Source organism: Pelodiscus sinensis, chromosome 30 (genome assembly GCF_052426305.1).
Source record: "Pelodiscus sinensis isolate ZL-2025 chromosome 30, ASM5242630v1, whole genome shotgun sequence".
Lineage (NCBI taxonomy): Eukaryota > Metazoa > Chordata > Testudines > Trionychidae > Pelodiscus > Pelodiscus sinensis.
The window spans coordinates 14,940,218-15,010,121 of record NC_143081.1 but is presented as its reverse complement, the minus strand read 5'-3'; the positions used below and the strand labels follow the sequence as shown (position 1 = coordinate 15,010,121).

Sequence of the window (69,904 nt, the reverse complement as noted above, 5' to 3'; positions counted from 1 at the left end):
GTGTTCCGGTTTGTGTGTGTTTTGGCTGCTCTTTCCTAGCCTGGCTAGTTCCCTGGCTAGTTTGTGTGTATTTTGTGTGTGTGTGTCGGCAGGGGGACCTGCTGCCCTTTCCTAGCCTGGCTAGTTCCCTGCAGCCCTAATGCCTCCAGCCCTACCACCTGGGGATGAAGCCAGAGCCCCCCAGCCCTGCCCTGTCTCAGGAAGCCTCCAGCCTCCCTGGCAGCCCAGCCCCACCTGCCCTCAGCACGAGCAATTACGTGTCTGTCTCCTCCCTCCTGGAGCCCTTATTTATACAGCCCCACCTGGGCCCACAGGGACTGTCCCTGCCCCAGCTGCAGGCTCTGATTTCCCAGCCCTCACTCAGGGCTGGGTTTGACTCCTACAGGGCCAGCCTAAGGCAACTCCCCGGCAGGGGCAGAAGCCTCAACTCAGGGAAGGCCTGAGGCAGTGGGGACCCAGATGGTTCTGGGGACCTGCCTGAGGGCTGGCTGGGTCTTGGGGGGGCTCAGGCTGGGAGAGAGACCCCCACCAGAAGGGAGAGGGCCTGGTGGGGACCCCAGGCCCTTGAAGAGAAGAGCAGGCTGCTCCAGAGAGTGGAAAGCAGCAGAAGGGGAGAGACACCAGCTGAGGGGGAGGCGTGTAGCACCCCATAGGAGATAGTTAAGGGGGAGGGTGTATGAAGGGGTGTCTGCCCCACACTGGCCCTTGAAGGGTCAGACCCAGCTGGGGAGAAGGCTGAGCACAAAGCCCCACAGCTGGGGCAGGGACAGCTAGTTGGGGCCCAGCTGGGCTGTATGAAGAAGGGTGCTGGGAGGGAGGAGACAGACACACTCTGGCTGGCGGCAGGAGGGATCTGGCTGCCAGGGCAGCTGGAGGTTTCCTGAGACAGGGCGGGGCTGGGGAGGTCTGGCCAGGCAAACATCCAGGCTGCAGGGCCCTTGCCAATGTGCAGTGGCCCTGTCAGACAGCAGGCTGGTCTCACGTTGCAGTGGGGGAGGTCTAGATTGGATATTAGGGCAAACTCTTTCCATAGGCGCACAAGGAAGCCCTGGGCTGGGTTCCCTAGGGAGGGGGTGGAATCTCCATCCCTAGAGGTGTTTAAGTCCCAGCTTGACCAAGCCCTGGCTGGGCTGATTGAGTTGGGGTTGGTCCTGCTTCGGGCAGGGGGCAGGACTCAATGACTCCTGAGGTCTTTGATCACCCGGGACCTCTATGAACTCTGCTCACAAGGAGGTCACACAAGCCAGCCTGACTTCCGGAGAGCATTTCCTTTCTAGGGTGGAATTCAGACCCAGTACACACAGGAACACACACACTGAGAGGCAAAGCAGCTGCTTTCTGAAACGGGAGGTGTTGCTGTAGGCCAGTGTTTCTCCACCAGTGGTACAAGTCCCTCAGGGGGCTTGAGAGAAGGCTGGGGGGGTATGTTCACACAAATGGAATAGTTGTTTTGAGTCCTACAGCACTTGATTATTTTTTGCTCCAAAACTTTAAATGGCCTTTTCAAGGATTGAACTTGCAACCCTGCATTTAGCAGGCCAATGCTTAAACCACTGACTTATACCAACCTGGATCTCCTCCACTGTAACTTGAGACCATTGCTCCTCGATCTGCCACCTCTGAGAGCTGAATCCTGCCTCAGTTGGATTCTCCAAACGTCCACTTGGCTGCTCCCAAACTCCATAGGCCTCTAAACTCAACGTGCAGCCTCCCTTGTGTAGTCAAAGTCTCTAGCTGCCTTAGGCTTCTGGCACAGAATCATACAGTCACAGAATCCTAGGGCTGGGAGAGAGTAAGGAGGCACCGAGTCCAGCCCCCTGCCCAAGACAGGACCAACCCCAACTCAATCATCCCAGCCAGGGCTTGGTCAAGCCGAGACTGAAACACCTCGAGGGATGGAGACTCCACCTCCTCCCTAGGGAACCCATCCCAGCACTTCCCCGCCCTCCTAGGGAAATAGTTTGTCCTAATGTCCAACCTTGACCTCCCCCACTGCCGCTTGAGATCGTTGCTCCTCGTTCTCCATGGGGTTTGCAATTAGGGCCTCTGGGTATTAATTAATATCAGTTTTGATTGTGTTCTGTCCCCTGAAATATTGCTTAAAAGAGAGTTTTGAAAGCATGGCCCAATTTGTAACTCCTCCTCTTTTTTTGTTCAGTGGTTACACCAAGGGGCCCTCTGAGCCAGAGTGTTTTCATCACACAGACAATGAGCCATATTTGGAGAAGAGATACACCCCGGGGTTAAGAGGAATTATTCTGAACATACACCACTGTGATCTACCTAGACTCTAGGCCACTGTGTGCAAGGTTTTCCAGCATCTCAGAAGGAGAACACAGAAGATTTGGTACGTTTGGGCTGCCACTGGAACCAATCCATGCCGTCCATGGACAGGAAACACGGTTACAACACAGGCTGTAAGATCACACTGATAGATCAGAGCCCTGATGCTTTATTTCCAGACTCAGGGCCAGAGTGTTCATGGTATTTATTTGCTAGGAACCTCCTGAGCAGAAAAGACGTGGCTGTTCTGCCGTTGGACACCGCTACCAGGTGTTTTTATGCCCATTGGTCTATGACATGTATCTATCACGATCAAAAAGATGCATGGTACTGTGGTGCACCTAAACTGAGATATAAAGATGCTTAATTTCAAATAACATGCATAGTATCTTTTCCCACATCTAAAAATCAACACTTTTTCCTATGAATCTAGCAGATCAACATAGAATCATAGAACCATCGAGCTGGAAGAGACCTTAAAAGGTCATAAGTCCAGCCCCCTGCCCTAGGCAGGACTAATCCCAACATGTATAATACATCAGGTAAAAAGCTTCAGAGGGGTAGCTGGAAAAACTTAAAAAACAATGAAAAAACGTGGCGTCAGTCTAGAAGCAGGGGAAGTTTTTTCGAAAAAACCCTGTAGTCTAGACACACCGTTACAGTATCAATATTTCTATAACGAAATGTATGAATGATCACTGCTCCAGAATTAGTATAGTGAAAGGAAGGAAGGTTACAGAAATCAGAGTAAGAAGTCCTCCAACTTGACAGTATTTCAATGCTATTCTGAAATAACGGCCTGCTGCGTAGATGCGGCCTAAGTTATTTCGGAAGAGCGCTAGTTCTTTCAAAATAGTGTTGCAGTGTAGACATACTAAGAACTACATGAATTCATTGCTATTTTACCATACATTATATTGTGTCCTTTGGACTCCTGTTTCAGAAAGCAACCATATGACAAATCGTTTTCCTCACAGACTCCTTGACCTCCTTGTTTCTCAGACAGTAGATGACGGGGTTGATCAAGGGGGTCAGGATTGTGTAGAAGACGGAGACTATTTTGCTTAACATCTTGGACGTGTTGGCTGTTGGAAAGACGTAGAGAGTAATCACGGTCACGTAGAAAATGGTAATCACGATGAGGTGTTCATCAGAGTAGCATACCGGAGGGGCTGGCATATGGCTACATACCGGTCGTAGGACATGGCCGCGAGCAGCAGATTTTCAAGAGATGACAGACAACCAAAGAAATACAATTGCACCAGGCAGCCCTTAACAGAGACGGTTCTGTCCCCCGTCAGGAGACTGGCCAGCAGCCGGGGCAGGAAGGTGGAGCTGTAACAGATCTCCAAGCAGGCCAAGTTCCCCAGCAAGTAGTACATGGGGGTGTGAAGGTGCCGATCAGCCACCACTAGCGCAATGATGAGGGCGTTTCCGGCCAGAGTCATAATGTAGATCACTAGGAACAGCAGGAAGAGGAAGGGCTGCAGTTCAGGGCCGTTCCCAAGCCCTAAGAGGATGAATTCTGAGATGAGCGTTCGGTTTCTTCCTTCTGCTTTCTCCATAACATGTGTCTAGAAACAAGAAAAACGTTCAGTTTTGATGGCGTGTCCATGGGCAAGTTGTGCTGCTGGTTACATGCTAGAAACCTGGAGTCAGTAAATTCACCCACCGCATCTCTGCATTGGGGAAATGAAGCCATCAATAAACAGAAGACTCATCTCATTAATATCTTGAGCTTCCAATTTAGGTGAATGAGGAGCATGGAAGCCCAATGAATTAAAGAAATGTGACTCATCCGGCATGCTTAAGTCATCAGGTGCATCTACACAGCAGTGTTATTTTGGAGTAACGGATGTTATTCCGAAATAACATATCATGCCTCTACACAGCAAGCCTGTTACTTTGAAATACACTCAAAATAACGGCCTTCTCACTCTGACTTCTCTTAGGGAATCTAGGCCCACCGTCACTTTTAACTCCTAGCACATTCAGGCTAGGTGCCCTGCTCAGTGCTACAGCATGGGCTGAGAGCCAGCTGGATTTTAGCTCAGAGGGTAAAGGCTCCCCTAGTAAGGTCCTGCGTTCAAATCTCACTGGTGGAAGTTACAGAAGCATTGACCCCAAACCCCCTTCGTGAGTCTAGCCCAAAGGACTTAGGCACTAGAGTAGGTGAGATTGAGGGATCTCAACACTGGAATATCCCCGGTGGTTGTGACACTTATGCGTGGGATTGCAAAACCCCTGCTAACGTCTCTTTTTACTTTCGGGTGTTGGGAGAACTTGAACTGGGGGGGGGGGGTCTCCCTTGGCCTTGGGGAATTCTCTGGCTGCAAACAAACAGCATCCACCCTCTTGCTCAATTCACACCCTCCAGCAAGCATCTTATAAATGCCCACCAGATGTGAACACCCAATTCCCATGACTTTTGCTGAAAAACAGAGAGAAAATGTTTGTGTTTTTCCAAAGTGTCTTTACATGAGAATGGGAATGAGTTCCAGGGAGCCAGCTGAGGTAACAACGCTGGTGCCATACTGCAAAAAATGGAGCAGCCACTATTCGAAGCTGGTGGGGAGCCCAAAGTTAAGTTTTTCCCACCCTGCACAAATAGCCTCATTGCTACCTTTCTGGTTACCCAGACGCTAACAACTCAGTTCCCTTAAAGCAGTGTTTCTCAGCCTTTACAAAAAAAGGCTATTATAAGTATCCCCAATACCTACAGTTTTCAGACACACAATTTTTTTCTACCATTGCAACACATTTGTTTAAACAACTTAATCGTAGCCGGGCGGGCGATGAAATCGTTGGGTGTAAAAAGTACAAAAATAGTAAAACGCTGTGAAATTTAAAACAAAAATTCAGTTTTCTCCAAACTTCGGTGGTGTTGACATACCCCCAGACTTCTTTTGAGTACCCCTAAAGGTACTCGTACCACTGCCTTAAAGCAACCCAGCACTCACGTCAAAATGAGATATAGATCTCACTTATCTCATGCACCAAAGTTCTACCAAACCAAAGAGATTGGACACACTACCTCCCAAGTCAATGCGTATTTCAGATCGGATGCCAAATACAAACTATTTCCAATGCTTATTCATGACACTAATATTAAGAACAAAAGAACAAAAGATTCAAATGGATCATGCGAAAGGAACTACATAAATTCATGTCTATTTTACCATACATTAAAATGTCTCTTTTGAATTTCCATAGCTGTTTCTGAAAACAACCAGTTTCAGAACAGCTTTTCTCAGAGACTCTTGGACCTCCTTGTTTCTGAGGCAGTAGATGACAGGGTTAATCAAGGGAGTCAGGACTGTGTAGAAGACAGAGAATATTTTGTGTAGGACCATGGGCATGTTGGCTGTTGGAAACACATAGATCATAGTCATGGTCAAATAGAAAACTGTAATCACGATGAGGTGGGAGGAGCAGGTGGAGAAGGCCTTCTGCCTCCCAGTGGCGGACGGGATCCTCAGGATGGTGGAGATGATACACACGTAGGACGCCAGGGTCAGTAGACAGGGCACAAATGTCCCTATGGAAGCAAGAGCAAATGTCACCAGTTCCAGAGTCCGGGTGTCGCCACAGGACAGATTTATCACGGGGGAAAAATCACAGAAGAAATGGTCAATTTCTTTGGAACCACAGAACTTTAACTGGAACAAGAAAATATTTGCTAGGGTGGGGATGAGAAAGCCGCCTATCCAGGACCCAGCTGTCAGCTGGCCACACACCCGGCCGTTCATCAGAGCAGTGTAGCGGAGGGGCTGGCAGATTGCTAAATAGCGATCACAGGACATGGCTGCAAGCAGCAGAGTTTCTGAAGTTGACAGGATACCAAAGAAATATAATTGCACCAGGCAGGCACTGATGGAAATGGTTCTATCCCCGGTCAGGAGCCTGGCCAGAAGCGGGGGTAAGAGGGCGGAGCTGTAGCAGGTCTCCAAGCAGGACAGGTTCCCCAGGAAAAAGTACATGGGGGTGTGGAGGTGCCGATCGGCCACAACTAGCACCACAATGAGGAGGTTCCCGGACACAGTCACAAGGTAGGTCACTAGGAACAGCAGGAAGAGAAGGGGCTGCAGTTCGGGGCCATTCCCAAATCCCAAGAGGATGAATTCCACGACGGACGTTTGGTTTCTTCCTTCTGCTTTCTCCATGAATCTAGACACAGAAGAGCTTTTTAATGTTGCTGGAGAGCAGCCCGTCAGGTTGTTCTGTGGGATACATGGACAGAAACCTGCAGAAGGTAACCTCCCAACGCTGTGTCTTTCCCCGGTGGAAAGGAAGTTGTCTATAAAGAGAAGAAGACTCGTAAAATGAAGTTACACTTCCACAATAGCTGAGCAAAGAATGCGGAATGCTACAGAATTACAAGAATGACTCATCGAACTCCCTTGAATGCCTCTGGTATCAAATCACTTTTTGGCTGGGACTGCAACCTATCGGTGTCAAATCAACACATGTAGAAGAAATGACAGAAAATCAGCATCTAGGTGGAATTTCCAGCTTAGGCAGATATACATGCACTAACTTGGATTAAGCTAGCAGGAGAAAACTGATGGAGAGAACACAAGAGTGGCAATCACAGAACCAAGGCTCCTAGACCTGGAAGGCACCTTGAGAAGACCTCAAGTCCTGTCCCCTGCACTCACGGAAAGACCAAGCACCGTCTAGACCAGGGCTACTCAACTTTGGAAGCCCCGGGGGCCACAATGACACTCAAAGCACATGCCGAGGGCCGCAATTTAAATGTGTTTGCATGGATATGTAAATAGATATGCAAATAGCTTCTTTCACACAATGCCTCGGTGCTTTGAGCACCCGTGTCCTAGGGGCTAGAAACGCCAACACCCTGTACCCCTCTGTTCCAGCCAGCCCATCCGCTTGCACCTTTCAATGCTCACCCTGCCTGGGAGACAGCTCGCCGTTTTGGAGTGTGTTCCCAGTGGAAGCCATGTTCAAAGGACCCCACCCGGGGGCAGCGTGTTGAGCCCCACGTGAACCCAAACTGCACCGTGGGCTGCAAACCAACAGGTGGCCCACAGATCGGGTGTTCAGTAGCCCTGGTCTAGACCTTCTCCGACAGGCGTCTGTCCAACCTGCTCTTCAATATCTCCAGTGATGGGGATTCCACAACCCCCCTCAGCAATTTATTCCAGTGTTTCACCACCCTGACAGGCAGGACGTTTTTCCTGGTGTCCAACCTAAACCTCCCTTGCTGCAGTTTAAGCCCATTGCTCCTTTTCTATCCTCAGAGGCCTAGGAGAACAATTTCCCCCCTTCTCCTTGTGACACTCCTGAAAACCGCTCTGATGTCCCCTCTCAGTCTTCTCTTTTCTGAACTAAACAAGTCCAGTTCTTTCAGTCTTCCCTCCTAGCTCATGTTCTCTAGACCTTTCATCATTTTGGTTGCTCTTTCCTGGACCCTCTCTAATTTCTCCACATCTTTCTCAAAATGTGGTGCCCAGGACTGGCCACAGAACTGGACACAACACTTGTGAAAACACCTTGCAGTAAGAATTGGTTACCCTGTTGGCCTCTGCCTCCTCATGGAGAGGAACGTGCTAGTGCTTAGCAAGGTGCGATTTTTCTCCAGTCACTTTGTTGCAGGGCACCCTGCTTTAGGTGAAGCTACACACAAGGCGAGATGCAGCAAAAGTGATGAATAGGATGAGCGAAGAGATGAAAACAGATTCATCAGCAAAGCAAAACGCAAGCTAAGCTGGACACACTAGTTAGATGGGCTATGAATAAACAGTTTCTCATCCTGACAGATCAGACCCAAATTTGCTTAGCAGCTTGAATCCTAGGTGGAAAGAGACCACAGGAAGTCATTGAGTCCAACCCCCTGCCCAAAACTTGGGTTTCTCCATTTTTTGTCTACAGGCTAGAAATATTTGTGCCTGGCTCTGGCTCTTCCTCAGGTTTATTCTTTGTTCCATCCAGGAGTCTTTTTGGGTGGGAGTGAAGAAGAACCGATGAGATCCCTCCCGGACTTTTATAGCCCCAGCGTAGGGTGGGAATCCATGGTTGTAAGATCATATTCATAGGGCTGTTCACAGGAAATCCTAGGGCTGGAAGAGACCTCAGGAGGCACCCAATCCAACTCCTGGAATCACCTGCCCTTGTAGAATCATCACAACTCTTATAGGTTCTCTGGAGAGCCATCAGAAACTCTGATCAGGTGGAGGATACACTTCTCCTAAGGTCCTATGGTTTTCCCCAATGGCTCGTTACCCTGAGTAGGCCCTTCCCAAACTACTGTTGAGGCTAAAAGCATCTTGCCTGGTGGGAGTTACCCCGGTGTGACTATAGATACATTAGTTTCAGGGAGGAGCCGAGTTAGTCTCTACAGGATACACTAAAAAAACAAATGGTCTGGTAGCACTCTATAGATTAGCAACATATGTAGCTGGGATCATGAGCTTTTGTGAGCACAGCCCACTTCTTCAGATGACTGAAGAACGCTCCCCTGAGCATCCAGAACTAAAATAAATAGGGGGGACAGGAAAAAAATGGGAGGGGGAGTAGGACAAGAAGAGGCAGGGGGTATACAAATATCAAGGGAAAAGCCGAGCTGGAATGTCACAGGAAAAATAAATAGCTGATAAGCACCTAAAGACTTGATAATCAAAAGAGGCAGATATGGACCATTAGTGGACAATAAGGATACGTCTAGACTATAGGTTTTTGTCAGTAGAGGCTTTGTCAACAGATAGGGCAGGTCTAAACTACATGGCTCCGTCGACGGAGCCACGTAGATTTGTTGTTTTGGCAAAGGCAAATGAAGCCGCGATTTAAATGATCGCGGCTTCATTTAAATTTACATGGCTGCCGCGCTGAGCCGACAAACAGCTGTTTGTCCGCTCAGCGCGCTAGTCTGGACGCTCCCCTGCCGACATCCAAGCCCTTTGTCAGCAGCCCCGGTAAACCTCATCCCACGAGGAATAACGGGGCTGCCGACAAAGGGCTTTGATGTCGGCAGGGGAGCGTCCAGACTAGTGCGCTGAGCAGACAAACAGCCGATCAGCTGTTTGTCGGCTCAGCGCAGCAGCCATGTAAATTTAAATGAAGCCGCGATCATTTAAATTGCGGCTTCATTTGCCTTTGCCTATGTGTCTAATCTACATGCCTCTGACGACAGACATGACAGCCGCTTTATGGACATGACAGTGTAGACGCAAAGGACAGTGTAGATGCAATAACGCCTTCTGTTGAAAGAGCTCTGTCGACAGAAGGCGTTATTCCCCGCAGTTTTTGTCGACAAAACTGCCGAGTTCTCTTGACGTTATGTTGACAGAACTCGGCGGCAGTGTAGACGCAGGTAGAGTTTTGTCGACAAAAGTCCACTTTTGTCGACAAAACCCTGTAGTCTAGACACACCCTAAGAGAGCCCGGACAGAGAAAGATACTGTACAAACAAAGCACCATTGGCTTACTACTGCGCTGTTGTGAAGTGTTGCTTGTCTGTCTATGGGATGGTATAAGAAGTGACCTCAGGAAAATTGCAGAGGGGAAGGGTCCTTTCATTGACTCTGCGGGTATTGAAACTGTTGTCCTTAATCGCCCGGGATTCCTGGGGGCTTCCAAGCCTCTGACAGGCCTGAGCTCTCTTGCCTGAAGAGGACGTCGCCACCCCGGGAAGGCGGCAGCTCCGCCCCAGCCCTTCCTTTGCTGGGAGCCTGAGGCTTTGGGGCACCTGGGATGGGGTGGAGAGCTCCACGCTGGACCCCTCTGACCCTGCAGCCCCTGCTCCAGCCGGAGGACCAGTGCGGGGAAGCAGAGATAGCCACACAAAGTGGTGGTTAAGGAGCCTTTGGGCCCAGCTAGCTCTGCCCTGCAGCCCTGGCCAGGCCTGGAGAGGGGAGAAAAGGAGGGAGCTCGAGGCTGGCTGGTGCAGGGACTGGAGCCGGCTGCCCTCCCAGCGCTGCCTCTGGGCCAGAGCAGATGGAGAAAGAGGCCTTGGGGCTCTGGCCCCACTGGAACCCGGGGCAGAGCAGTGCAGGGACCTGGAGGGGGTTCTGACCCCCGCCCCCAAACTTACAACTGCTGCACCTGGAGGAACATGAGAGCGTGCCAGGAGCAGCCGCAATGTGTCTACAGGCTGGCTGGGCAGCAGCGAGAATAGCAGCAGAGCCTCATCCAGTCCACAGTGGCTGTGATTAGGGGAGCTTGCACTGCACTGATCAGGCATGGGGGTGACCCAGTTTGGGACCAGAACCCCAGTCGACAAGGAATCCCCGAGGCCCCTGCCTGTCCGGTGTACACGTCAGGAGTCTACTTGCTAGCCACTGAACAGCCTGTGCAGAAGCAGCCATTTTCTTGAGCATGTTTAAAACCAACAAAAGGAAGTTTTCTTCATTCAGCACATAGTTAACTTGTGGAACTCCTTGCCAGAGGATGTTGTGAAGACTAGGACTTGAACAGGGTTCAAAAAAGAGCCAGATAGCCATTGATGGACCTAACCTGCATGAATCTAATAACCAGAATGGGCAGGGAAGGAGTCCCTAGCCTCTGTTTGTCCAGAAATGGATGCTGGAGAGGGATCACTAGGTGATTCCCTGTTCTGTTTCCTCCCTCTTAGGCACCTGGCATTGGCCACTGTGGACAGACTGGACACCGGGCTGGATGGGCCTTTGGTCTGACCCAGTCTGGCCATTCTTATGTTCTTCTGGCCTTTCAAATCTATGACTTTATCAACCTAGGTGGTATGGGAATGGGGACGGGGTGCAGGGAAGGCTAACCAGAGGGGCAGGGGAGCATGGGGGCACCCCACCCTGATGCTCAGTAACATGGTGTCAGGTGGCACGCTCGTGACCGCCACCCTCCACTGTGCCTCAGTGCCCCAATTGACTGTCTTCACCTAGTCCACCGCTGGACCGCCTAGAGTCTGTCTCGGGATCTCATCACTGGCATCACCGCCACCCGCCCCTGCTTCCGTCTTACCCTCCTAGCCCCTGCTAATAGTGCTACCCCGACACTCTCGATACGGCAGCAAGGGATACCATGGAAGGGAGAAGGGGGGGCCCGGGACGGATCCTGGTCCAGTCAGTGGGGCGAGCCGCCTAAACGCACTGACCCGCCAACCACACCGGGTTCTGCCCTGGGCTACTTCCCTTCCCCCAAGGGTTCCTCCACCCTGGAGCTCACCTTCCCCTTTTGGGAAAGGATTGCGGATGAGTGAGCAACCGCTCTTGTCCGTGGCTGGCTGCTTTTCTCAGGGCCCGGCCCTCTCCTCTCCCAGGCTCAGGGCTCCCCTTTCTGGCTGAGCTGGCAGGGCTTTTGAAATGGCCACCGCCGCCCCATTCGCCCACTCCCCGGCGTGGGCCGTGATGATGTCTGGTCACAGCCCCGCCTTACGCCGGCGTCCCGGCATGACATCCCCGCTTCGGGATGTCCCGCACCCCACCCCCTTCCTGGGGTGGGGGGAGGGGCCTTTCCTCATTCCCTCTGCCCGCCCCGGGGCTCCCCAACGTCGCCCCGCCTGACGTCAGCCCGGGCAACGTCCGAGCGGCGCGAGAGCAGGTGGCGCAGGGGTGAGCCTCCCCACCGCCGCAGCTGCCCAGCGCTTCACCGGGAGTGGAGGAGGGACGGGACGAGGACGCCCCGTCACACATGGGCGCTCCATCTTGGAAGGTCCAAACAACCTAGAGACCGGATCCGGAGCTGTCCCACGACCGTGTGTGACCTTGAACTGCAGGACTTGGTAGAGACTCCCTAAGACTCCAATCCCTTACCTGGGTCCCACCGTGGTGAAGGGAACTCACCCGTGTTGCAGTCAGCACCCCCTGTTTGTGACCTGCCTTTAGTTGTGGGGACCCTTTTCATTCCTACGTTTCTAATCCCTGGGGTCACCGTTCGTCGACCGTGTTTGCCGAGTCATGACCCTGCCTGTTGGCACCCACGTTCTAGTTGGTTTTATTTCTCTAAAGGGGATGAGACACAGCCCCATGCTAGCAACAAGTTGGGGACGCTCCTCTAGGCTGGTTCCCTTTTGGCCAGGTATACCGGTCAGCAGTTAAAATTTTGGGAGGGGCTTGTTTGTGTTTGTGTGTGGGGGGGGAGAACACACCTCCTGACTTTAGCCACAAGACACTTATGTATGATATCAATGGGGCAGAGGGCTTCATATGGTAAAATTGGGGTGCATGAATCAGTGTAATTAAACTCAGCCCCTTAAAACAAAAGTGAAAGTTCATTGGTTGGCTATTTAATAGCCTGTATCATATCCTAAGAAGAAAGAAATGTGAATGATTTTAAACAGGACGCCTTTGGTTGATACCATTCTTGGGAAGTGTAAAAATTGTGACTGGTGTTATTATATTCTCAGTACAGATCAGGTCACATCTGAAGAGCTGCTTGGCTGGAAGTTGAGTGCCCGGGATGTGAACTTAGCATGGGCAAAGTGCTCTGGGTGTGTAAACACCTCCCAGCCTGCCAGAACAAGAACACCGCAACCAACACAAAGGGTATGTCTAGACTACAGGGTTTTGTCGACAGAAGTTTTGTCGACAGATACTGTCAACAAAGCTTCTGTCAACAAAGAGCGTCTAGACTACAGCCAGTTCTGTCGACAAAGAAAGCAGCTTTGTCGACATAACAGTGTGGACGCAAAGGACAGTGTAGATGCAATAACGCCTTCGGTCGACAGAACTCTGTCGACAAAAGGCGTTATTCCTCATAGAATGAGATTTACCATCGTCGACAAAACTGACAAGTTCTGTTGACTTACTGTTGACTTACTCGACGGTAGCGTTGACGCAGGTATAGTTTTATCGAAAAAAGTCCACTTTTGAGGACAAAACACTGTACTCTATACACACCCATAGTGACATCATCTGACAGGCATGATGAACAGCCTCTTTAACACAATCACTGGCAGGACTCCCACTTCCTTGAGGAGACAGCTGCCAAGAAACCGAACACAGCTCCTGCACCAAGCCAGTAATATTTCCTCCCTTCATTGGCATTTTATACACACACAAAAAGTGTGTGTGCTTTGGATGGCATGGTGTGGTGCTGGGCTGTATGTTGTGTGTGTCATGCTTATTTTTGTGTTTATTTTTTCAACAAAACTCAATTGTATGTCTTGTTTTAATGTAAGTGGTGCCACAGTGTTTGAACATTGTATATATCAATATGTTTAATATTTAATGGAGTATATATAGAATTGTAGAACACTAGAATGGGAAGGAACTCATTGGTATAGACAGCAGGACCAAGCACTGTCTATACCATCCCAGACCGGTGTCTGTCCAACCTGCTCTCAAATATCTCCAGAGATGGAGATTCCACAACCTCCCTAGGCAATTTATTCCAGTGTTTCACCACCCTGACAGGTAGGAAGTTTTTCCTAATGTCCAACGTCAACTCTCCTTGCTGCAGTTTAAGTCCATTGCTTCTTGTCCTATCCTCAGAGGCCAAGGAGAACAATTTAAACAAACGTGATTCTGGGATGCATTAACAGGAGTGTTGTGAGCAAGACACGAGAAATAATTTTTCCTCTCTACTCTCCGCTGATTAGGCCTCGGTTGGAGTATTGTGTCCGGTACTGGGCACCGCATTTCAAGAAAGATGTGAAGAAGTTGGAGAAGGTCCAGAGAAGAGCAACAATAATAGTTAAAAGTCTAGAAAACTTGAGCTATGAGAGAAGACTGAAGGAATTGGGCTTGTTTAGTTTGGAAAGGAGAAGACTGAGAGGGGATATGAGAGCAGTTTTCAAGTATCTGAAAGGGCGATACAGTGAGGAGAGAGGAAATGGTTCTCTTCGGCCTCTGAGGACAGGAGAAGAAGCAATGGGTTTAAATTGCAGCAAGGGAGGTTTAGCTTGCAAATTAGGAAAAACTTCCTGCCTGTCAGGGTGGTGAAACACTGGAATAAATTGCCCAGGGTGGTTGTGGAGTCTCCATCCCTGGAGATATTGAAGAGCAGGTTGGACAGACACCTGTTAGGGATGATTTAGCTGTTGCTTGGTCCTGCCGTGAGGGAAGGGGACTGGACTTGATGGCCTGTCTCCCAGTTCTATGATTCTCTACACAGTCCTGGATGCAGAAAATAAGGGCTAAGAAAGGGGGAAGCCATTCTAGCAGATCCATAGCTCTGTTTACGTTAATGGGACTTCACCTATTTGTATCAGCTGGAGATCTGGCCAGTTGTCTCCAATAGAGCTACGGCTCATGTTCACCATGTTGGGATTGGTGCTCCCTGGTCCAATGGACCTATATCAATTTACATCGGACTCTCATGTGCGCCATCGACTCCCGTGTTGGCCATGTCAACGTAAAACAGCTGGCAATCTGGCTTGGTTTCATCACTCCAACAGGTGAACTCGAGTTGCATCATGATGTGAAAGATTTCCCCCAGACAACAGACTCATTAAGCTGTGTCACTGAATGTAATTACATTTGGGAAAATATTAGTTGAGTGGCCCGGGGCATTGTGAAAAGAGAAGCTTTGGTGATCCAGAAGTTTAATGGCAGTGGGTGGAAGGGAGAACTCCTGAGAAAGTTTTGGGACTCATTTGTACTTTTAATAAACTGTGAACTGGACTGAGAACAACTATCTCCCCTGAGGTTTTGTGAGAACAGGTTTATTCTTCCCACTAGAACACTAGTATAATTTAGATAAAGGTGCGACAGCTTTCCCCAGAAAACATACCGAACCAAAGGCCAACTACAGGGAACCAGATGTGGACAATACACCATGATGCACAAATTCAGCAGTAACACATACTGTGCTAGAAGGGTTAAATGAATGGATTTCTCTATACACACACATAAGCATATCTGTAACACCGACCAGCAGAACCGAACCTGGGACCTCTGGAGCTTAGTGCGTGATCTAAAACCCAGCTGGCTCTCAGTTTGGGCTGTAGAGCAAATTCCTTCTTCTCGCTGTACGTGGTCTCAGTGCCCAGACAGTGCACAAACCCCTGTCTTCTTCTGTGTTGATTTAGATCTTCTAAACAGCGCTCTTGTTTACAACTTGTAGAACCGATTTTCTTGAGCTACAGTAATGGCCACTACTTGCAAACCCACAATAGTCGTGGTGGAAGGCTGGGATTTTCAAATGAAACTAAGAGAATGAGGCACCCAAATCACATTTGGGTAGACATGTCTAATTCTCTTAGGGTCATTCAAGAACCCCATCGCTTTAACCTGCACCGTTCATGGATTTCCAAGTCACGGTGTTGTTTCAGGTCAACGCCACAAGCCAAAAACACAGGGAGGGGTTGGTACTTAACTTCTTTTACAAGTTTGATTCTTATCAGAACGGAATGAACAGGGATCCGTTCTGGTTCGCACACGACCTTCCACATCCCACTGACTTACCCAACAAACCAAACAATGGAGGTGCCAATTGTTCTTATCAGCCTCTTTAACAATCTATTCACTGTCTTCTTTCTCCTTTTTGTCCTCCTTCCCCCCGCCCTTCCCTTATTTATTCTTGGATCTGTACTTTTAATACTCAGGTCATCTGAAGAAGTGGGTTGTGCCCACTCACACTCATGATCCCATCAACATGTTTGGTTAGTCTTTAAGGTGCTGCTAGGGTTTTGTAAGTTTTTCAAGAATCCCAGCCAAAGTTCAGAGTTTATCAAGGATTAGTTCCAATATTAGCTCAACTACACAGCACCATGCTATATGACTGAGAAAACGGTCTAAGTTTCATAATTCTTCACAGATTTTTTTACCCTCCCTCCAACCTCAAATTCATGGTTACATACAAAGTTTAATGTGTGCGTTTTCTAATTTTGGGGAGGGATGTTATGTAGGTGCAGGTGGGGAGGAGGAGCTGTTATTGGGAAGATGAAGCGGGAAATCAAACATTTCAGAAATATCTAAGGCTGTTGGGTTTAATCACAGCCTCTCTTGGCATCTTTGAACTCTCTCCCCCTTTCTATTAACTCAGTCAGGGATGGTCTAGACAGTGCTGGGTCCTGCCATGAGGGCAGGGGACTGGACTCGAGACCTCTTGAGCTCCCTTCCCGTCCTAGTGTTCTATGATTCTATGATTCTATGATTTACTTTTGTTAGAAATTTTTCATGGAATTCTTCTGCTGTTTTTATAGTTTTTTCACTGGAGGCGGAAGGGATGGAGAAACACACCTACACTCTGTTCAGCTTTAAAAACAACAATAAAAAAGGTGGGATTGGGGTTCATTTAATGTGAAGAATGTGGCAATGTGCCACAACACTCATTTATTTCTCATAATAAAAACATCATTTTCATAGAATCATAGAACCATAGCGTACTAAAACTGGAAGGGACCTCGAGAGTCATCGAGTCCAGTCCCCTGCCCTCATGGCAGGACCAAATCCTGTCTAGACCATTCCTGATAGACATTTATCTAACCTACTCTTCAATATCTCCAGAGATGGGGATTCCACAACCTCCCCAGGCAACTTATTCCAGTGTTTCACCACCTTGACAGGCAAGAACTTTTATCAAAAGAAATGTTTAAAAATGCAACCAAGCCAAGACGCTGCCTTGTGGGTGTATTTAATCACAGAAAATCTGATACAGGTTCCAGTCAGGTGAGCAGAAATCTATTTAACTATTCGTATTTAGGGAATCATAGAAGCTTAGAGCAGGCAGACACCTCAGGAGACACTGAGTCCAGCCCCTTGCCCAAGGCAGGACCAACCCAACTCAACCAGCCCAGCCAGGGCTTGGTCAAGCTGGAACTTCAACACCTCTAGGGATGGAGATTCCACCCCCTCCCTAGGGCTGTGTCTACACTGGGCCACTTACTCCGGAAAATCAGCCACTTTTCCGGAATAAGCTGCGAGCTGTCTACACTGGCCCTTGAATTTCCAGAAAAGCAACGATGCTCTACTGTACAAAATCAGCCACTATTCCGGAAAAACCATTCTGCTCCCGCTCGGGCATAAGTCCTTATTCCGGAACACTGTTCCGGAAAAGGGCCAGTGTAGACAACCCAGTAGTCTTTTCCGGAAAAAAGCCCCAATCGCGGAAATGACGATCGGGGCTCTTTTCCGGAAAAGCACGTCTACATTGGCCACAGACGCTTTTTCGGAAAAAGGGCTTTTCCGGAAAAGCAGCCTGCCAATGTAGATGCACTTTTTCCGGAAAAACTAAAAACGGAATAGTATTCCGTTTTAAGCAGTTCCGGAAATTCATGCCAGTGTAGACACAGCCTAGGTGTATATTTTCACTGAAGGCTATTGGATAGCTGACATGAGCAAAACTAAGGCCAACGTCTACATGGCCATGCACTCCAAGGGCATTGCGCAACAGGTCGGACGTGCAAAGCCAGGACCTCCTACTGCAGGGCTGGGACCAGCAATCCCTCGGAGGCTGAGAGGTTGGTTGCATCAGGGCAGCCGTTGGTTTCTCTCTTCACAGAACACGCCGCGCTTGCTCAGCCCCTTTGGAGGCGGACCCCAGGGAGACCCAGCCTGCTGCGGAGCAGGATACAAGTTGGAGGCTGACTCTGGACGGTGCCAACAGCGGAGGGAGAACATGTGCTAGGACCGAGTGCAGCAGCGGCTGGTCCACGCCAGAGGAGACAGGCGTCTTCACAGAGAAAATCCTGTTTCCAAGAGGAGAGACACGCACCTGCGCCGAGGCCCCCGGGTCCTGCCCGCCGTGCCTGCGAAGTAAGGACCAGTCACTTCGGTTGTTCCACGGTAACAAGTGAGCCCCTTTTTTTCCCTGGCTCTATTTCGATCCCACTTTCCAGAGAGGGACATGAATTTGCACTGAGAATATTACCAGTGCCAGGTGGCACGCACGGCATAATTTCACCAAGGGGCAAAGGGGATAACTCTCGGGAAGGCTCCCTGCTGGACCGTGGCTTCTACTAGAGCGATGGCCGACTGCCACCCACAAGGGTCTGGCCTGCGGAGTCCAACGGAGCTACGGGCCATTCCCTCAAGCTGGGAACCTGGTTTGTGGACACCCTCTGGAGCGGGGACCAATTCACACTAGTGGGGGGCTGGATCCTTCACTCCCATGAAGCTACCTCTGGTTCAACCCTGCCACCGTGCTGGGCCTGTGGGACTAGGCCGAAGCCTTGGAATAGGACCAGGAGGACCATAAGGGTGCCGTGTGAAATATGAAGAGGATATTAGCAGGATATCCCAGGGGGTGATGGACCTTGGAAGGGACCTGGCTCGGCCAATAAAGCTGGGTGGCAAGATGGGAGCTGAGAGATGGGTTTTCCTAAATGAGAAAGGCGGGCGATTTCCCCTGCTCAGAGAGATGTGGAGAGCTGGATGTGGTTCGGGGGCTGGAGAGGCTGAGGGATTTGGGCTTATTTAGTCTGCAGCAGAGAAGAGTGAGGGGGAATTTGGTAGCAGCCTTCAACTCCTTGATGGGGGGCTCCAAAGAGGACAGAAAAACAAGGTTTGGGGTGGAGGTTGACAGATCGGGACCCTCCTCGTAGTAACCTCCTGACCCCTTGAGGGTCCTGATCCCCAGGTTGAGAACCCTTGTTTTAAAGGCTGTTATAAAAATGATGGTGACTTATCCTGCCTCACGGCAGGGGGCTGGACGAGTTGACTCTTCGAGGTCCCTTCCAGCCTGACGTTTCTAGGAGTCATTTCTATGACCATCATTGTCCTAAAGAAAGATCACAGATTTGCATGACCTGACCTAAGAAAGCCTGGTCCACTTAGGAGGATGGAAATAAATATTGGTTTGCAAACAGAGCACTAAACATTAAGCCAGCAGGGAGATGTCGGGGGTGATTTTCATTAGAAGGGATGTGTTTAATCCAGGTAGACTCAACGGAAATATTTAATTCCACATTCTAGTTGATGTAGAGATTCGTTTTGGGTGTGTCTAGATGACAGGGGTTTTTCGAAAAAACTTCCCCTGCGTCAAGACCGTTGCCGTGTTCTTTCGAAAATAAATCGAAAGAATGCGACAGGTTTTTTGACCACGGAAAGCCTCGTTTTAGGAGGAAGAACACCTTTTTTCGAAAGTGCTCTTTCGAAAAACTGTGCTTTTTCGAAAGAGAGCATCCAGACTGCCTGGATGAAAATGCGGTTTGCTTTTTCGAAAGTACTGATTGTAGTCTAGACGCCTCTTTCAAAAAAGGCGCGTAGTCTAGATGTAGCCTTTGTTTCCCTCCATACTCAAATTTGTCAACAGCACAATGTTGCTGTGATGGGCCCTTCGTTCCCCATGCTTTATAAAATGGACGTGTGGACATAAACGCACCTCACTGAAAGGTGCTTGGAGAAAATTATTGCATGTGACCGTCCATCTTCATGTCATGATTGGCTGGGTCTGTTTCTCTTATTTTGGTGTGTGGATCCCTCTTGGGTGTGAAATCAGACCCATGGAGTGGGGGATACTTTATGGTTTTTAAATGTATAAATGGAAAGCCATCAAGTGGGGCCACAGTGTCTGGGCGGTCCTATGCAAACAGCCTTTGGTCCTTATGGCTTAGCCGTGGTCGGTAGGGACGGGACCGGTGACTCCCCATCCAATAAGGGAATCTGTAAAAACAATAGGAAATTTGGAGTCTTTTGTCTTTGGCTGGCTGGACACACCCGAGGAAGGTGAACCAGAGACTCCAGGGGAGGGGATGACGCTGTTTTTGAGGGTGCAGCTGGAACAGACACAGTCTGAGGTCGAGTTGATAAGAAATTTGTGCTGAGGATTTTAGTGTCAAAATTAGCGAAGTGTTTTTGGTTACTTTTGAGTTTGTAACCTGCTTGGCTCGGCCTGTTCTCGCTTGTTCCCACTCGAATCCGACTGCCTGTGCTTCATAAAATCACTTTGATTTGCTATCAAGCCCAGTGTCAATAATTGTTGCCTGGAGGGGCAACCAGTGGGCACATTCCCCCGGCCATTGGCAAAGGGGGCTCACTCAAGTAATTCATTTGGGTTTGATCCCATGTGGGGAGCGGTATCCCAGAGAGATGGGCCCTAAACTGCCCTCACCTCGGACCTGAAGTGGTTTGGTGTCTGTGCTGTTTTGGGGAGGGGCAGGGATCTCAGCTTGGGGCCTCGGCCGGGGAAGACGAGCGGAGTTGGCCCAGCAGGACTGGGTGGGGAGGAGCCCCAGAGAGCAGGAAGGCGAGTGGCAGTGGCCGTGTGAGCACCCCGGGAGTTCCCCCCAGGGATCTGCTGTGACCACCCCTCATCACAGTTGCATTTCTGTATCGGGGGTTTTTCGGCCCCAACAAGACACTAGGTAGGTGAGAGCACAGGAACGGTTTTGCTGATATGTTGCGTCAATGTCTGAGTACCCGAAGAACAAACTGTCATTTTCATTCCTGTTGATCTGACCTGGCATGAGGTGGTTTGGGGGAGACCAGAGGTCCATCTGACCTGGCATGGGGTGGTTTGAGGGAGACTGAAGGTCCGTCTGACCTGGCATGAGGTGGTTTGGGGGAGATCAAAGGTCCATCTGACCTGGCATGGGGTGATTTGAGGGAGATCGAAGGTCCATCTGACCTGGAATGAGGTGGTTTGGAGGAGACTGAAGGTCCATCCAGGCCAGAAGTCTTCTCTGAAGATGGCCAATGTCAGATGCAGTAGATGGAACTAGCCAACCAGGGGAGTTTTAAATGATCTGTCTTTTGTCCACTCCCAGCTTCTCTGTTATAGATTTAGGGACATCCAAAGCATGGCGTTGTGTATGTTGTGTTCCCGGACGTCCCATTGATGGACCTATCCTCCCGGAACATATCAATGTTTTTTTATTAATTCTGACCTTCACACCCACCCTGGCACCAACATGCATAGGATGGCTCTGCATCAGGAGAAGATGTACTTCCTTACGTAGGTTTGAAACCTGCTGCCTATTCATTTCATTGGGTGGCCCCTACGGATTGTGTTATGTGAAGGGGTAGACAACACTTCCACACTGATTTTCATCACCCAAGCCATGACTGTATTGACCACTTCCATATCCTCTTTTAGTCATCTCCTCCTTCAGCTGAACAGCCCAAGGCTTTTCAATCTCTCCTCCTTTAAAAGGGGTTCTCTTCTCCTAGGGTGTGTCTACATTGCACTCTACTCGAAATAAGATACGCAATTTGCAGTATGGAATTTGCATATCTTATTTTGATTTTATTTTGAAATAGGTTATTTCAAAATTCGGCACATCTCCAATGAGGCTTGCAGGGATAGCGAAATAGCATGTATGTTATTTTGAAAAATATTTCAAAATAACGGGCGCATTCCTTGGACGTGGGGTAGCTATTTTGGGATACCTCTGGTATCCCGAAATACCTTTGCAGTGTAGATGTACCCCTAATCACTTTCGTTTGCTTTTGCCGTAACTTCTCTCCTTCATATACATCCTTTGAGAAATGGGGACACGCACAGTATTTGGGGTGTGTGACGGGTTCTGTTTTATGATGGGTACAGTACGCCTACACTGCACCCACAGGCCGAAGGAAGACACGCAATTTGCATATCTTATTTTGGTCTACTTTCGAAATAAACTGCTATTCGAAATAAACTCGAGGAGCAAGGGCTACAGGGACATTGGAACAGCAAGCCCGTTAATTCCAAATCTATTCTGAAATAACAGATTCAAAAGAGGTGGAATAGCTATTTCCGGTATCCCAAAATAGTGCCGCAGTCTAGACGTACCCCGGTCTGGCCTTTCCTAAAGGTTCCTAGCTTTCTTTGAATATATATATTTTTGACTCTCCTACGCACTGAGTGGATGGTGTCAGAGACCTCTCCACAATGACTCCATGGTGTGGTTTGTGAGGGCTAGCAAGCAGGGGTGATGTGTGGAGGGGCACAAGGAATCACATGTCCCCGAACACCATGCGTGGAAGGGGTTGGCCAACAGCCAGTGCTGGGAGATAGAGCCTCCAGAAGAAGTCCAGCCCTCCATGGTGGGGAAAGCAAGGCAAGACAAACCTGCTTGCTCTGCTCTGCTGAAACCCCTCTCCGGGACGGGAGGAGGACAGGAAAGGGAACGACAAGGCCAGAGGAGTAAAGCGAATGGGGACCGTTCCTGCACGCCCCTCATCACCTCCTCTTGCTGGTCCTGGCCTCACTATTGCCCCAGGCCCCCTTGGGGAAGAGGCAGGGAGGGGACAGAGCAGGGGCAGAGGGAGGTGAGGACAGGGTTGGGGGGTTGTGCTTCTAATTTTGTGTGTAGAACTGGGATTATTTGTGTTTCCAATTTGCATCCCAGTGGCCTTTGCAGGGATGAATATACTGGGCTACAGCTATCGTGTGCTCCGTTGGGTCCCATCTCAAGCCAGGCCCCTGGGAGGCGGGGGGGGGGGGGGTGAGAACTCCTCCTGGCCGGGGGGGTCAGCTCAGGGGCCAGGGATCCTCTGGCTGCAGGATTGAAGCTGGGAGAAAATGCCCCTCCGGCCCTGGAGACGATCTGACCGTGACCGGGGCAGACAGCTCCTTCGGTCCCAGGACCATGGTAGGGGGGCAGCATACTGGACCCCAGGGATCCTTTGCCCCCTCCCCACCTCGCCCCAAGCCAGAAGAGTCCTGTTTGCTCCAGCCACGGTGACTGCAAACCCAGCCTCTTTCCCCAGCCCTCACGATAAAGACTGGGGAGACTGGGCCTGAGACATTTGCCCCTCGGGTCTCTCTTTAGATCCAAAACTAGGGCTGGTCAGTAGGCGAGGCAGCAGATTTAAAACAAACCAAAGGCAGTTTTTCTTCACTCAGTGCACCATCAACTTGTGGAACTCCTTGCCAGAGGATATGGTGAAGGCTAGGACTTGAACAGGCTTCAACAAAGAGGTAGATAGATTCATGAAGGTGAGGTCCATGGCCATTAACCATTGGAAGAGTGTCCCTAGCTTCTGTTTGCCTGGAAATGGGTGATAGGGGAGGGATCATTGGATGGGATCACTGTTCTGTTCCCTCCCTCTGGGGCATCTGGCATTGGCCACTGTCGGCAGACTGGACACTGGTCTGGATGGACCTTTGGTCTGACCCAGTCTGACTATTCTGATGTTCTTATGAGGAAAAAGGAGATTTTGGTGCATTTACGGACAACACTTGACTATCTGTGAACTCTGTGGTCTTCTGGTTTGATGCACCTTCTGTTTTGTCTTCCTAGTCTCAACCCATGGCGGACCCAGAGCGGGGCAATCAAACAGACATGACAAAATTCATTCTCCTGGGATTCGGGGGTCTCCTTGACCAGAACATTTTTCTCTTTCTGCTGTTTCTAGTGATCTACGTCGCCACCGTGGCTGGGAACACCCTCATCGTGGCACTGGTGGTGGCCGATCCGCGCCTCCACACCCCCATGTACTTCTTCCTGGGGAACCTGTCCTCCTTGGAGACCTGCTACAGCTCCGCCATCCTGCCCCGGCTGCTGGCCAGTCTCCGGACCGGGAACAGGACAATTTTATTTAATGGCTGCTTCACACAGATGTATTTCTTTGGTGCACTGGCCTCTACCGAATGCTACCTCCTGGCGGCCATGTCTTACGATCGGTATTTAGCCATTTGCAAGCCCTTGCACTATTTAGTTCTGATGAATAACAGGTGTTGCGTCCAGTTGGCTGCCGGGTCCTGGCTAAGTGGGTTTTTGGCGACTGCCGTCTTTGTGTTATTCATGTCACAGTTGATATTCTGCGGTCCGAATGAAATCGACCATTTTTACTGCGATCCCGTCCCGCTGATACAGCTCGGCTGCGGGGACAAGCGTCTGATGGTGTTGCTGGATTTTATCATGGCCTGTGTATTCACCCTGCCTCCGTTTCTCCTGACCGTGTCGTCCTACGTGTGTATCATCGCCACCATCCTGCGGATCCAGTCCGCCACCGGGCGGCAAAAGGCCTTCTCCACCTGCTCCTCCCACCTCATTGTGGTGACTATTTTCTACGGGACCATCCTGGTTGCATACACGCTCCTGAAACTCGAGACGCCAAGAATCCTGAAAAAAGTGCTTTCCCTTTGCTACACGGTCCTGACCCCCCTGGCCAACCCACTCATCTATAGCCTGAGAAACAGAGAGTTCAAGGAAGCCTTGAGCAAAGCCATCGCTAAATACGTGACTTGCCTACAAAAATCAAACAAGTCCTAGACAACAGTTAAGGGCCAGGTTTTGAAAGCTGTTTAGGTCCCAAGTAAAAGATGGGTATTGGGCAGGAAGACACTCTTGAAACTCCCATTGGGCACCTAAATACCTTTGAAATCTGAGTTTTTCAGAGTGACCTGGGTGATTTGGGCAAAAAAGTCCAAAATTAATTTGAAAATGTCCCTGGAGTCTCATCTTAAATGAGAAATGGGGATACTCTGTGTGGATTTGTTGACGTCTTGTCTTGTCTCCATATAGCACAGTGAGCAGGCCAGCACAGTGGTTGTAGAGATTTCTGTGAGCTAATGTGCCCGGTAATGTTGTCTGTCCTTGTGTGGAATAATTGTATGTGCACCGAGGCATGTGTGAATGTGCACCACACGTAGAAACCAAAAAAATGACCTAGCTGTAGGTGCTCTGCTAATCAGCTGGGTGGGATTTGATCTCTCCTGAGCAGTACTGGTTCTTTTCTCTTTCTGGGTACATAAACCCTGACCCTGGATGAGGAGGGCGTTCCGCTCCTGCACCCTCCTATCCACTCCAATCCACCAACCCGCTCCCGCACCCTCCCTCCAGCTCCGACCCACCACACAGAGCACTGACATAGTGCCCAAAGTACAAAATCCACTACACATTTAAGCAGACCCCTGTGTTTAGCCCCTGTTTTAGCTTGCTTCTCTCCTCTTTGCAAGGCAGTGGGGGATGCGTTGGTCCCAGTAAATTGCTTCTCTGTGTTAGAAAGTGGAAGCTTGTAATGAAATGCAGAACATCTAATAAAAATAAAGCAAAAGAGATGATGTCATAGAGGGTCATGTGTGTGTGTGTGTGTGTGTGTGTGTGTGTGCACAAATGCCATTTTCTGGGGCTGAAGATGCCTGGGAGGATCCGGTCGGAATTCATGTCTGCGTTGGCCAATTGAGGAGAAGGATGATGGTGAGAGGTAACTGCAAAGTTCCGGTGATTTCTAGGCTGGTGGTTCTCACGGTGTGGTCTGTGGAGCAGTAGTGATCTACGGTTGTCTTACAGATGGGCCACGGGCTCAGGGCTTGACCCTCCCCCACTACAGCAGGTGCTCCAGCCCCATGTCAACCCCTGCCCCCCTCGCTGGGGGAAGAGGTGGGCCTTGTGGGCTGCATCCAGCCACTTCATCCACTACTGCTCCCTTCGCCCTGGCTGGGGGAGGGGCAGAACAGGAAACCACTCATCTGGAGGCTTTCCAAACCGCTCCTATTGGCCGGAATCATGGCCAATGGGAGCAGTTGGTGGGTGGTACCTGGGAATGTCAGGAGGCCCAGAGCCAGGTAAATGCTCCCCAACCTCCTCATGCCCAGACCCTACACCACCGTTACCCTCACACACACCCTTCCTGCTGAGACGTGGTACACCTGCCCACTCCAGAACCTTCCCTCCCACCATGACCCGCACCCCGCTCCTGCACCCTCCCTTTTGCTCCCACACCCTTCCTCCTGCTCCAGCTCACCATCCCATCCCCGTACCCTCCCTTGTGCTCCGACCCACCGCCCCGCTCCCACACCCTCTCTCCTGGTCTAATCCACCGCTCCGCTCCCGCACCCTCCCTCCTCCTCCCGCATCCTCCCTTCTTCTCTGAGCCATCACCCTGCTCCTACACCCTCCCTCCTGCTCCAGCTCACCACCCCATTCCTGCACCCAACCTCCTGGACAGACCCTAACCCCTCTTGCACCCATTTTGTCATCGTTGGTGGTTGGCTGGTGGTCCGTGGAAAGGTCTGCATTGAGCTGGATGGGCCATGAGCCGAAATGATTGAGCAGCCCTGTTCTTGGGGAATTTGACACCTCTGGTGTGTGGGCAGAATTTCATTTTCCTCCACAGAAGTTGTCTGCAGAGTTGCTGGCCACCGATAGGGGCCGCTAGACCGGACGGAGTCCAACTTGCAAATAGAAGAATCCCAGAATTGGAAGTGGCCTCAGGAGGCCATTGAGCCCAACCCCCGGACCAAAGCAGGACCAATCCCAACTACCTCATACCAGCCAGGGCTTGGTCAGGCCAGGAGAGGGAGAAAATCACCAGAGGATTCCTGGCAGCAGCAGGTCTCAGCATGCCCTGAAGGATGAAGGGGAAAGGGAGAAAACTCCACACGAACAATTTTTCTCCCTCTTCCTTGTGACACTGGTAGAGGGATTGGGCAGTTGTAGCTGCCTGGACTGAAACACACACACACACACACACACACACACACACACACACACACACACACAACACACACACACACACACCCCTTGCCTGCCCCATGTGGTCTCCACTTCAGCGGCAGAGCTTCAAGTGCATCCCGGCCAGCCTGTGTCTGAGACTCTGAGATCCTGAGGGCCTCTGCCAATCAACCCTGGAGGAAAATTCCTTCATGACCCCAAATATGGCGATCAGCTGAACCCTGAGCATGTGGGCAAGACTCACAAGCCAGACACCCAGAAAGTTCTCGATAGCAACTCCTATCATCCCTCCATTGACCTATTTCCCACTGATAATGAATGGTCAATTAGTTACCAAGATCATGTTATCTCATCAAACCATCCCCTTCATAAACCCATCTATTTAATCTTGAAGCCAGATAGATCTTTTGCCCCCACTACTTCCCTTGGAAGGCCGTTCCAGAACCTCACTCCTCTGATGGTTAGAAACCTCCGTCTAATCTCAAGTCTAAACTTCCTACTAGCCAGTTTATATCCATTTGTTCTGGTGTCCACATTGGTATTAATCTCTCAAGGCTCCTTCCAGTTCTAGCATGCTATGATTCCATGACATCTACCAGGGATAGTCTAGACGGGGCATGGTCCTGCCAGGAGGGCAGGGGATGGGACTTGATGACCTCTCGAGGGCCCTTCCAGTTCTAGTGTTCTACAATTCTACGATTCCGTGCTTCCCAGGTGTGACGTGCCCAATGCTTGGAGGCTGCTTTGAAAATCTTGATTGCAGTGTCTAATTGGCCAATTCGGGCGCAGCTCTTCACTTTGAGAGCCCAGCCCATCAGACCTGAACCAGGCGCACTGTGCTAAGGGTGGGCTGTTCACTCACTGCAGGAGCCAGGATGGCTCCCCTAAGAAGGGGTAATTTATCTGCTTTGCGATAGCAGGATGAGGCCCTGGCTGCATCCAGCCGGACTTTGCAATCCCTTGGGCGGATTGCATCAGGATGGGTGTTTCTGCCGTGAGTGTGGCAAAGACAGTAGCAACTCGCCAGTGTCAGACAACAGAAATCCCCCTAGGAGCTAGCATCAGGGGAGACCCGCCACCTCCTGCAAAGGATACAAAAGTGTAACGGACGCTGCGGGGAGAAGGAACCGGTTTAGAGAGCAGCGTGGTTAACGATCAGAGGGCTGGACTTGATGACCTCCTGAGGTCTCTTCCAGCCCTGGGATTCTATGTATCAGGGCTGGTCCAGGTTTCTCCCTCCTGTCTCAGCCGCGGGGGCTGTAGCTTCAGCATCCACTTGAGAAACCGGCCTGAAATGTCTTTGATTCTATGAGGATGTGAGGTCTTGACCACCTCCTCATTGGGGGGACCCAGGCCCGTGTCCAAGGAGGCTTCTGGGGATCAATGAGAGAAAAGAGCCTGAATCCTGCTTGGCAAAGCCCAAGAGGTTCCCGCTAGACCAGAAGGCTGAAGAAGCTGTGGGCGAAGGTGAGTGTTACCCCTTGGCTTGCGGCTGTCACCTGGGCGTGGGAATCCGGCTCCCTCCTCTCGCTTTTTTCCCAGACACTGTTGGTTGGGAAACAACGGTCCAAAGTCCAATCGGCAGGAACTTGGATGGGTTTATCAAGCACGTATGTTCCAAACCCTTGCACACCAGCTGGGCCTGTGTCTATAGCTTCATAGAGTTTTCCTCTTCTCCTCACCACTGCTCGATCCCCCTTCTTCTCCTTGCCCCTAGCGCTGCACGGCCTCAAATTTCCCTCCTTCTCCTCTGTTTTCACAGCAAGCGGCATTAGTGCTGCTAGCACTAATATCCATTATTAATATCCAATATTAATACCCTTAATATCCATTCTGGGGGGGGCTTGGATCTGAGGGTGAAGACTTCTGTAACTGGCAGGAGGTGTAAGGCGCAATGGTCCCTCTCTTCTTTTGCATCCCTGTGTGGATTTTTTCCACCTCCTGTGTGGAATAATTTTATGTGCACCAAGGCATGTGCAAATGTGCACCACTGGTAGAAACAAAACCTAGCGGTGGGAGCTCTGCTAATCATCTGGGCAGCGTTTGACTCTCTCCTGTGTGGCTGCCCGAGCTCACAGCTGACAGGGAACACTGGTTAGGAGTAGGGTTACTTTTGGCCACGATCACATTGGGCAAACTTTGCATCTGCTTCCACACTCCCCCTGCCTTCCAGTCTTGGGTTTCCACTTGCTTCCTCGCTTATTTAGCCTGACAACTTAGTCTCTGCGGGTATGTCTACACTACCCCGCTAGTTCGAACTAGCGGGGTAATGTATGCATACCGCACTTGCTAATGAAGCCCGGGATTTGAATTTCCCGGGCTTCATTAGCATAAGCGGGGAGCCGCCATTTTTAAATCCCCGCTGCTTCGAACCCCGTGTAGCGCGGCTACACGGGGCTCGAACTAGGTAGTTCGGACTAGGGTGCCTATTCCGAACTACCGGTACACACATTCTCACACAGCCAGTTCCACATTCTCACACACATCCCAAATGTTTTATCTTCTAATCTAAGAATCAGAGAATCTCAGAGCACTAGAACTGGAAGTCCAGTAACTCACGGCAGGACCAAGCACCCTCTAGACCATCCCTGACTGGTGTCTCTCCAACCTGCCTTTCAATATCTCCAGAGATGGAGATTCCACAGCCTCCCTAGGCAACTTATTCAAGTGTTTCACCACCCGGACAGGTGGGAAGTTTTTCCTAATGTCCCTTGCCTCCCATTGCTGCTTGTGCTGTCCTCAGAGGTCAAGGGGAACAATTTTTCTCCCTCTTCCTTGTAACACCCTTTTAGATACTTGAAAACCGCCATCATGTCCCCGCTCAGTCTTCTCCTTTCCAAACTCAACAAGCCCACTTCGTTCAGTCCTCCCTCATAGGTCATGTTCTCTAGACCTTTCATCATTTTTGTTGCTCTTCTCTGGACCCTCTCCAATTTCTCCACATCTTTCTTGAAATGCAGCACCCAGAACTGGACACAATCCTCCAACTGAGATCAAATCATCTAATATGCACCCTACCTTTCCCCTTATGATTAAAAAAGCACATCTAGAAGTGAAGGGTGGAAATAAATGTCAGCCAATTCCAATTTATCCTTTGCCGATGTTTTAGACCAGTGTTTCTCAACCAGCAGTATGAATATCCTTAGGGGTACTCGAGAGAAGTCTGGGGTGGTGCGTTAACACAATTGACATTCGGAAAAAACTGAATTTTTGCTTTACGTTTTACAGCCTTTTGTTATTTTTGTACTTTTTACACCCAAAAATGTCATCGCCCTCCCGGCTACAATTAATTTGTTTAAACAAATGTGTTGCAATGGTAGAAAAAAACGTCGAGTGTCTGAAAACTGTAGGTACTGGGGGTACTTAGATTTTTTTTTTAAAAAGGGGTAGTTTATAAAAAAATGTTGAGAAACACTGTTTTAGAATGTTTTCTCTCCTTGCTTACTTGTCCTTTAGAACTGATTGAAAATCAGTTTTATGAAAAACATATCCATTTAAAAGTTATTTCCATTTATCAGTTAACATTTTTTTTCAAGCTCCCTAGATTCTTGTCCCTGTTTACCACTGCATGGCATAAAATTAAAAAGAAGAGGAACATTGGGGGAAATGTCACAATTATTTGGCCATAAAGTAACTTTAAAAAGAAATCCCGAGATTTTTTTTAAATTTCTGTATCATAAATATGAGATTTTCCTTTTACCTCTCCATAAATTGTTCAAAATTATGAAGTTCAGCGTGGGAAATGCAAAATAAAACAGGGCTCGTGAAGTGATAATGAAATACCTCAGACGGAATGGGAGGGCAGATTTTCAGATTCATGTTACTTTATATCTCTCGTGAATGTTCCGGTTTACTAGCCTAGATGTCAACAGAGATTTTTGATCATTTGGTTTTCAGAATGTCGCTAGGCAGGTTGGATTAACAGCATCCTTTGGCAGAGAAAGCTGGAAATTCTTAAGCAGTGATCCCAAAGCAGAACCAGGAGGTGGTGGAACAGGGCACACGAAACCAAGCCAGGACATAAAAAAGGCTCAGGAGGGGAGTGTTTGGACCGGCAATGCCCCATTCATGGAGCTTTGCTTTCTGCTAGGGATGAGTGAAATCCCTGAAAGCCGTTTCTCAGACAAAAAAATGGTAGGGTGTTTTCCCAGCCACCCCGAGACTTGCTGAAATCAGGGAACCCAGAACCCGCGGCCATGGGGCAGGTTTGCTGGACAAAGTGGGGGAGTGACTCCATGCAACTGGAAGGGGTGGGATCATGGCCACAAGGGGCGGGGTTTTGGACAGAAGGGGCGGGGCAGCCAGTCCAGGGCTGGGTAGTCAGTCTTCAGCATTGCTCAGACCACGTCACACCCCTCTGCAGCCTGGAACACATGACTTTGGGCTCCACCAATGACTGAAAAGGCCCCTGGTGTGGCTGGCACCATAACGGTGACCAGAAATCCCAGGCTCTTTTGACTGATCAGGCCCAGGGAGAATGGCTCCTTTGGTCTACCTGCTGGCCAGGCGTTAGGTTGTCTCACTCGCTCTCCAAAGTTGTCACCTCCCATGGTGTGGCTCCAACACCGTCTGTGAGCTCTGCCCAGCCTTCCAGCATCTGCCTCTAGCATCTATAATTCTCTTCCAGGTTCTGCCAATGACAGTGGGCAATAGTGAGACACACCCTGCCTCAGTTTCCCCTGTCAGTTACATGGCAATATTAACACGAATGGGGACCTAGAGAGGATGGCTGGCCTATTGCTCCCCTATCCCCTCAGCCACTCCAGGACCTACCCCACCTCCCTATTTTCAGGGTGTCCCTTAGCCTGCCTTTCCTATGCAGGAGCCACCTCCAGTTATGAGACAACCAGTGCTGGCTGTGTGGCTGCTCCTAGGACTCAAACACCTCAACCTACACTCCCCAGGCAAATGCCCTCGCCCCTAAGCCACTCCAGGCAGGGTATGTGCTCAAGTGCATGTGGGGGATGGAGACTCCAAACCACAACCCTATCCTCCTCAGGCAAGTGCTGTATCTCCTAGTCCACCCAGGAACCCACCTCCCTACCTATTGAGTGTAACCCGGGCCACTCCCGTTCTGTTGCAGAGATCGGTTCGTGTTCCCCATGGCAGACGTGGTGCCGAGAAACCAAACCTCCCTCAGCCAGTTCATCCTCCAGGGATTTGGGAAGCTCCCCAAAATCCAGCTCCTTCTCTTCCTGCTGTTCCTAGTGATCTACCTTGTGACCGTGGCCGGGAACCTCCTCATGGTGGCCCTGGTGGTGGCTGACCAGCACCTCCACACCCCGATGTACTTCTTCCTGGGGAACCTGTCCTGCTTGGAGACCTGCTACAGCTCCGCCATCCTGCCCCGGATGCTGGCCGGGCTCCTGACGGGGGACAGGACCATCTCTGTGGGCGGCTGCATCACCCAATTTTGCTTTGTTGGCTTCCTTGCCTCCACCGAGTGCTACCTCCTCGCCGTGATGTCCTACGACCGCTATCTAGCCATATGCAAGCCCCTGCATTATGCAACACTCATGCGTGGCAATTTCTGCGTCCAGCTGGCATCTGTGTCTTGGATAAACGGGCTTCTAGCTACAGTCGTAACCATGTCTCTTATGTCGCAATTAACGTTCTGTGGCCCCAATGAAATTGATCATTTCTTCTGTGAATCTACACAGATGATAAATCACTACTGCAATGACGTTTACCGTATGGATCTCGTCATTACCGTTGTGGCTGCTATATTGACCCTACCCCCATTTGCGTTAACGCTGATGTCCTACGTGTGCATCATCACCACCATCCTACGTATCCCATCCACCACTGGACGGCAAAAGGCCTTCTCCACCTGCTCCTCCCACCTTATCGTGGTGACCATCTTCTATGGCACCCTGATCGTTGTGTATCTGCTGCCAAAATCCAACACCCTCCGGGACCTCAACAAAGTGTTCTCTGTCTGTTACACAATTCTGACACCGATGGTCAACCCCTTCATCTACAGCCTGAGAAACACAGAGGTGAAAGGGGCTCTGAGGAAACTTGTCCATAAATACATGGATTTGACTAGAATTCAGAAATGACACTGTCACTTTTGGAAGATGAAATAAAAATGATGGCAGCTGACTGAGTGTGTAATGCTCGAGTGTTGTGTAGACCCTTATTTCATGTGGGACACTGGGTAATGTGAGCTTCTTATCTCTGAGGATGGGCTAAGGTGTTCCTGTCACAATCAGAACCAGGATATCCGTGTCTGGAATAAAATCGAGCTCCATTGGCCATGTTGAGGCTGGGTAGATACTATCACGGTGAATTCCACAGACTAAAGCAAAGCCTTTGGTCATAGTCATAGAATCCCAAGGCTGGAAGAGACCTTAGGAGTTGAGTCCAAAGCAGAAGCAACCTCAACTCAATCATCCCAGCCAGGGCTTGGTCAAGCTGGGACTGACACCTCTAGGGATGGAGATTCCACCCCCTCCCTAGGGAACCCAGCCCAGCGCTTTCCCACCCTTCCAGGGAAATAGTTTGCCCTAATATCCAACCTAGACCTCCCCCACTGCAACTTGAGACCATTGCTCCTCGTTCTGCCCCCACTGAGAACAGCTTCTCTCCAGCCTCTCTAGAACCCCCCTTCAGGGAGTTGCAGGCTGCTCTCAAATCCCCCCTCATTCTTCTCTTCTGCAGATTACGTAAACCCAAATCCCTCAGCGTCTCCTCATAGGTCATGTAAGTCTCCTCGTAAGTTAGCTCCAGCCCGCTCATCATTTTGGTTGCCCTCTGCTGAACCCTCTCCAATGCACCCACATCTTTTCTGTAGTGGGGGGGCCCAGAACTGGATGCAATACTCCAATTTGTCTAGATCATTCTGGACCCTATCCCTGCTCTCTAAGGGTATGTCTACGAGGTGTAACGATAGTTCGGAAAAGGAATCCTAGTCCGCACTATCTAGTCCATGCTGCGTGTAGCCGCGCGGCACGGAGTCCGCACTAGCGGACATTTAAAAATGGCGGCGCCCAGCAATATGCTATTGAAGCCCGGGAAATTCAAATCCCGGGCTTCATTTGCAACTCCGGTTGCCTACATTACCACCCTAGTTCGAACTAGGTGGTAGTGTAGACATACCCTAATATATCTACTTCTCCCCTTAACTTTGAGTCATCCGCAAACTTGGCTAGGCTGCAATCCATCCTACCATCTAGGTGATTAAAAAGGCATTCAACAAAACTGATCCTAGGACCGATTCTTGGGGCATGCCACTTGACACTGACTGCCAACCTGACATCGAGCCATTGATCACTACCCATTGGGCCCGACAATCTAACCAGCGGTCTATCCACCTTACAGTCTGCCCAGAATGTCTCTGCATGTTCTGACCATGTCAACCATCACATTGGGTACCCAATGCTAGCTCTGTATCCCTGATCATGAGGGACATCTCAAGAGGGCAAAGCTGTATGTTAAAACGTGCTAGTCCCAGCCTCGCCACTGAGCTACTGGTGGCATTTCAGCTCTGCTTCAGCTCAAGCTAACACGAGGGCCAGTTGCAGCCCGGATCTCGCTGAGGGCGGCTGAGGGCTGGAGTCAGCCTTGTACTACCCATGCTATTGCCCCAGGGCGCCATGGCTGGCAGTGCCCGAGCTAGGGTAGTTAACGTTTACTGAGGTGTGTCTATTATGTATGCTACATCCCACCCCCTGTGGGCAGTGTGGACACACCCCTATGGGCTTCTGGAATCTCACCCATTATACATTGAAAATATCCAGGAATAAGAGCAGACCCCCAACTCTGTGCAGGGAAACCGGCTCATTCGCACGTCTGTGGAAGTGCACCCACCAGGTGGAACCCAACACCCTGCACAGGTACATGGTGGCACCCAACAGGCCAGGATCTGGGGTGAGGCTGAGAAGGAGAGCTCTGGGCTGTAGGGGGGGCTCCGGCTTTGTGGGGGCAGATCAATGGCAGCAGGGCCTTCCCTCAAGCAGCTCCCGGTCAGTGGTACAGAATGGGTGGTGGGGAGGGGGGCGCTAAGGCCACTTCCGGTGGCTCCTGACACCGCAGACTATGCTGCTCCCCCAGAAGCAGATGGCAGCAGGTTCCCAGCCAATGGGAGTGTGGGGCTGAGGGCAGAGCCCTATGCACTCTCTGCCCCCCAGTGTAGGAGCTGGGCCTGCTGTCAAACCCCTTCCCCCGCTTCTCACCTGGCCACCCTGCAGCAAAGAGTCCTAGTGCCCCCCATTCCACCTCCCCGTCCTGCTGGCCATTCGCCTCTTGAGCAGCTGCTCATTGCACCTCCCCCTCACTGCTCATCGAATCTTCTGCCGGCTTCTGACTCTTGGCCCAGACTGTCGCTGGAAATTCCCGCATCCCCTGGAGGAACCATAAAAAAATGAGAGAGACTCCTCACGAAGTGGGGTTCTTGTTCGATCACAGGAGCAGGGGAGAGAAACAGGCTGAACCAGTCTTATAGCCCACATCTGGAGGGCAGGCGGCCAGCTGGCTCAGAACTCTGCCCTCTCCAGTTAACTTCACAGCACTTTGGCAGGGGATCCCTTGGCCATCCACGGTTCTTTGCACTGACCGTGTCTCTCCTATTGAACCGAGTTAAACATGGCCTGACTTGCCTGCATTCCCACAAGCTGTGGTGATCATCTCTCACAAGTCCTGCATTTAACGCAAACACAATTTGCGACCCAACAACAGCCAAATTGGCTGCTAGGGGCAAAACCCCCTTGTAACAGGTGACTCTCTAGCAGACCTCAGCAGAGAAGGGGCCAAGCTGTATTTACATAACCACACCCAGGATTTCTTTCCCATTCCAGCTGGTGGTCATGGAAGCATTGATTCAGACCCTACTTACATCGGCAGGGGGGCTGTTGGGAGCAGCAAGTTGTTTCAAAGCTCCCCCATTGCATAGACTTCAAATTACATCATGCAAGCCTGAAAAATTGCTAAGTGCACAGAATTTCCATCCTTAACAAATGTTTTAGTCTGAAGGTCGTGCCCAGTCAGAAAGCCCCTGTGTACAGGAATGCAAACTGTGAAGAAAGAAAGTTCCTGGGGAATGGGAAATGATACAAGAGCCTTACCTAACAAGGGGTGTTCCAATAATAAAATAAAATGGAGAGACATGTTTCTGATACTGAGCCACAAGGGTTTAAGCCCCAGAAAGCCAACTCACCCACCTTCAACCTTGAAAGACAGGTTGGTACCTCATGCTTACGTTTCGTGTGTGTTAGGGCGTATTTACACTGCACCATGATTTCAAAATAGTTCACATTGTTTCGAAATAACAAGGTGAGCACCCACACAGCAAACCCGTTACTTCGAAATTATTTTGAAATAATGGGTTTCTTATTCCAGAATAATAAACCCTCATTTCACGAGGAATAACACCTGGTTTGAAATTACTATTTTGGAATAGCGATAGTGTAGATGCTCCACAGCAGCTATTTCGAAATAGCCCCTCCCCAGAGCCATTCAAAGTGATTACTCCGCACTGCTTCCTGTGGCTCTAAATTGAGGTAGCGCATCCACACTAAGAAAGCCTGCCGTGGACTAATTTCAAGGCTTCTCTGTAGTGTGGACATATTATTTCAAAACAGTTATTTCGGGAGTTATTTCAAAATGCACTTGGCGCATAGACACGCCCTTAGCAGGTGCACACAAAGGGTTACTGCCTGTCCCTATATTGTATTCATGATCGAAAGGAGACATTAACACTGAGATGAACCAGGAATGTTGTAATGCCTTTGTCCTTGTGTCTTTTTGACGTCTGCTCCTCCATCCTGCTAATTATTGGTGCTTCTTAGGAAATTGGAGGTTTTATTGAAAATCACAATATTGCTTCTTGTTCTATCCTCAGAGGCCGAGGAGAATAATTTTTCTCCCTCCTCCTTGTGACACCCTTGTAGATACCTGAAAACAGCTCTCATGTCCCCTCTCAGTCTTCTCTTTTCTAAACGAAACAAGCCCAATTCTTTCAGTCTTCCCTTGTGAGTTATCTTTTCTAGACCTTTCATCATTTGTGCTGCTCTTCTCTGGACCTTCCCCAATTTCTCCATCTCTGTCCTGACATGTGGTGCCCAGAACTGGACACAATACTTCAGTTGAGGTCTAATTGGTGCAAAGTAAGACCGGGCAGCCCCTAGAAGATCATGCAGATGCATACATCCTTTTGTGAACGTAACTCAAGAAAAACCAACTCCTCCCTGCTATGTTAGCCATGTGTTAATGTGTTCTGGGGCTTCTGATCTTTGAGCTGATGACACACAATGTGGAAGTTTCAAACGAATGGAACTTTTCTGTTTTTACAGGTCTCTGTTTCACTTGCATAGGATGGATCCTAAATATTCGTGTAAAATACCCATCACCAACAACCTGATGTTTCACTTCCCTTCAGATTATGAGTGGTTGTTTGTGGGTTTGTTTGCTGCCTGTGTTGCATTATTACTTTATTACTGTTCTATTTTTCGGCACCTTCAAATTAAGGGTAGGCTTCCCAGACAAATAGTATAAGCCTGAGTGTATATCTTTTACTTTACTTTCCAGTATGTAAATATTGTATTAATATCTGAAAGGAGAGCATAACTATTTCCAGTGGACTCATAGATTTGTTTAGCACCTTAAAACTGAGCTAATGTGCAGATAATATGCATGCAAGAGAGAGAGTTTCATGAACTGTAAATTTCTGTAGCATGCTACTGTTTTGGCAGTTACTTCTTTTTTTGAGAGCAGGTTTAGTGGAGATTTTGAAGATTTCATGGTGTATGGGAATAGGTTGTTAAATTGATGCTCTGATGCATATTTTTTGCACTTTTACTTAATGGCTGTGTCTTTGATTTATTTGTCTAGCTGTTTTCAGTATGCCCCATTTTGGCATTTTTATTAGCTTGAGTTGTTAGAAAGGATGACAAAGTACATGCCGTCCAAGGGTAATGTTAATTTTCTTTTTATTTGCTATTAAACATTTTAAGCATTGATTCTTGTTTGAATATGTTTTGTGTCTTCCATATCTACAAACAGTTTAAAATATAGATTTATTGCCCGTTTTTTTTTTTTTTGTTCTGAGGGTGCCTTAATATTGGTGTTGCACATGAGAAAATTCAACCAGCTCAAAAGAAAATTCAACCCACCCAAGGATGGAAAATGTTAGTGGAAACCCTGGTGAACAGCCCCAGAGGAAATGTGTCATCCAGGGCCGGGCACAAATTTTCAGCTTTTCTGGAGTGTGCGCCAAACAGAGACGGGATTAAAACGCCTTGGAGGAGGAGGAGGAGGAGGTGAGCTGCTGGATCTCCTCCAGAATCCTTCCTTTGTTGTTGGTGACGTTCATCTTCGCCCTTGTGAGGAGTTCCTTGACGTCTTCCTTTCCGTAGGACAATGTGAAGGTGGAAAACCTCGTTCGGAAGTCGTGTATTTCACCTGGAATAAAACGGGTAGGTCAGAGGCCCAGTGAGGAAAACAGTGATGCTGCTTTTAACACCTCCCAAGCAGAACGTGGAATACAAGAAATTTCAGAGGCAGGAGGACGTCATGGCCAACTTGTCAGGGTTCTATGAAATCATAGATGGGTTGGGCTGGAATGGACCATCTGAGGTCACCCACCACCAGTTTTCTGAGCTGAGACAGGACCAAGCAAACCGAGACCAACTTCCAGTGTGTCTGGTAGCAGGAGAGCAGGGATTTTGTGATCCCCAGCGCGGCCGGATTCTGGCCTTTAAGTGGCTAAACCAGCACCTACATCCCCTTTGGGAATCTAGAAGAGAGATGTACAATTAAGTTACCACTGCAATTCTTGTTGTTGAAGAGCGGGAAGTGCATGACTGTAGGAACATCCTTTCCCTTGAAGATGTAGCAGTCGGAGGGGTTATTTTGGCTTTTGATCTCTTCTGGATTTATCTTGGGAAATGGGATCTGATTTGTCTCACAGTACTTGGCAGTTTTCTTGAGGGTCTAGGAGGGAGGGAAAAGTGATTTTAAAATAAATTAATTACAAAAATACGATCTTCCCCTGATACAATGGGATGCCACCGATATGCACAGGCTACAAAGTTAAAAACACCTCTACACTAAGGAATAAAAATAGAGATGTAGCCGTGTTAGTTTTTCCTTTTGATTTTGCAAGATCAGACTATGTAGCACTTTAGAGACTAACGAGATGGTTCAATAGGTGATGAGATTTCATGGGCCAGACCCACTTCCTCAGATCATATTCCGGAAGAGAATTGGCACAACCATATATACCAAAGGAATACAATGAAAAAAGTGAACACGTTATTAAACTGACAAATCAGATTTAGTACAGAAGGTGGGGTGAGGGAGAGGCAGGGAGGGAATAGCGATTTATGAGTCAATGAATGGCTAATCAGGGGGTGATAAGTGGGAAGCTATCTTTGTAATGGTTAAAGTAATTAGCATCTTTGTTAAGGCCCATTCGTAAAGTGTGACATTTGGTATTCTGAAGTGGGATCGGAGAAGAGAGGTCTGTAAAATGTGGTGTTGGAGAGTTGTCTATGAATGGGCCTTAAAGATGGTGATCCACTGTCAATCAGAGCTGCGATCTCCTGTACCCATGGAGACACAGGTAAATACAGAACTGTGGGGGCCACCAAGGGCTATCCCTGATGGACCGGATCTGGTTCATGGGCCAATATTTGCCTGCCCTAGACATATATCCACACATCTCACCCAAGGGTCACCCAATGAAATGAAAAGGTAGCAGGTTTAAAACAAACAAAAGAAAGTACTTCATGCAGCGCACACTCAACCTGTGGAACTCCTTGCCAGAGGATGTTGTGAAGACGAGGACTTTAACAGTTTAAAAAAGAGCTAGATAAATACATGGAGGTTAGGTTACTTCCATCAAAGATTATTATCCAGGATGGGTAGGAATGGTGTCCATATCCTCTCTTTGTCAGGGGCTGGGAATAGGTGGAAGGGGAGGGATCACTGGATGATTCCCTGTTCTGTTAATTCCCTCTGGAGCACCTGGCATTGGCCACTGTCAGGAGTCAGGACACTGGGCTGGATGGACAAAGCAACTTTCAGGGCACCGGCAGGACTGCTTCTGACCACAGCACAACCTCGTAGGATCGTGGATCACAGGCTGGGTGTTTGTGCCGCGCCGGAGCCTGATGGGGACATAGTGCAACGTCACAAGTAGTAAGAGACGCTACCTCGAAGGGGTCCCCGGCACTGAAGTCAAAGGAGAGGATCAGTTTCACCCCCCTCGCAGGGCGCAGCACCAGGGGGTAGGCGGAGTTAATAGCCAGGCCGGCGTCGATCAAGTTGAGGACCTTCTCCTTCACCAAGTCAGTGGTTTGGGCGATGGCATCACCTGCCCAGATACAGCCACGTGTTGGTCTAGGCCGTGATAGTTCCTCTGGGTCTCAGTGAGGGGGGGGGCCCAAATTTCTTAAAGCACCGAGTGAGATTAAGGCCTGTCATAGAATCCTAGAACCCTAGATCTGGGAGAGACCTCAGGAGGCAACGGGTCCTGCCCCCTGCCCAAAGCAGGACCAACCCAACTCAATCATCCCAGCCAGGGCTTGGTCAAGCTGGGACCTAGACACCTCTAGGGATGGAGATTCCACCCCCTCCCTAGGGAACCCAGCCCAGCGCTTCCCCACCCGCCTAGGGAAATCGTTTCTCCTAATCTCCTACCTAGACCTCCCCCACTGCAACCTGAGCCCATTGCTCCTCATTTTGCCACCTGCCCCCACTGAGAACAGCCTCTCGCCAGCCTCTTTGGAACCCCCTTCAGGAAGTCGAAGGCTGCTCTCAAATCTCCCCTCACTCTTCTCTTCTGCAGACAAGACAAGCCCTAATCCCTCAGCCTCGCCTCATAGGCCATGTGCTCCAGCCCCTGAATCAGTTTGGTTGCCCTCCGCTGGACCCTCTCCAATGCATCCACATCCTTTTTGTAGTGGGGGCCCCAGAACTGGACACAACACTCCAGATGTGGCCTCACCAGAGCTGAATAAAGGGGAATAATCACTTCTCTAGATCTGCCGGCAATGCTCCTCCTAATGACCATCAGGAGGAAGGTCCCATATCCGGCCAGCTTACTCACTAGCTTAAAGGCCTGAAAACCACAGCAGGGCCTCAACCGAGACACCTGATTAGCCCACCTGCCTGATTGGCTGCAGGGAGCTGCAGACCTGCTCTTATGACCAGGGTGGTCCAACCCCTATCTTCAGAGCGCTGTGTGGGCTATAGCAGAGTTACTCCCCCCTATCCACAACCCTTAGGGCTCACCATACTGTATAGACACGTCTTTCCCCTCCCCTGAAGGCCGTTGGTCTAACCGTGTAGGGCTGGTCTCACTCTCTGCTGCCCCTTGTCACACGCTATGTTGTGTAGCAGCCCCTTTCCTGTCTCTCAGTCCTCACGGCTTCCTTTGGTCCACTGGACAATCCCACCGGCCCTCTCTCAGTCCTTTCCATTTCATCGGTTTGCTGTCAACACGGAATGTCAGAAGCCAGCCCCCTCCCACCGCAGTGGTACCCCCAGCTCCAATGCATTGTGCTTACGGCAATTGTACAGAAAGTTATTGGTTTTCCCCCACGTCCAGGAGCTGATGCACCTGCCGATTTTCCATATCAATTTACAGGGGTGTGATACAAACTCTACAAAACAACAAAGAGCAGAATAAAAACTCAAAGGGAAAAAATAAGTGCTAACCAATAGCAAGCGGAAATCTGCAAAGATACCCTCTTGTTTCCTAATATCCCACCTAGACCTCCCCCACTGCATCCTGAGACCGTTGTTCCTCGTTCTGCCATCTGCCCCCACTGAGAACAGCCTCTCTCCGACCTCTTTGGAAGCCCCTTTAGGGAGCTGCAGGCTGCTCTCAAATCTCCCCTCACGCTTCTCTGCTGCAGGCTAAGCAAGCCCAAATCCCTCAGCCTCTCCACATTGACTGAAATTCCTCAATGAGAGGTTGATTTTTTCTAGGCCTGGTTCTAGCTCTTTTCTGCACCCTTTTGAATTTGTCAGTGTCATTTCAGAGGGGGTTTGAGGTGTAATTCCCTCCCCCCTCCCTCACTGTGCCCATGGCTAGACTCGTGTGGGAACGTCTCCAAAACTCGTTATTGCAAAGCATCACATGGTGGTACGTCATAGGAAACACGGCGTATTATCCTCTCTATGGAAAGAGCATCCAGGCCGCCTCGACCGCTCCTTCTTCTTACAGAAACCAAAATAACCAATGCCACCTAAATACATTTTAAAAAAGAGTTTTCAGAGGAGATACAAAATTATTGACTTGCTTGGCAGTGTGAATGATCGATTCTCCATTTGAGGCCAGTCTTCCATATTTTCTTCCAAGGTATTCTCGTCCCAAGACTCTCTGCTTTCCAAGCAGTGCTGGAAGGGCTCCTCCATATTCTCGTCTGCTTAAATGACATGTGGGAATGAGGTTAGATGTGTGGAAGGCAACGGAAGGCTCGTTTCGATGAGCTCAGGTGTGCGGGGATGCTCAAAGTCATTTTAGGGGCCCAGTCTCCCATGAAAGACAACAGGATTTTGCATCCCGACCTTTCCACCATCTCAACCTGTGTGTGTTGGAACGGCCCTGGGGGATGTGTGAACATAGGGACAAACACAGCCGTGTTCCCATGGAAGCAAACATGCAGAAATTCTCCCGCCTTATCACTGGGATTTCCTAAGGAAAATCTTGTCCCTCCGCTTCACTTGCCTTTCATGATTTCCATCATCTCCCTGAGGACTTCTTCGGACTCTTCCTCAGTTGAGGCTTGAGCCTGACGCTCCAGAAGGTCGAGAAGAGCCAGACAACGGTGACAGGTGCAAATGGAGCCTTGGAAGGACAGAGAACATAACATGAGCTATAGGGCAGGTGTCTTTTCTGGGAGCCCCCAGACGTGAAAGACTCGTGGGTCTAGTGCCTCAAATCTCTTGGAAGTGGGGATGCAACCGCCAACATTGGGTCGGATGCATTGCTCCTGAATCTGTCTGTACCTGTTGTCCTAGAACATCAGCTCCTATCTCAGGCTATGTCTAGACCTTATCCTGGAGGAGATAAACACACCAGCTGCTCACAGGTGCAGTCTCTATGGACTGCCAGCCTATAAATCTAGGAATCGATTTGAAAAGCAGCCTAAGTGATTTAGGCACCCAATTTGGACTTGAATTCAATGGAAATCCAGCATCCAATTCCACTAAGCTATTTTTAAAATCCTGTAATTGACACGGATGTAATTTGAAAACACCTTGCGAAACTGATGCTTGGATTTTCAAGGAAGTCTCAAGGCCTTAGACGCCTGATGTCCTTTACATTTAAAATTCTCTTCAAAATCCTGTCATTCATGAACACTTTGTTAGCTGGAATGGCAGCGTCCTGGGGGAGGGGGAGTTAACAAACGGCATGATTAATGACCCGTGTAGCCAGAAATGTTATGACTTACTTCCTTCACGCATATTCGGCACTTCGTCATATGATCTGTCTATAAGAAACAATCAAACAGCCAGTTAGGATTATGTGACTCTGGGTATGTCTAGACTATACCTCTCTGTGGACAGAGAGATATAGCTTAGGCACGTGGAAATTCCTAATGGAGTGAGGATTTAAATATCCCACGCTTCATTAGCATAAATATGGCCATCACTTTTTTCAATCCTTTATGCCTCAAAAATGAGATTTACAAGATCTGTCAAAAAAGGGTTTATTTTCAACAGATGCATGTAGCGACTGCTGGGTTTTTTTTTAAAAAAAATCTCCATTTCGGAAAAAAGCGGCGGCCATGTTTATGGCAATGAAGAGATGGATATTTAAATCCGTGCTTCATTAGCAATTTCAATGTGCCTAATCTACATCTCTCTGTCCACAGAGAGGTGCAATCTACACACAGCCTCACTGACCTCCTAAATTTCATCATCTGTCCCTTCTATTAGCAAGATCTCCCTAGTGAATAGTTACTCCCCGACCAATTCTGTCTGCTTTAGGGCATGGCGGTTGTGGGGGAAGCACATGAAAAGAGACACCCGACCGCCTCCTCAATGGATCAATTTGATCAAATGATGCCCATTCGGGACACTTGGTGCATTTAAGGCAAGGTCTTCCATTGCATTCAGTGACCTGTATGATACCTAGAACCTTGGAATTTGGGGCTGGTCATGGAGGCTGGGAAGGAACCCTGAACCGAATGAATTCACTGTAGAGCTGGTTGTAACTGTCCAGCATCACGTTCTGTGTCCGAAACGGCCAGTTCACTCAACACTGACACTTTCCAGGATGACCGGTGGAGTTTGACAAAGTTTGGAACATCTCAGCATCGCTCAACATGCAGCGCCTGCTTATTGCAATGCCATGTCATAGAATCATAGAACCATAGAGCTGGAAGAGACCTTACGACGTCATCAAGTCCAGCCCCCTGCCCTAGACAGAACCAATCCCAACTCAATCAACCCAGCCAGGGCTTTCAGAGTAGGTAGGCTTCAAACTAGAGCTTATCAGAACTGAGTGTTTCAATTTTAGCCCCCTGTTTTTAATTTATTTTAGAAAGAAAGGTAACAGTTTGCAGGGGCGGGGGCTGGTCTAGGTTGGAGATTAGGAAAAACTATTGCCCTAGGAAGGTGGGGAAGCACTAGGATGGGTTCATAGAATCATAGAATCACAGAACACTATAACTGGAAGGGTCCTCGAGAGGTCATTGGGTCCAGTCCCCTGCCCTCAAGACAAGACCCAGCACCATCTAGACCATCCCTGACAGGTGTCTGTCCAACTGCTCTTAACTATCTCTAGTGACAGATATTGCACACCTTCTCTAGGCTACTTATTCCAGTGTTTCACCACCCGGACAGGCAGGAAGTTTTTCCTAATGTCCAACCTCAACCTCCCTTGCTGCAGTTTAAGCCCATTGCTTCTTGTCCTGTCTTCAGAGGCCAATGGAAACAATTTTTCTCCCTTCTCCTTGTGACACCCTTTTAGATACTTGAAAACATCTCTTTAATTTGAACTATCTACTCCATGCCACGTGCATGGATTTCAGACTAAGGGGGATTTAAAAATGGCGACACCCAGGCTTCATTTGCAACTCCAGGCTGCATTTGCAACTCCGGTTGCCCTCATTTGCCTACCTAGCTCAAACTACCGAGCTAGTGTACACATACCCTGAGGAAATATTTTAGTCCTGTTGTGATAAGTCTACCTACCAGACACAGACTCATCATAGCTTCTCGTTTCGGGAGTTCCTGTAAGAAGCAAACACAGATCCCATTACGATAGTTTAGTTCCAACCCCCCCGACACCCATCTCATGCTTCTTCCATCGTGTCTGGTAAAAAACTCAGTCATCTGCATCTGTAATATCTGTTACTGGACCATTTGCTAATCATAGAATCACAGAACACTAGGACTGGAAGGGACCTCGAGAGGTCATCGAGTCCAGTCCCCTGCCCTCATGGCAGGACCAAGCATCTAGACCATCCCTGACAGGTGTCTGTCCAACCTGCTCTGAAATACCTCCAGAGATGGAGATTCCACAACTTCTCTAGGCAACTTATTCCAGTGTTTAACCACCCTGACAGGTAGGAAGTTTTTCTTAATGTCCAACCTCAACCTCCCTTGCTCCTGCTTAAGCCCATTGCTTCTTGTCCTGTCCTCAGAGGCCAAGGAGAATAATTTCTCTCTCTCCTCCTTGTGACACCCTTTTAGATACTCGCTTGTGGAAGAGATGTTTAGATCCCCTCTTGAGGGTAAGAATTAGCATGTATCAAGTTTCTCAGGGAATCCGGATTTGTTTATTTTGGCTTAGTAACTTGCTTTCATCCATCTCTGTTCACTTACATCCTATTTTTATACTTAATAAAACACGTCAGTTTATCAGTAAAGCCCAGTGTAAATAATTCTCACAGGAGGGGGCAACCAGCGTGCATCTCTCTCTTTCTCTGGTAAAGAGAGGCAAGCCCCTCTTTGGGGCTATGTTTTTGGGGTGCTGTTAGTGGCTTATAGCTGAGCTAATTCAGAATCTGTGTTGATGTGTTAGGGGACTGTTACCCCAATCCTGTGCCTTGCCTGAGGGAGACCAGAACAGCTGGCCAAGCAGGGTAGGCCAATGGGGCGCCCCAGAAGACAGGCTGATGGGCTCAGTAGCATGAAACCCACCTTCTATGCATGCATGCAGAGTCTACACTGGAGGTGATGGTTTAGACATAGCCTGTCACAGTGGTGCAGATCACAACCCCTATCATGTAAGTGGAGTCATGGCAGGATAAAAACCCAGTGAGAGTTTTAAGGAAAATAGTCCCATGTGTTCTGAAATACAATGACCCACCTGGTTCGTATGTTGCACTCTGCATTTCTTTTTTCCATCCTCCAACAAATTTGTCCCGAACCAATTCTCCATGACAGAAATCGAAACACAAGCATCATTACTCATTTCACACAGCTCAGGGCAATAGCCACATCAGTAAACAAAACACATTTCAGGTTTGAGGTTCTCTTTGATTTAGCATCAGGGACTTGACTTTGATCTAATTTCCACCATTTTCATTCAGAATGTTTACCTGGTGGGAAACACTGAACATTCGGACATATCCTTTTTGTCACGAATTGGTTCAAAAAGTCAAAACTTAAAAAAAAGGTTTTCAAGAACTGCTACTGAGACAAAAGTCAGATCACAGTTCTCAAACTCGCCTTGCTAAAATGTCTTATTTCGTAAGCAGTGCAGCCTCAGAAGGTAACAAAAAGGTAGTATCAACGATATGCAATGTAAAATAGAATGCACTCTAGGATATTTCAACGAGTGAGCTCAAGAATGACATTTGAAGCCAAACGATAAAATAAAAGTGACTTCATTTTGATGTTGCTGCAGTTTGAGAATTCACTGTTGAAAATATGATCGGAAGAAGCACATTCCTCGCCTTTTTTTAAAATCGTTATTACAAAACAGGCTTTTGTGGAGGAAAATTGTGTAGGCAAAATACTTGTGCCAGCTCTTTTCAGGGGCAATTCCACTGAGTGCATTGGCTGTACATTCGACGTGTGCTTCTGTGAATGAAGACTGGTTTTCACTGGGCAGTCACAGCAGGGTAAAACAAGCCTGCAATTAGAGTCAAGCTTTCACATGTATAATTATCTTGGTTTAATAATGGAGATACTATCTGATCCTTATTATTTGCAAAACACCACCAGAAATTTTGAGGCCAATGCTTGAGCCTTTGCTTCCCTTTAAAATCGTCAGTAACCAATCATTCGGTTTACTTTTCCCTAGCCCGATAGTACAAGGGGTTTGCTATCACGTACACTGCTAGGAAGGAGGGGTACTTGCACTATTTTCCTGGCCATTTTCCCCAAATCCAAATCTTTGCTAAATTACAATGAAGTTCTAAATGGGGATTTCATCTAAACGGGACGGTTCAAAGCTCCCTAAAGAAACCAGATTTCCATGAGTTTGCAGAGCGAGACCCCAGAGGGCCAGTACATTTCCCCAGCTATCGCTTGCTGAGTCCAGGAACCTCATAAGAACATAAGAGTGGCCCTACTTGGTGAGGCCAAAGGTCTATCCAGCCCAGTGTACTTTCTGCCCACAGTGGCCAATGCCATGTGCCCCGGAGGGAGGAAACACAACAGGGAATCCTCACTTGATCCCTCCCCTGTCACCCACTTCCAGAGAAACAGAGGCTAGGGACCCCATTCCTACCTGTCCTGGCTAATAGCCATTGATGGACCTAACCTCCAGGAATCTACCTCGCTCTTTTTTGAACTCTGTTAAAGTTCTAGCCTTCATCTCATCCTCTGGCAAGGAGTTCCACAAGTTAATTGTGTGCTGACTGAAAAAAAACTTCCTTTTGTTTGTTTTAAAGTTAAGTTCATTTGGTGACCCCTAGTTCTTATACTGTGGGAATAAATAAATAACTTTTCCTTATTCACTTTCTGCACACGTGTCATGATTTTATCGACCTCTCTCCTATCTCCCCTTAGTCTCCTCTTTCTAAGGTAAAAAGTCCCAATCCTTTTAATCTCTCTTCTTACGGGACCCATTCCAGGCCCCTCATCATTTTTGTTGCCCTTTCTCTGAACTTTTTCCAATGCCAATTGATCCTTTTTAGGCGTGGATACTTCTTAATTGCTGATTGCTGATGCTTCACAAGGGAAGGCAAATGATAACAACAACAGCAACAGGTTACAATTGTGCATCGGGGAAGAAATTCCTTCCTGACCACAGCTGGGGACCAGCTGAGACCCTGAGGCATGAGATTAGACTATGCCCAACTCTTCCTAACGTTCATGGAAATTACGACCCAAATCCGCCGGTCAGCTTTGAGAATCTGTGCCTTAATTCACAGAACGGTGGACCTTGGGAGCAGCAGAACCAGCCAACCCAGAGCATTCTGGAGAGACATTTGCCCAACTTGTTTGGAAATACTTCCAAAGAGGAGGACACCCCAAGTCATCAGTTCCAACACAATTGATGACTTGACCCAACCTGCAATGCACAAAACGCCCAGTACCTGAGACAAACTTTCTGTTTTCCTCCCTGCTTCCAAGGGCGCTTCCCCATAAACCTGAAAATCAGAAGGAAAAGGTGTCATTTACAAACGGTGCAGGTAGAGTTCATTGAGGACTTTCCCCATAATCCCATGCAAGGAGTTGCTTTGACAGCAACAGCATTGATGGAGAAGTCAATGGGGGCACTGGTAGGCCAGTTTTTGATGGGTTATGTGTTTTTGCAACTTGGTTTCCTTGGGATACTTAGCAGATGTTTATTTTTTTGTGAGCAGGGCTGGTCAACCTCCGTCCAGTATCATATTTATTTTATTTCAAATCTGAATGATCAATGCTGATTTTGACAACATTTCACTTTCGAAACAAACACAACCAATTGTGCTTATCAGAATGGAACCCTTCAACTGTTCATGTTGAAATGTGTCTCATTGAACTGATGCATGGATTTTTGTAATACGTACTAAGTGAAACTCTACCGACAATGTTTCAAGAGCAGAGACAGGGAAGGCGATGTTTACATTTTATGGAACAGGAACGTTTTACATTGGCCTGAAATGAAATTAAGGTAGAAACTGGGGGGTGGGGGGAATGGTATGGGATGAAGAATGAGGGTGGGGGGGAGGGTTGGGTAAATGCAAGAAACTGGCCAGAATTCTGAAACTTGGATTGACCTACAGGGTAGGGGGCTGGAAACATTCTTAATGAGTCTATAATATGAGGGAGATCTCATAATGCATTAGAAGAATATGGTGGACCTGCAATATTTGTATATCAATCTATCCCCATCCATCCATCCATATCCAACCCCATACATACATACATCCCCATATCCATCCATCCATCCACCCAACACCATCCATCCATCCATAACCATATGCATCCATCCATCACCTTACATCTATCCAACACCATATCCATCCATCACCATATCCATGCATCCATCCATCACCATACCCATCCATCCATCCATCGCCATCCACCATATCTATCCGTCCCCATCCACCCATCTATTAAGAAACAGGGGCTGGAATGCTCACCTTGCAGGTAGCAGATATTTTTCTCTTCTACCTCCTTTTGCAAATTCCCATCCTCGAATTTGCTTCCCAAGTACTTGGTGCTCACAAATGCCCCCAGGCCAGGAAAGCCAGACTCGTGGGGAGTGAATTCAAACCAGGTCTCTGTGAAACACGGACGAGGTTTGTTAGGAGTGGGTTTTTCACGAGCCAAATGCTTGTTACCCCTTTCTTGGCTAATGGGAATAGCGATTCCACGTACAAGGGTTTATGGCAGAAGAAAAAGGAAGAGACAACACCAATATATACTTTTTCCATAGAGTACTTGACATTTCAGACAAAGATTGACTCTCACACAGAACACTGGTGTGTTTTGTTTTACCTAGGCCGTGTTCCCGTGATTTATGCAGGTTTGCTTCCACTGCCGCGTAGATGGGGTAAGGATTTGTACCACTCGTGGAAGACTCCTTGTGCTCCGATAACTTGGTCTGATCCTTCTGGAAAGGTAAGAATATATTAGCACAAAAACATTTCAGTGATATTCCAAGCAATTCTAGTCCTGACTAATCAGGTGAGGCAACAACGGGGATGGGCAATAAAACGGTGACGGTTAACCCATGGTGGGCCACTATATTCATCTGCCCCTCTGCAGGTTCAGGTGATGGCAGCTCTTATTGGTGAGGAATGGTGATCCATGGCCAATGGGAGGTGTGATATCCCATACCTGTGGAGACCCAGGTAAATACGCAGGGGCGGTGGCCCACCAGGGACTAATGCTGGCAGACCGGATCCGGCCTTGGGCTGGTAATGTCCCACACCTGGGCTAGGAAATAGAGAGGCCCTTTCTGCTGAGATCATCTTTGTCACTGTGGCCTTGTTCTAGTGTGCCCGGTACGGACAAACACCACAATCCACATCTATCGATAGTGGTGACTTGCAAATGGACCTACGAGAACAAGACCCAATTTTTCAAAAATATGTCTTCCTACAAAGGAAGATCAGCTTATAGCTGGTTTTTCACAACAATGTAATCTAGGTAAGTAGAGGCTGGTTGATTTTCCAGAAGAGTTAAGGCTAAGGGGTGGGACCATTACGATGAAGGCCCTATAGTTTAAAAAAAACCAAAAGTTTCAAGACCATTTTATTATATTTAACATGTGTTTTAAATCATCACACAAATTAAAGTTGACTACTCAGCCCTTTTCTGAAGCACTACATCTACATCCTTCTTGGAATTTTGCACCATTCTATTAATGGGCTTCTTGACTGCAGTGCGGGTACGCTTATAAGGGGTTTTTTTCAACAACGTAAGCAAGGTAAAGGAGGAGTGGAGGGTGTTTGATTTTCCAGGAGAGTTAAGGCTAACGGGTGGGACCATGAGGGTGAAGGCCCTATAGTTAAAACAGAAAGCAAAAGTTTCAAGACCATTTTATTATATTTAGCTTGTGTTTTAAAATCGTCACACAAATGAAAGTTGGCTACTCAGCCCTTCTCTGAAGCACTATGTCTACATCCTTCTTGGAATTTTGCACCATTCCATTAAGGAGCTTCTTGACTGCAATGCGTTCATCTGTGGTGACTTCTTGTGCCCTTACTTCCTCCAGCCTTTTAGCTGAGATGATCATTCGCTCACGCCCATGATCGGGCAGAAAGCAACTTTCGGAACATGGCATTTGATTCAATGAGGGAAAAGAATGGTCAAGTGTAGACGCAGACCGAATTATTTCAGAATAGCACACATTATTTTGAAATAGCATTAGATGTACTCTTAGTGTTCAAATTGTCTGTTCTCTTCCAATCACATCACAGCCCCATGGCTAGCAGGGCTTTACTCAGTTTAATTCTCAGTATTTTATAAGACAGGGATCTTTAACAGCTAGGAGTCGAATCCAGAAATGGCAGCTGTCAAATTGTAAGAATCACGTCTGTGTACTTTTTCAGGTCACATAATCAACATTTGTCTTCTTCTCTGAAGGCTTCAACGTAAGGCACCTTCATTAGTCAATTTGTGGACTAAAGTCTTTCTTTTCCTAGTATGTTTTCCATGATTGATCCAAGTGTAGCGTCTATTACTGGATAACGATCTTCTACTCTTTTAGCAGATGCTTGGATGGCATTAATGTTCCAAATGATTTCAACGGTAGACTTACAAGAGGGGGAAGGGTCATAGTCCTCTCTGAAGACGTGTCTACACTACAGAGAAGACTGACCCTCCGGAGGTCGATTTTCTAGTGTTAGATTCATTGGGTCGAGTGTAGACCCGTAAATCGAACGCTGAGGGCAGCCCCCACTAGTGTCCTCTACCCCACATTCTGTGAGGAGGAAGGGAAATGGAGGGGAGCCTGCATTCCTATTGGCTTCCTGCAAACGTAGACACTGGTGGCTTGGCTTATGGTAAGCCCAATCCAGCTATGCATTTCTCTGAGCTGGATGGCAGTCCTGAAGCTGACATGCCTGGTTGTCAAAAATCCACACTTTTTCCCCCCAGTCTCCATTTCTCTAAGGGTACGTCTACACTACAGCGTTATTTCGAAATAGCTATTTCAAATTTGGTGTTATTCCTCATGGAATAAGGTTTACCAAATTCAAAATAAGCCCTCCGCTATTTCATATTAATTTTGAAATAGCGGTTTGGCTGTACAGACACCAGTACAGTGATTTTGAAATAATGGCTGTTATTTCAAAATAATTTTGCTGTATAGACATACCCTAACTTCAGTTTCACACCATTGAATATGTCGGGTTTTTTTCCTCCTGCTAAGTTGAAGAAACCATTATTAACAATTCATGCCCATGACAAACATTCATGTCTTCTAGTTCTTTTAATCAATTAATACTTTGGAAAGTCGAGGATTTTAGGAGTAGATGCTCGGGTGAGGGTTTTTTAAAACAAATCAAGTGATGTAGGGCAAATTCCCACGCTTTTTAATGGGAATTGTGTATCCAAATCCCTTAAACAGCCTTGGAATACTCAGACATTTTAGTGGTTCTGGGAGCATATAGTCTGAGATGTACAAAGTTGCCTAAGGGTTCAGATTGGCTGGACAATATTTTGCTCCTAGATCCCATCTATTATAGCGACAGAAAGAGAGAGGGAAATATACTAAGTAAATCCATTGACTTTCCAGTGGAGCCACTCTGGATTTACTCATCAACCCACCTGCTGCAAGGTCTTGTAGACAACGAAGGAGGCCCAGATGTCGGTCAGAGAGAAGTGTTCGTCATCAGCTGCCTGGTTCACTAGCGAGTACGCCTCTTGGCGCCTCCATGCATCACTGTAGAGTGAGTCACAAAGGTTTTCTTCCAGCTTCTCCACGTTCTTCGTCCAGTTCTGGTCTTTGTAGAGGGCGGACATGCACCTGGTAAGGAACCAGAAGAGATATGGCTGAAACTAAGGGAACAGGATGGGGGATTCCTTTTAACCCTTCAGGCGTTTAACTTTTAATACAGGGAATGCCGAACGTTGTGCTGGAATGAAACCCAGGCCCACCATGTGGTCTGTTATCATAGCCTTAGGAAATGTAGGGATTTTGCTGACTTTGAAGAAGCCACCTGCACCAGAGAGGTAACAGGAAGGCTTTCCATGGAGATAAAATGTCTGGGTAGATCCTCTTACAGCCTCGTACAGTCCCAGCATGTCACGGCATTCGGTATCCAAACCACAGAGGTCTCAATGGCGCTCAGTCATATTCATAGGTGATATTGACTAGCTCACCCTACTACCTTGAATATGGAAAAACCCAAATAATGATAGAACCTTAGAACAAGAGAACGGGAAGGGACTTCAAGAGGTCATCGAATCCAGTCCCCTGCCCTCACGGCAGGACCAAGCACCATCTAGCTCATCCCTGACAGGCATCTGTCCAACCTGCTCTTAAATATCTCCAGAGATGGAGATTCCACAACACCCAGGCAATTATTGCAGTGTTTCACCATCCAGACAGGTAGGAAGTTTTTCCTAATGTCCAACCTAACCCTTCCTTGCTGCAGTTTAATCCCTTTGCTTCTTGTCCTGTCCTCAGAGGGCAAGGAGAACAATTTTTCTCCCACCTCCTTGTAACACCCTTTTAGATACTTGAAAACAGCTCTCATGTCCCCTCTCAGTCTTGTCCTTTCCAAACAAAACAAGCCCAATTCTTTCAGTCTTCCCTCCTAGCTCATGTTCTCTCAAACTTTCATCATTCTTGTTGCTCTTCTCTGCACCCTCCTATTTCTCCACATCTTTCTTGAAATGTGGTGCCCAGAACTGGACACAATACTCCAACTGAGGCTGAATCATAGTAGAGTTGAGAAGATGAATGACTTCTCGTGTGTTGCTCACAACACTCCCCGTTAGTGCAGCCCAAATTTATGTTTGCTTTTTTTGCAACAGCATCATACTGTTGACTCATCTTTAGCGTATGGCCCACTCTGACTCCTAGATCCCTTTCTGCAGGACTCCTTCCTAGACAGTGGGTTCCTGTTCTGTGTGTTTGAATTAATGTGGAGCCCGCCAGTGGAGGCTAGCTATTAGGACAAACGATCTCCCTAGGAGGGTGGGGAAGAGCTGGGCTGGGTTCCCTAGGGAGGGGGTGGAATCTCCACCCCTAGGGGTGTTTAAGTCCCGGCTGGACCAAGTCCTGGCTGGGATGATTGAGTTGGGGTGGGTCCTGCTTTGGGCAGGGGGCTGGACTCCATGACTCCTGAGGTCTCTGCCAGCCCTGAAATTTGATGAAAATTTTTTACTGCCCCCCCCCCCCCCACTCCATGCAGGAAAAGTGACTCATTCTCATTTCCACAAACATGCACCTACCAGGTGGAGCCCGACACCCCACACAGATACATGACGGCGTCCAGCAGACCCTGTTTCTGCATCTCCACCAAGGTGCCCAGGAGGGCTATCATGGCCCGCAGGCCCCCGCCCGATCCTAGGATGGTGATATTGGGGGTGTGAGCCTGGGGGAGGGAAGAGAGGAAGGACATATGGACAAATTAGAACTAGAATTGCTGTGGCAACGCTGCTATTCACCCCTCGGTACTGATCCAATGAAGATGCTCCAAGACGGGTTTGCCATACATTAGGAAGCATCCTTATCGGGTGCCCACCTACCAGCATCCCGTTCTGGAGTCAAGCGGGGCAGACATATTTTAGCTTGTGTTTCAACCATGGGTGGCACGTATCAGTGTCAAGGGAAGGTGTTGTCTTCCCACACAAGTGCCGCAGAAAAGAACAGAAGAATGGCCAGACTGGGTCAGACCAATGATCCTCCAAACCCAGTGTCCTGTCTGCCCACAGTGACCAATGACAGGTGCCCCAGAGGGCGTGAACAGAACCGAGAATCTTAACATGATCCCTCCCCTGTCACTCACATCCAGACACACAGAGGCTAAGTACACCTTCCCTGCGCATCCTGGCTAATAGCCATTGAGGGACCTAACCTCCATGAATCTATCTAGCTTTTTTTTGAACCCTCTTAAAGTTCTAGGCTTCACCACCTCCTCTGGTGAGGAGTTCCACAGGTTAACTGTGTGCTGCGTGAAGAAAATATTCCATGTGTTTGTTTTAAACCTGATGCCTATTCATTTCTGTTGGTGACCACTTGTTCTTATGTTGTGGGAATAAGTAAATAACTTTCCCGTCTTCACTTTTTCCACACCAGTGGCACTCAGGACCCTTGGGCTAAGGTGGATCTTGGGTCTGACCCAGTCCGGCCATTCTTATAGATCACAGGAGTATTTCAGAAGCTTCAGGGGGTAGCCGAGTTAGTCTGTACAGGATAAGCTTATAAAACGACAAATGGTCTGGTAGCACTTTATAGAGCAACAAAACATGAGCTTTCGTGGGCACAACCCACTTCTTCAGATGATTGGAGTTTTGAGTTTCGGATGTATAGACCCAAAATAAATAGGGGAGAAGGGGGGAGGAAAATAAGAGGGGGTGGGAAACAAGGAGCAGAGGGTATGGAAATATCAAAGGGAAAAACAGGAAGGCAGAGCTGGGAATCAGTAAGCACCAGAAGACTGGGTAGTTAAAATGAAGCAGATAAGAATCAAAGGCAATAAGGAATCTACACAACGAGCGGTTTGCATCTTCATTGAATGTCAGATTGATAGCGTCCCAACCATCCCTCATCACGATTGAGGCCATTAGCATGTGAAGTGAACTTGTGGATGACTTGTAATTCCAACGCCTCTCGGTGTATGTGACTAGTAGAATTGGTTGAGTTTGGGACTTTATGGCATGGTTCCTCCTCCCTATATGTGATGCTGGAGCAACTTGAAAGAAAAGGGGTAGGGGAACGGGGCCCAACCAAGCCATGGGAGGGCTAGACACAGACACAGGTGGGCCAACTCAAAGTTGTAGGAACTTGGCGTTCATGAGATTGATTGGGTCTATGAGAGCCTGGAGCTTTCTCGGGGTTAACCCCAGAAAGCCTCTTGCACTTCTAAGGGAGTTACTCCGTTCAGAGTCGGGGTGAGAAGCTTGCACGTTTTTGCACTGAAGACCTCCAAGTTTGATCCCTGCAAAGGGGCGAGGGTGTATAACATCCGTGGCCATGGGCTGCCTTTGAGGTGCTCTGGGAATGTGGGGTTGCATGGAGCAGAGTTTTGGAGGCTTTCCTCCTGCTGTACCAGCCCCCTCCATCACCAGACGCATAGCTAATATTCGAGATTGTTCCCCTTAGCACTGTCGGGGGTAACGGAGGCCTACCTCATCACAGGAGATGCCAAGGTCCTGGAGACATTTCAGGACTTTTCCTTTCCGGTTCCTGGTAGCGTTTTTCTCGCCCTCCGAGAGCTCCTGGGAAAATCGGATCATTCTCGCTTCCTGCCAAAAGTAAAAGAAAAGGCCAATAAATTAGCTCATCTTTCCCAGAGTTGCCAGGAAGTGGAAAATCATGGGTGCAGAGAGCGACATTACCCAGGATGCACTCTGTCTATTTGTATCCTGGCTGTACATAGAAACCTCAGCCAAATTCAGGGATACAGGTGACCACATGATATTTCAGAAAGAAATCGACGTTGGGTGGGACAGCACAAGTTCATAGAAGGAAAATAATTTTACCTTTTTTGACTCAGACCTTTCCGTAGCGTCTTGCGGATTTTCCCCGTAGAGGTGGAATTCTTCCTTCAGGAACCTTCAGAGAGCGCCTCGAAGAGGGACCAAGCCAATCTCTATCTTGCTCTTTTCTTCTTTCTGTGGCAGGTTCGGACAAAAGGAACATTTAGCAGAGTCCCACAGGGACATCAGGTGGGGTTTTCCAAAGGGAGTTAGGAGCCCAAAAATTCCACTGACCCTCAGCCTGGAAATGATGGAGAAAAAAAGCCAATAAAAACTTGGTTGCCACTTTCCAAACACAGCCAATAATGAAAAAGTGGCCAGTGCTTCAGGCAAATGAGCTTATGAATGTGAACGTGACCAAACAGGAATATGTTCCATGTAAGATATCATTGGGAAAGTTTCAATTTAGTGACTATGATTTTCCCCTTTCTGTGCATGTGTTATTCTTGTATTTGAGGCTAGAAAAATGAAGTAGAAACCGGTGTTACTAAGGTCATCGTGTAACTAAGGGTCATCAGTAATACTCAGGGCACTTGATGACTTGAAGATATCCCACTTGTCTAAATAATTTTAACTTGTTCTTTCCATCTTGGAGCTGCTGAACTTACCCAATTTTCACTGGCTTTCACTGGTAGGCAACCCGTCGCTACCAACGTTCTTGGTGAAAACTGGAACAAAGACATCATTAAGTGCCTCTTCCCTTTTCTATTGCAAATTCGCTTTCACCTACGCTCCGTCCACTTTCAAATACTCAACCAGTTCCTCCCTCGTCGTCAAAGTCAGCACCAGAACAGACTTCCCCTGCCTAGAATTCACTGCCTTCTGGAATTAAAAAATATAGCTCTCCGGTACCTTCCCAGAGTCTGATGGATAATCTGTGTCGTGCTGGGTTAATTTCCCAACATACGTCGGGACAGTAGAAGTCCCCCATCACCAGCACATCCTGCGCTTTGGATGGTTTTGTGAGTTGTTTGAAGAAAGACTCATCCACCTCTTCTGCCTGGATAGGGGGTCTGTAGTAGACCCCTAGCACAACATCCCCCTTGTTTTTACCCTTTTTTAACCTAATCCAGAGACTCTCAACACATCTATCTCCTACGTCCATCTCCACCTCAGTCCAAGTGTAAACATTTGTAATATATAAGAACGTCAGTGCGGCCAGACTGGGTCAGACCAAAGGTCCATCCAGCCCAGTGTCCTGTCGGCCCACAGTGGTCAATACCAGGTGCCCCAGAGGGAGGGAATACAACAAGGAATCCTCACGTGATCCCACCCCTGACACCCACCTCCGGAGAAACAGAGGCCAGGGACACTCTTTCTACCCAGCCTGGCTAACAGCCATTGATGGACCTAACCTTCATGAAGCTATATAGCTCCTTTGTGAACCCTATTAAAGTTCTAGCCTCCATCACATCCTCTGGCAAGGAGTTCCACAGGTTGACTGTGTAGTGGGGCACATATAGAATCATATGTGCTGGCAGAGACCTCAGAAGTCATCGAGTCCAGACCCCCTACCCAAGGCAGGACCAACCCCAACTCAATCATCCCAGCCAGGACTTTGTCAAGCCAAGACTCAAAAACCTCTAGGGATGGAGATTCCACCCCCTCCCTAGGGAACCCAGCCCAGTGCTTCCCCATCCTCCTAGGGGAATAGTTTTTCCTAATCTCCAGAAGAGACCTCTCCCACTGCAACTTGAGACCATTGCTCCTTGTTCTGCCACCTGCCCCCACTGAGAACAGCCTCTCGCCGGCCTCTTTGGAACCTCCCTTCAGGAAGTCGAAGGCTGCTCTCAAATCCCCCCTCACTCTTCTCTTCTGCAGACTAAACAAGCCCAAATCCCTCAGCCTCTCCTCATAGGTCATGAGCTCCAGCCCCCAAATCATTTTGGTCACCTCCGCTGGACTCTCTCCAATGCGTCCACAGCCTTTCTGTAATGGGGGACCCAAAACTAGACACAATATTCCAGATGTGGCCTCCCCAGAGCTGAATAGAGGGGAATAATCACTTCTCTGGATCTGCTGGCAATGCTCCTCCTAATGCCTCCCAATATGCCATTAGCCTTCTTAGCTACAAGGGCTCCTGTTGATTCATCTCCAGCTTCTCATCCACTGGAATCCCCAGGGCCTTTTCTGCAGAACTGTTACCTATACACAGCAACACCCCCTTCTATTTTTCCCTGCCTATCCTTCCTGAGCCAGCTGTCCCCTTCTACACCCATATGCCAGTTGCGTGTCTTGTCCCACCGGGCCTCTGTGACAGCAGTGAGGTCAACGTTGGGTTTATTTACTAGCGCTTCAAGTTCTTCCTGCTTTTTCCCCGGACTCCTTGCATTTCAATACAGGCCTCTCAGATACTGACTTGGGTCGCTCCACCGTTCTAGCTCATTACTGCTTGGTCCCTGCTACCGCAGCCCAGGGTTCCTTGTAATTGCTTAAACATGGAGACACAGACTTACTGTGGGCTTTGGTCTCCTGCTGCGGTTGGACCGAGGTTAGAGACTCCACACTAGGTTAGCCAGTCTGAGTCCAAATATTCTCCTGCCCTCCCTCGAGAGGCAAACCCTATCCCTGCTGAGCCGTGCTTCTCAGAAGAGCATCCCGTGGTCGAGGGAAGCAAAGCCGTCCTGGTGACAGCATCTCAGGGTGCACCTGTCTCTGCCTGGGCCCTACCTTTCACTGCAGGGTGGACGCAAACCCCACCCACACGCCAATCCCCGTAGACACTTCTGGTCTACTCGGGGTCGTACCTCCATGCAGCATTGTTACTGCCTGACATGAGGTAGACTCGGGATCCTACCCCAGAGCAACTCCCTGGAGAAAGGTCCCCGACCCAGACCTTCTTCGGAACGCCCCTCCCAGCGTGTGCGCCCATCTCTCTCACCGCTGTCTCCAGATTTTTGGAGTCTTCCCGATGGGGGACCCAAGCGAGGAGTTTGAAAAGGAGCCTTCCAGGGTTCGGTGCCCAAATCCCACAAGCGATCCCCTAATTCCCTTAGGTTGCACTTGCCCATCCCAGCTGCAGTCCTACACCCTCTTTATTTTTTTCCCCTTTCAGGAGACACCTTGAAACAAGCAAGTAGCCTCAGTTTCCCTCTCTATGTGATCTGACCCCAGCCCACTTGCCTGCTTTGAACGTCGAAATACTGCAGTTCGTAGTGATGATCTGAGCCACTGAAAACACCGCTCCAGGACTCAGGGAGCCGCAGTGGGGTCAGGCGAGCCCTCGGCTGCAATCTCCACATGACATACTCTCTCCAACATGCAGGAGACATTAGTGCCACCCCCGCTCTAACCACTAGACCCCGCTCCTCTCCCTGAGCTACGGACAGGAGGCAGGACTCCCAGCTGAGCCAGGTGATGGAGCTGAGATTGGTCCTGCTCGGGACAGGGGGCTGGACATGATGCCTCCTGAGATCTCTGCCTGCCCTAGGGTGCTACTTGAATTCAGGAGACCATCAGCTGGCTTCATTAACTCACCTGGCACTGGGCTCCCAGCGGAGGGGCGGCTGCAGGTCTGGGCTGAGGCGCGACGTGCTGTGCCGTTATATGGAGGCTGGCTGGGCAGGTGTCCAACAAGGGACGGGCAAGGATCTGAGCAAACAGTCGGGAAGAAAGGATTCTCAGGAACTGGGCGAGAAAGGTGCCCTCTGAAAGGAGGGTGGGGAGTGCAGACGTGCCAGGTTTGGGTGCATCAGGGGACAGGGGAGGTGGCCAGATTCCTGCCCGTGGCCCGGGCCCTGCGGTACATGCCCTGGCAAGCCCAGGGAGCCACCGCCCGGCCAGCGTGGTGCCGATGTGCTCCAGAGTGCCACCAGCCAGGAAACGCTGACTCCTGCCCCCCACCTCAGAACCCCTCCCTCCCTCACCCTGACTCCTGCCCCCCATGCTCAGCCCCCTGCCCTGAGCCTCTCCTCCCTCCCCCACCCTGACTCCTGTCCCCCATGCTCAGTCCCCTGCCCTGAGCCTTTCCTCCCTGACCCACCCTGGTTCCTGCCCCCCATGCTCAGCCCCCAACCCTGACCCGACCCCTCCTCTCTCTCCCACCCTGACTCCTGCACCCCACCCCAGCCCCCTGCCCTGAACCCCTCATCCCTCCTCCATCCTGACTCCTGCCCCCCATGCTCAGCCCTCTAACCCTGACCTGACCCCTCTCCACTCCCCCTCCCTGACTCCTTATCAGGGGTGGCTGTTAGTTATCAGGCTGTTTTTGCAGGTGCTGGGCTGGTCATAACCCATGAGGCGCTGGCTCAAGGCCTCCTTAGCTGTGTAAGCAACTCCTGAGATAATGAAGCCCAAGGACGGTGCAGGAATGGATTGCCCCCTTCGGCTTCTTCCTAGAGACGGCCTGGGAACGTTTGGGCTTCTCCTCCCTCCCCCACCCTGACTCCTGCCCCCCTAACACAGCCCCCTGCCCTGCACCCCTCTGCCCTCCCCCACCCTGACTCCTACCCCCCCTAACGCAGCCCCCTGCCCTGCACCCCTCCTCTTTCCCAGCCCTGACTCCAGAATGGATAGTCATAGGGTACCTCTGGACTGTGAGAATCTATCGGAAATTGATTCCTCAAATGTAGTTTGTGTATCTTTTCCCGATACTTTTGTCGGAAGAGGCTCTGCTAGACTGGGCCAAATATCGGAAAACCAACCTCTTTCAAAAGCCCCCTACTTCCTTGTAGAACAAGGAATAGAGGGGCTGGCAAAAGAGCATGTTTGCTCTTCTGCAAAAAAAAAAAAAAAAGCGGAAGAAAAAAACCCAGGTTCCCTGGACGTGGCAGAGTTTTTTCCAGTATCCTGAAACCCCCCTGCAGGCTAGCCAGACCCATATAGTCATGGAATCCAAGGATGGGAAGAGACCTCAGGAGCCATCAAGTCCAGCCCCCTGCCCAAAGCAGGACCAACCCCGACTCAATCAATCCAGCCAGGGCTTGGTGAGCCGAGACTGAAACACCTCTAGGGATGGAGATTCCACCCCTCCCTAGGGAATCCAGCCCAGCGCTTCCCCACCCACCTAGGGAAATCGTTTTTCCTACTATCCAACCTAGACCTCCCCCGCTGCAACTTGAGCCCATTGCTCCTTGTTCTGCCACCTGCCCCCACTGAGAACAGCCTCTCTCCAACCTCTTTGGAACCCCCTTCAGGGAGTTGCAGGCTGCTCTCAACTCCCCCCTCACTCTTCTCCTCTGCAGACTGAACAAGCCCAAATCCCTCAGTCTATTAGTAAAGGTCACGGGCTCCAACCCTGAATCATTTCTGCAGACTATGCCGATATTTACAGCCGTTTCATTGATCTGTTGATTTTATGGCATTCCTGGGCAGGCGGCCAAGGAGCTGACACACCCTGCCAGGAGGAATTCCTGAGAACTGGGAGTAACAATGCACCCTCGGTCCTATGGGGAGGGCTGGAGGCTTGCCAGGAATGCAGGTCAAGCTGTTCTTAGGAACTGGTTGTGTGGGAGCCAAATCACCTGCTTTATTTAGGGGTAGGACGTGAACTCTCATGAGTAGCGTTGGCCAAAAGGAGGCTTTAAACCGCTCCACCGACCCACACTCCCATCTGGCCAAGCTCTGGGCTCCCCTGGTTCTGCTGGGGCACCTCACGGCCAACCCCCAGCCCAACTCTTCCTCCCATTGACTTTGCATTTGTACTTGTTCAACTTCATCCTATTTTCCTGATTCTGGGCGGCATGAACAGGAGTGGGGTGAGCAAGACACGAGGAGTCGTTCTTCCGCTCTGCTCTGCGCTGGTTCGGCCTCAATTGGAGTATTGTGTCCAGTGCTGGGCACCGCATTTCAAGAAAGATGTGGAGAAATTGGAGAGGGTCCAGAGAAGAGCAACAAGAATGATGAAAGGTCTAGAGAACATGAGCTATGAGGGAAGGTTGAAAGAATTGGGTTTGTTTAGTTTAGAAAGGAGAAGACTGAGAGGGGACATGAGAGCAGTTTTCAGGTATCTAAAAGGGTGTTGTAAGGAGGAGGGAGAAAACTTGTTCTCCTTGGCCTCTGAGGACAGGACAAGAAGCAATGGGCTTAAACTGCAGCAAGGGAGGTTTAGGTTGGACATTAGGAAAAAGTTCCTACCTGTCAGGGTGGTGAAACACTGGAATAAATTGCCCAGGGAGGTTGTAGAATCTCCATCTCTGGAGATATTTAAGAGTAGGTTAGATAAATGTCTATCGGGGATGGTCTAGACAGTATTTGGTCCTGCCATGAGGGACCCTTGAGGTCCCTTCTAGTCCTAGTATTCTAGGATTCTATGTGAGATAGTATCAAAAACCTAAGGAAATACAACCAAGGCTCAGCTACTACAAGGTGGTTGGAAGACCCTTTCCAGAGAGTAGTTATCACAAGCTCACAATCCAGCTGGAAGGTCATAACAAGTAGGGTCTGGCAGGGATCCGTCCCGCGTGTGGTTCTTTTCAATATTTCATCATTTCTTTAGCTAAATGAATAGAGAACACAAGCTGGGAGGGGTTTTTAGTGCTTTGAATGATAAGATTTACATTCAACATGATGTGGACAAAGTGGAGAAATAAGATGAAATTCAATAAGGACGAATGCCAAGTGCTCCACTTAGGAAGGAACAATCAGTTTCACTCACACAGAACGGGAAGCGATTGTCTAGGAGGGAGTACGGCAGAAAGGGATCTGAGGTCAGAGAGGACCACAAGCTAAATATGAGTCAATGGTGTGATGCTGTTGCAAAAAAAGCCAACATGATTCTGGGCGGCATTAACAGGAGTGTTGTGAGCAAGACATGAGAAGTCATTCTTCCCCTCTACTCTGCACTGGTTAGGCCTCAGTTGGAGTCTTGTGTCCAGTTCTGGGCACCACATTTCAAGAAAGATGTGGAGAAATAGGAGAACATCCACAGAGGAGAAATAAAAATGATGAAAGTGCTTGAACACAGGACCTGTGAGGGAAGACTGAAAAAGAGAGGATTTGTTTAATCTGCAGAAGAGAAGACCTAACGAGGGACATGGTAACAGCTTCCAAGTACACAAAAGCTTCTTAGAAAAAGGACAGAGAGAAACAATGTTCTTGTTAACTTCCGAGGACAGGACAAGAAGCAATGGGCTTTAACTGCAGCAAGGGAGGTTTAGGTTGGACATTAGGAAAAACTTCCTACCTGTCAGGGTGGTGAAACACTGGAATAAATTGCCTAGGGGGGTTGTGGAATCCCCATCTGTGGAGATACTTAAGAGCAAGTTAGACAAAGATCTTATCAGTGCCGGTCTAGAAGATAACTGTCCTGCCGTGAGAGCAGGAGACAGGATTAGAAGACCACTTGAGGTCCCATCCAGTTCTATGATTCCATGACTCCATGTCACCAAGGTGCACAGAGTCCACAGGGCTTGCACCCCCATCTGCTGCCAGCTATGACTCTCTTCTAGCTATCATGTGCTAACAATGCCCCACTGCTATATACATCGGCCAAGCTGGACAGTCCCTACGTAAAAGAATCAATGGACACAAATCTGATATTAGGAATGGCAACATACAAAAACCTGTAGAGGAACACTTCAATCTCCCTGGTCTCACAATTACAGATCTCAAGGTAGCCATCCTGCAGCAAAAAAACTTCAGGACCAGACTTCAAAGAGAAACTGCTGAGCTACAGTTCATCTGCAAGTTTGACACAATCAACTCTGGATGAAACAGAGACTGTGAATGGCTCGCTAAGGACAAAAGCAGCTTCTCCTCTCTTGGAATTCACACCTCCAGATCAGCTGCTAGAAGTGGGCCTCATCCCCCTTGATTGGATCCACCTCGTCATCTCCAGCCCGATCCTGGCCTGCATATTTATTCCTGCCTCTGGAAATTTCCACTACCTGCATCTGACGAAGTGGGTCTTTGCCCACGAAAGCTGATGCTCCAACACTTTGGTTAGTCTCTAAGGTGCCACAGGACTCCTCGCTGCTCTTCCAGCTAGGAGCACAGAAGGGACAGAGAGTAGCACAGTAGGAGCTGTCAGGACCATCCGTCTCAGGGAGAGGGACAGGACCTCCCCCTGCCTCTCCAACCAGCCTGGACTCACCGACTCTCTGTTCCAGGTCCCAGCTCCCTGCCAGGATCCTCCTCTAGCTTTTGTCCTGCTTCCCAGTCAAAAAGAGCTTCCCCTGGTTGCATCCACTCCTGGGTTCTGGCTGCGAAGGGCATCAGCCATGGTGTGCGCGAGGGACACGGTCACATCGGAATTCCCATCCGTATAGAGGCAGTGTCCTGAGACGCGGAGGCAGGCGGGTTACTACAGGGCAGTAGAACTCATAGGCAATGTAACAAGGTGAATAAACCCTCCAGGCCCCCACATCCTGACACCAGGAAGTCACAGGTGGAAGGGGAGGGCCTACGACTGCCTCATGTGTTTCCTCTGGCCTGCCGCACACCCCTGCCCTGCACCCCACCTGGGCCTGCTATGGGTTATCAGTGGGCAGCAGTGGGGAGGGACTTAGCCCTTCACCTGTGGTGCCTCCCCTCCAGCATTGTTGGCTGCAAAAGTTGATTTCGGCCATCGCTGCCCGGGAGGCGTTTTCGGACTCCAGAGCAGCGAAGTGACTTGTGCAAGGGAACGCGGCAGGTTGGTGGCCGAGGCAGGAGCTCCTGCCATTTCTCATCACGAGCAGACTTGTGTGCATACTCATTGGGTCCTAGGCCCCGCAGTGCACTCTCCCTCCTCTCGCTAATTGCAATCACGACAGTTTCAGACAAGTGTTGGGAAAGTACAATCTGGACAGAAAGTTAATTTGGCCTCTGGGCCTCCTCTTCTGTGTTCTGCAGGGCCCCCGGGAGCGATCGCCTGGAAGCCCTCAGGAGTAGGCGTGGATACAAATCCTTCCGCCAGACACACACGCCTTGTGTGCAAGGAGCGATGGGAGTCGGGTTTTATCTAACCGGCCAGTCTCCCTTGCAGGAGAGAGCTGTTGCTCCTTGGACAATTACTGGCAGACAGACAGACAGATACAAAGTGAGCGGCATCTGGAGTTGGAGGAGAGGTCGTGGGAGAGGAGAAGGGTTGGAGGAGAAGGGCGGTGAGGTGTCTACACAAAATACTGCGGTAAGTTTGCTATGGCAATGAACTGAGGGGGGGTTAATGAGGTGCTTTTTAAGGAAAAACAATTCTTAATGGACAATATGGGGTTTGACTTTCAGTCACAAATTAGTTAAGAGAGAGCAATCTAAAGGAAGCAAAAATAGGGGTTACCTCCAGAAACAACTCTCTGTCTCTCTCTCACTCTCCGTGTCTGTCTGTCTCTCTGTTTCTGTCTCTGTCTGTCTGTCTGTGTCTGGCTATGTCTAGACCGCCGCTTTTTTTGGAAAAAGGTACACAAATTGTGCTCTGCAATTTGTTGTTCTGATTGTTTTTTTCGGAAGAGTCTTTTCCGAAATTTGGTCCGTCTAGACTGGGCCAAAGTTCGGAAAAAACTTCTCTTTCAGACGAGCCCTTCTTCCTCAGGAAACAAAGAAGACAGGGTTTCTGAAAGAGCCCATCTATTCTTCCACAAAAAATGACAGAAGAGCAGACGTGTTCTCTGGACAGGATGGAGTTTTTCCGGGATACCTCTGGTTTCCTAGAAAAAGCTCTGTAATCTAGACATAGTCTTTGTCTATGTCTTTCTGTCTCTCTCTCTCTCTCTCTGCCTCTCTGCCTCTGTCTCTCTCTAGAGGGTATGTCTAGACTACAGAGCATTTTGGGGATACCAGAGGTATCCTGGAGAAGTTCTGCCACATCCAAGGAATTTGTCCACTTTCCAAAAAATATGTCAGCAAAGCGGATGCGTTTTTTCGGCATCCCTGTAAACCTCGTTCTATGAGGAAGGCCGGATGTTCCGAAAGGGTTTTTTTCTGACATTTGGCCCCATGTAGATGGTCCAAATGTCAGGAAAGCCTCTTCAGAAGAAAAGCAGAAAAAAATACGCAAATTGCGGCTCGCAATCTGCATATCTTTTTCCGACTTTTCTTTGCAGTGTAGCCACAGCTTCTGTCTCTCTCTCTCTGTCACTGTCTCTCTTTGCCTCTCTCTCTCTCTCTCTCTCTGTGTCTCTCGCTCTGTCTTTCTGTCTAACAGGACAGAGTCAAAAACAAATAAAGCATTCAACTTTCTCTCTGCTTAGCTCAATGGCAGTGCACAGTGAAAAATCAATGCAGACCCTGTCTAGCCATCGATACATCTTATTTTTTGTTTTTACATGCCTTTCTAGGCTGTGTCTACATTGGCATGATTTTGCACAAAAGTACACGCTTTTGCGCAAAAACATGCTGCCTGTCTACACTGGCGGGGAGTTCTTGCGCAAGAACACGGACGTTCTAATGTGTGAAATCAGGGCTTCTTGCGCAAGAACTATGATGCTCCCGCTCAGGAATAAGCCCTCTTACGCAACTGTTCTTGAGCAAGAGTCCAGTGTAGACAGGCAACATGAATTTCTTGAGCAAGAATGCCCGATGGCTAAAATGGCCATCAGAGCTTTCTTGCACAAGAGAGCGTCTACACGGGCACGGATGCTTTTGCGCAAAAGCACATTCCAGTGTAGATGCTCTCTTGTGCAAATACTTTAATGCAAAAACTCTTGCGTTAAAAGTATTTGTGCAAAATCTTGCCAATGTAGACGTAGCCTCTATGTTTATATTTGTTCTTACTATGGAAATGGAGTGTAGCCACAGACCAAACTTAAGTTCGAACATAAGAACGGTAATCCTCACGTGATCCCTCCCCTGTCCCGCACCTCCAGACAAACAGAGGCTTGGGACATCTTTCCTACCCAGCCTTGTTAATAACCATGGATGACCCAACCTCCATGAATCTATCCAGCTCTTTTTTGAATTAAAATTCCTCTAAGCCCCCTTTTTAGAGACAAAGAACCAGCTAGACCTTGTCTACAAGGTGCCAGAGTTGACAGCTCGGTTGGGGGGTGCTGTATTCCAATAGGTGTGAACCTGTTGCACACTCACACAGCCCTAGCCCACGGATGTGCCCTTTCAGACAGTAGAATCCGAGAACCCCAGGGCTGGCAGAAACCTCAGGAGTCCAGCCCCCTGCCCAAGGCAGGACCATCCCCAACAAAATCATCCCAGCCAGGGCTTGGTCAAGCCAAGACTTAAACACCTCTAGGGATGGAGATTCCACCCCTCCCTAGAAAACCCATACCAGTGCTTCCCCACCCACCCAGGGAAATAGTTTTTCCTAATCTCCCCCACTGCAACTTGAGACCGTTGCTCCTTGTTCTGCCATCTGCCCCCACTGTGAAAAGCCTCTCTCCATCCTCTTTAGATCCCCCCTTGAGGGAGTTGAAGGCTGCTCTCAAATCCCCCCTCACTCTTCTCTTCTGCAGGCTGAACAAGGCCAAATCCCTCAGCCTCTCCTCACAGGTCGTGTGCTCCAGCCCCCGAATCATTTTGGTTGCCCACCGCTGGACCCTCTCCAATGCGTCTACATCCTTTCCATAGTGGGGGGCCCAGAACTGGACACAATATTCCAGATGTGGCCTCCCCAGAGCTGAATAAAGGGGAACTTGAAGTGCCTTGCACAGGACTTGAAGTGCATGCGCATGGGCCAGCTAAGATGCCACACACTTGTGCTCTACAGCTGTGGTCCCCAATGCGGTGCCTGTGGGTGCCATGGCGTCCACCGGGGCATTGATGTGTGCCTGCACAGCCCTCGCCCCTGGCCGTGTGGCACATGTGTGGTGCTGCCTCCGGGAGCCCAGCGCATGCATGGCCCCAAAAAGGGTGGGACCACTGCTCTACAGAGTGTGTACCCAACTAGAGCAGAGCAAGGAGATGTGAAGATGTAACTGCCACCAGCTGGATGGGAACCTGGGATCTTCAGGAGCTTAGTCCAGGTGCCACTACAGCTCGTGCTCTAAGGCCAGCTGCCTCCGAGCCTGGGCTGTCGAGGTCTCTTGTTCCTAGGCTCGTCAGAGCCCCACACTAGCTGTGTGGGTTGCAGAGACAGGACCTGAACATCTCTTCTTCCCCCGGTCATTCTTCGCAGGGAAGGAAGAGCTCATCTCGCTGCTGGATTCTGAGCAAAGCTCCTGTGAATGGAGGTTCCCTTTCCTATGATCCTTGAGACAGACAGACCCGGGGCGGGAGATGAGAGGGGGCAGTGATGGCGGGAGAAACAGCAGGACGGATTGCTTTGGGCCAATGGCCAGTCAGGATTAACACCTATTGCTGGGGTTGGGGCCGATGACAGCGAAATAAAGAGAGCAGAGCGCTGCGGAGGCTTTGTGAGCGTCATTCTTCCGCTCTACTCTGCACGGGTGAGGCCCCAGTTGGAGTCTTGTGTCCATTTCTGGGCACCACATTTCAAAAAAAAAGAGATGGAGAAATTGGAGAAGGTTCAGAGAAGAGCAACAAAAACGAAGGAAGGTCTAGAGAACAGGAGCTAAGAGGGAAGGCTGAAAGAACTGAGAAAGTAGAAGTCGGAGAGGGGACATGAGAGCAGTTCTCAGGTATCTAAAAGGGTGTTACAAGGTGTGGAGGCAGGAAAAGGAAATAAGGGAATTTGTGTGCAGCCATCTTGGTCTTGTTAACGAGAGAGCAAGAGTCAGGCTAAGTCTGTGGCCTGACAAGGCGAGATCTGTAATTAGACGCTGCCTTTGCCTCTCGCCTCCATACGGAGATAAGGATAGAACGCTGGGTCTGGCAGGGACCTTGAGAGAAGGAGAATCTGAGTGGAATTAAATAACTGTTAGCCATTGGTGTTTGTAATGGGAAGGAGACTAATTGTTATTGTTATTATATCTAATAGACGGTATATAAACTGCTTCATAATTGCTTGTATTCGAAGGTCTGCCTTGGAGGGGGGGGCTCCCCCCGTCTGAACCAGTTTTTCCCTTGCTGCAACTCGTAATAAAACTGCCTCTGGCTACTTGTTGCTTAGAAACTCAGATTGAGGACAATGTTTTCTTCCACACGAGGAGGGAGAAAAATTGTTCTCCTTGGCCTCTGAGGACTGGACAAGAAGCAATGGGCTTCAACTGCAGCAAGGGAGGTTGAGGTTGGACATTAGGAAAAAACTTCCTGCCTGTCAGGGTGGTGAAACACTGGAATAAATTGTCAGTGGAGGGGGGCGGGTCTGGAATCTGCCTCCCTGTAGATGTTTAAGAGCAGGTTGGACAGACCTGTCAGGGACGGTCTACATGGTGCTTGGTCCTCTTGACATTCTTTCCAGTTCTAGGATTTTATGATCTTCACTGGTTCTTGAGCCTACACCAGTTCTCCCCCCAGTGCCAGGACTCCTGGGTCCTTGTCCCAGCTCAAGGAAAGGAGAATCGGTTCGTTGCTTAGAGTAGTGGGTTCCTCTGGGTTTTCTCACTATGTTTACGGAGGTGAGGGATGAGCGTTGACTCTCCCGTTTGCAATCTGCCTCCTGTAGAATGAGGAGAAGATTCCCCTAATCTTATATCCCATAGGTCAGGGTGACAAAGCTATTCCAGGGCCTCCTGAGCCATTGAGTAGAATCTCCTTCCCCTTGGTGTAAACCGAGGTCAGTGGAAGGGCCGGGGGATGCGACACTCCATCCCGTTTAAAACCAGGAACAACTTCTTGGGAGCCGACGGGATATGCTGCCTCTCTAGGCTCCGGGTGAATGTAAACATGGAGAAATGCCCGCGGAGTCAGGCAGGCCCCACACTACATCCGTCTTCCCAAGACATGGCACTGAACTTACATCGAGGAAGTTAAGGTGGGTTATGCAAAAGGAGGGAGATGTCACTAGCCGAATCCGGACCATTTCCCCTTCTCCTTCCCTCTGCAGGCAGCTCCCACTGGAAGGAGAAAGGAAATGTCCAACCAAACCAGCGTGACTGAGTTCCTTCTCCTGGGATTGGCTGACGTGCCTGAGGTGCAGATTTTATGCTTCACCCTGTTCTCAGTGATTTACCTGGTGGCCCTGATGGAGAATCTCCTCATCATCACAGCTGTAGC

General features: G+C 49.1%; 6 protein-coding genes across 7 annotated transcripts in view; 3 read left to right on the top strand and 3 right to left on the bottom strand.

Annotated features, from left to right (window-relative positions):
- Positions 1 to 3,416: 3,416 nt before the first annotated feature.
- Positions 3,417 to 3,848, bottom strand: LOC149521270 (olfactory receptor 7G2-like). Its single transcript, XM_089774425.1, has one exon. The coding sequence runs from the start codon at positions 3,846 to 3,848 to the stop codon at positions 3,417 to 3,419; it is 432 nt and encodes a 143-aa protein (XP_089630551.1).
- Positions 3,849 to 5,468: 1,620 nt separating this feature from the next.
- LOC102448992 (olfactory receptor 6C75-like) lies at positions 5,469 to 6,446 on the bottom strand. Its single transcript, XM_075911771.2, has one exon. It carries the CDS (start codon positions 6,444 to 6,446, stop codon positions 5,469 to 5,471), a length of 978 nt encoding a protein of 325 aa, XP_075767886.2.
- A 16,886-nt stretch (positions 6,447 to 23,332) lies between these two features.
- Positions 23,333 to 24,298, top strand: LOC102449233 (olfactory receptor 6B1-like). Its single transcript, XM_006132666.3, has one exon. The coding sequence runs from the start codon at positions 23,333 to 23,335 to the stop codon at positions 24,296 to 24,298; it is 966 nt and encodes a 321-aa protein (XP_006132728.2).
- Positions 24,299 to 29,795: 5,497 nt separating this feature from the next.
- LOC102449959 (olfactory receptor 2AP1-like) lies at positions 29,796 to 32,544 on the top strand. Of its 2 annotated transcripts, XM_089774315.1 has the most exons (2): positions 29,796 to 29,815; positions 31,605 to 32,544. In XM_089774315.1, exons 1-2 carry the CDS (start codon positions 29,796 to 29,798, stop codon positions 32,542 to 32,544), a joined length of 960 nt encoding a protein of 319 aa, XP_089630441.1. The 2 variants fall into 2 exon arrangements, with proteins under 2 accessions (XP_089630441.1, XP_006132731.1); XM_006132669.2 differs by lacking the exon at positions 29,796 to 29,815 and having other exon boundaries at positions 31,585 to 32,544.
- Positions 32,545 to 37,709: 5,165 nt separating this feature from the next.
- Positions 37,710 to 56,664, bottom strand: LOC112547387 (cytosolic phospholipase A2 gamma-like). Its single transcript, XM_089774424.1, has 16 exons — positions 56,590 to 56,664; positions 55,631 to 55,747; positions 53,732 to 53,874; positions 52,100 to 52,298; positions 49,302 to 49,436; positions 48,964 to 49,102; positions 47,932 to 47,985; positions 45,753 to 45,818; positions 44,633 to 44,671; positions 42,886 to 42,924; positions 42,159 to 42,278; positions 41,731 to 41,853; positions 40,996 to 41,088; positions 39,637 to 39,797; positions 38,245 to 38,413; positions 37,710 to 37,882 (listed from the first exon to the last, which is right to left on the bottom strand). Exons 1-16 carry the CDS (start codon positions 56,662 to 56,664, stop codon positions 37,710 to 37,712), a joined length of 1,845 nt encoding a protein of 614 aa, XP_089630550.1.
- Positions 56,665 to 69,761: 13,097 nt separating this feature from the next.
- The window catches only part of LOC102450439 (olfactory receptor 14C36-like), a 936-nt gene continuing 793 nt past the window's right edge, over positions 69,762 to 69,904 (top strand). Inside the window, exon 1 of the mRNA XM_006132671.3 lies at positions 69,762 to 69,904. This exon is cut by the window's right edge and continues 793 nt beyond it. Coding sequence (XP_006132733.3) covers positions 69,762 to 69,904 — 143 coding nt within the window.

Bases quoted from the DNA above. Each gene is read 5' to 3' on its own strand.
- LOC149521270 (XM_089774425.1), bottom strand. From the start codon at position 3,848: ATGGAGAAAGCAGAAGGAAGAAACCGAACGCTCATCTCAGAATTCATC.
- LOC112547387 (XM_089774424.1), bottom strand. From the start codon at position 56,664: ATGTCTTTGTTCCAGTTTTCACCAAGAACGTTGGTAGCGACGGGTTGC. The intron at 53,875-55,630 runs GTAGGCCTCCGT...TCCCTCCCCCAG, and splicing joins TTGGCATCTCCTGTGATGAG to GCTCACACCCCCAATATCAC. The intron at 49,437-52,099 runs GTGGGTTGATGA...TTACCTTTCCAG, and splicing joins TCTACAAGACCTTGCAGCAG to AAGGATCAGACCAAGTTATC.
- LOC102449959 (XM_089774315.1), top strand. From the start codon at position 29,796: ATGGTAGAAAAAAACGTCGA. The intron at 29,816-31,604 runs GTGTCTGAAAAC...CGTGGTGCCGAG, and splicing joins ATGGTAGAAAAAAACGTCGA to AAACCAAACCTCCCTCAGCC.
- LOC102449233 (XM_006132666.3), top strand. From the start codon at position 23,333: ATGGCGGACCCAGAGCGGGGCAATCAAACAGACATGACAAAATTCATT.
- LOC102448992 (XM_075911771.2), bottom strand. From the start codon at position 6,446: ATGGAGAAAGCAGAAGGAAGAAACCAAACGTCCGTCGTGGAATTCATC.